Raw genomic sequence first — 69,117 nt, 5'->3', positions numbered from 1 at the left:
TGAACATGTGCAAAACTGAACTGATAGGTTTAAAATGGAGTACTGGATCTAGTAACACCACACAGCTATCTGATGAGTCCTGGAGAATGTCTGCATGAAGGTAATAGGTAAACCTGAACTTGAGCTCTGCCCTGTGTTTATTTCAAAAAAAAAAGGTCTGCCCTGTAGATTTTTATGCAGTAAAGTTTTTTATTCTGTTCCTCTAGGTTTGGCCACCTGAGTGGCTAGCTTACACATGGTGCGAGATCTGATTAAGCTTTCCTCGCTCATAGTCATATTTGTGTACTAGTTCTTGCAAACTAATGCAAGATAATGCTGATGCGACAGTGGAGATCTGCAGGCTGGATTTGCTGTGAGCCTGTGACAGAGGCTATGATAATCCATCATCTTATCATCCAGTGTATCCCCACATCTTCAGCTGTTTCACTCGTAATTTTACACTAGTGTTTTACTGCTGGATCACACAACTTTACAGTGGCACAACTGTACAGGTGGAATTTATGTGCTTGTTTTGACTGGTTCTACTGCGCCACAAAACCGGAGGAAACTGCTTGTCAACTAGTCAAGGTTGCTGTTTGAGTAGGTACACATGTACATGCACAGGAGCATATGCTCTGCATGTGCATTAGCATTGTAGCTGAAGCATGCTTATGCATGCACTACTCTTCACACTCGCTCTCCCCTTCAGAGTTCAGAGTTCATTCGGATCACCTTGACCATCAGCTCATGCTGACCTGCTTTAAGAGCCTAGCTTGTTTCACAAGCCTTGGCTGCATACCACTCCATTTAACGCAGCATGCCAGCATGTGAGTTGTGACAGCAACATGCATGCCATTGGGGCGCATGCCGGCCATGAACTTTTAGTCTTTTACCTATCCGGGGGGCATATGAGGTCACGAACTGGATGTTAACCTGTCACCAGTTGTGATTAGGAGTAAGAAACCCCGTGGTTACTGGGGAGATCACGTGCCACGAGGCTGAGGGTTGTAGGGTACTGCAGGGCAGACCGGCAGAAAAACCCCTGCCAACCCCGGCCGACACGGCTGCCTGTTTTACATGCTCGAAGCACTAAACGCTGCACCGTCCCCAACCTCCCCGAAGGAATCGCTCGCCGTGGTCCATCTCGAGGACGAGGAAGGGCAATAGGCGACGTACGCCACCATGGACCATGATACAATCCAAGGAATACGAAAAAGAGCACTGCAGGGAGCGCCGGAGAGATGCAGGAGGGGAGCAGACATGCACGGCGGGCACCACAGTTTTCGTCGCGTCCGGCGAGCTCGCCGGAGCCCGGCCGGCCCGGGGACACATGCCGGTGGCCGCTAGCGCGTGTCAACCAGTGAGATCGCAATTCACACAAAAAGAGGGCACGGGTTTTGAAATTCGATTCACAATAACAAGCAAAGGGATCAGTAGGTTAATCTCCAAAAATTAGTGACAGATCTACACGCCCTAGCAAACAAACCTGAAAACTTGCCGCACCAGTGATTACAACCACCACCAACCATCCTTGCAGTAAGATTATTTGCGATCCATTAGTAAACACAAGCAAGCACATTCCAGCTCTTCAAGGTCAGTTTGTGACTTTTTGTTCTCAAGGAATGGCGCCGGCGTTGGAGCCGGCCGACGCGCCGGGCGCCGCCGTCCTCTCGAGCACCATCACGGCGTCCCTCATGGCGGGCCGCTTGCCGGGCGCCATGGCGCAGCAGGCGAAGGCGAGCCGGAAGCACGCGAGCAGCGCGTCCTCCCTGCCGTCGGCCTCGCCGCGGAGCGTGGGGTCGGCCATCCGGAGCACGCGGCCGTGCTCCTCGGCGACGAGCCCCGCGTGCCACTGGCACAGCTCCACCTCCGAGTAGACCCGCCCGGAGAGGAGCTCCAGGAGCACCATGCCGAAGGCGTACACGTCCCACTTCGCCGTGGGCCGGAGGTTCTTGAGGCACTCGGGCGCCTGGTACGGCGGCGGGTTGGCGCCCGCGCCCGACGCCGCCGCCGCCGCCGACCCGCAGGGGCTCGCGCCGGGGCCGGGCATCTGGGACAGGTCGGGGAGGCTGCTCGTCGAGTGCATCGACCGCTTGCTCCCGAACAGCCGCGCCGACGCGCCCGCGCGGTGGCCGGCCGCCTCGCCGGACAGCAGCCGGTCCAGGCCCAGGTCGCCGATCCAGGGCTCCATGTCCGCGCCCAGCAGGATGTTGCTCGGCTTCAGGTTGCCGTGCACGCCCTTCTTCTCGTGGATGTACGCCAGCCCGCGCGCCACGCCGCGCGCGATCCGCAGCCGCGCCTCCAGGCTCAGGTGCAGCGGCGACGACGACCCGAACCGCCCTGCACATGAAACGGTCGAAATCACCAACCGGTCATCACCAAATCAAGTGAAAGTTACAAGGACAGTTGTTTCAGATTTTTGCTTGATTTGCAGGTCAGCAGGACTGCCAGTACCAAAGAGTCATCAAGAATTGCAGTGATTTTGTGTGATCAATGACAAAATTTTGTACAAACAGTACCTCTGACCAGCACGATTAAGGCGCTGGACAATAGGTGGATTAGTACGACTAATGCGCATTTAAGCTGCAGCACAGTACGATCAGTAAAGGTGCCACCTTTTCATAGGACTAAACCGTTGCAGCCAAACTTTGCAAATGATTGAAGCTCGAGATTATGAACTAATTGTACTACAAGTGAATCACTAGTTCTGCTAAGATGTCGGTATCAATTAAGCAACTTTCCAATGCTTGAACGATTTTTGGTGCTGAAAGTGGTAACAAACGAGAAATTGTGTGAGGTAGACGAAGGGCACTTACTGCTGAACGCGATGTTGGCGAGGCTGCCGTTGGGGGCGTAGTCGTGGATGAGGAGCTTCTCATCGGCGCCCCAGTAGAAGCCGCGCAGCCGGAGGATGTTGGGGTGGCGGAACCGGGCCACGGCGCGGACCTGGGACTCGAAGTCCTTGAGCTTGTCGGCGCCGCCGCTCTCGCCGATGCGCCGGACGGCCAGCGCGGTGCCGTCGGCGAGCACGGCCTTGTACACGATGCTCGAGCCCGTGGCGCCGAGGATGTAGGCCGACGCCTTGAGCAGCGTCTCCATCTCGAGGTCGCCGTCGCCGTCGACGGTAACCAGCGTCGCCGGCGCGGGGGCCGCCTGCTGCTGGTGAGGCGGGTTGTGCTTCTTGCTGCCGTGGTCCTGCGGGGTGCTCCGGCCGATGAGGCTCCCTCGCTTCTTGAGGTCCTCGCTGTCGTCGGACTCGCCGTCCGACGACACCGAGCACTCGGAGCTGTCCGAGCCGTCGTTCCTGCGGCCAATGCAGCACCCCATCGATGTCGACGCCTTATCCTCTTTGCCTCCGGCGATGTCAAGGGTCTTGACCGCGCCGAATCCTCCGGTGCTCTTCTGCTGCATCGGCGGCGCCGGGTCCTGCTCCCTCCGCTGGCGCCTCTTCTTCCTGACGTGGTACGCGTACAGGAACAGCATGAAGAGGAGACCCACGCCAGCAATGTCCCCGAGGACGATGGCCACAATGGCCGCCGGACGGAGCTTCTCCTGGTCCCGCGGTGCCTGCGGCTGCCCGTCGGCGCCCGGCGGCGCGCGGGCGGGGTTCTTGGGGATGGCCGCGAACGCCGGCGGCGAGTCGGTGGCGTTGGGCGGGTTCGACAGCGAGGACGGGATCGAGCACGCCTGCTTCAGCGGCGGCCCGCACAGGTCCGGGTTACCCTCGTACGCCGCCGCCGCCTGGGCGGCGAACGGCCCGGCCTGCGGGATCGCGCCAGTGAAGTTGTTCCGCGACAGGTCCACCGTCGCGTTAGCCGGGACGACGGCGGCCAGCTCGGTCGGCAGCGCGCCGGCGAGCTTGTTCGATGACACGTTCAGTAGCCGGAGCCGGCTCCCCCCAAAGTCCGACGGGAGGGAGCCGTTGAAGTAGTTGCCGCTCAAGTCAACGAGCTCCAGCGCGCCGAGCCCGCCGATGGGGAGCCCCCCGGCGAGGTTGTTGCCGGCGAGCCCCAGCACGGCGAGGCCCGGCAGCCTGCAGAGCGCGGCGGGGAGCCGCCCCGCGAGCGCGTTGCCCGAGAGGTTGAGCTCCTGGAGGCCGCGCGCGTACGCCGCCGCCTCGTCGGGCAGCTCCCCCGAGATGCCGCCGTTCCCGGCGAGAGACAGAACGCGGAGCTCGGTCGCGTTGAGCAGCGTGGCCGGGAGGGTCCCGTTGAGGGCGTTCCCAGAGAGGTCGAGGTGCTTCAGGTGCTCGACGCGGCCGAGGTCCGGCGGCAGCGTCCCCGAGAGCTGAGCGTTGGGGAGCACCAGGCTGATCACCCGCGACACCGTGGCCGCCGCTAGCGACGCGTTGAGCCCTCCCGCGCCCGCCGCCGCCGCGGTGCCGTTCCTCGCGGCCGTCGTGGAGTTTCCGCCGCCGCCGCCGCCACCGTCGGCGGCGGAGGCCGAGGTGACGTTCACCGCCGCGGCCGCGGTTGTGTCGGGCTGCGGGTAGCCCTTGCAGACGACGCCGTTCCAGTCGCAGGGCTCCGCGGCGTCGTACCCCCACCCGGCCAGCGCGCCCAGCGGGTCGGCCGTGACCGCGGCCTTGAATGACATGAGCAGCGTCCCGTCGGCATTGAGCCCCGCCGCGCCGCCGCACAGCGAGGCACCCAAGAGCAGCAGCCACAGCACCGCCCCACCAGCCACCGCTCCGCCGCGCCTCCTCCTCCCCTCCATTGCCGCCGCGGCGAGCTGAGGTACCTAAGCGCCCAGCACCGGCACCACCATGTCCTCCTCCTCCGCTGCCGAGCGCCGTCCGGCCGACCGGGGGAGCTGAAGCTCTCTCGGTAGCTCGGCGCCCTCCCCTCGCGGTCAGGGGCGGCTGAGGAGCAGCAGCAGGTGGGTGTCCGTAGGCTAGAGCCGGTGCAAGCAGAGCAGTGAGTGAGGGGTTGGCAAGAATGGCATGTGAGGCGGCCGGTGCGGGCTGGGCTGGGTGGAGCGGAATAAAGAAGCGATGCGCCGGGTGGGTGGCGTAGTGGTGTGGCCGCGTGTGGGGGAGGTGGTGCGGGAACAGAACAGGGAGAGTCACCCGAGCCGAGGCTGCGGCAGATGCCCGAAACGGCCGTGATCTCGGCAGGAAAACCCCCGTTTCCAGCCGCCACCGGGGCTCAGATTCCACGGCCCCCCTCCGCACCCGGCCTCGCTAAAAATTTTCAAGCTCGGTGGGGAGCCCCGGGCCGGCACGTCGTTGTCTCGTCCCTGACGACCTCGCTTCCTTTCCCTTCCCGTTCCCTCTGCATTGATGCCGAGACGCTGCGCCATGGATGCAGCGGCGGGCAGGTGGTTGGGGTTTGGGGCCGTCGTATACTCGTCTCCGCGGCAGGCGGGCGGCATCGGGAAGCGTGACGTTGAGCGTCGACCTGCCGTCGTCTTTCATGGCTTTCGTTCGTTTCAGTTGAGGCCTCGTGTCGGGTCTCCATCGCCGGCCCGGCCGGCCGGTGCAGCTTTGGGTTGGGTTGCGGTTGGGATTAGTTTGCGGATCGGACATTACGTGGTCTTTCTCTGCAATTATGCGCTGAAAAAGGAAGGAAAGTGACGGGTGTGTACACGTATCGATCGGGTTCGTTCTTCTTTCCAGCCGATGAAGCGGGCTTGGGTTTGGACGTTTGGTACTGTACCGGACGGACTAGCTGCTGGTCGTCGTCTCCTTTAAAACCCCCCCGAATCTTTTGGACAGGAAACGGACACTTCATTCATACTTCAACGCTAGCTGCATTCTACGTCCGGGGGACGGCTGGACGGCGCTTTCATACGTCGGTTACGTTTTAAGCCACCGGGCGCGACAACAAGATGCGTGATGGATCCGATCGCCAGCTGCTTCAACAACACGTCCGCGCATAATACATGTAACATGTTCTGACATAGTTCACCTCCCTCTTAATAGACGGGCTAATAACACGTGTAAGTTTTAACTCCATGCCCACCTAACTTTGACTTTATTTCGAGTCTCAGCTTCTTGGGTGAAACTGACCCGCTAAATGTCTTATTACGATGAATGTCAAAGCTCTTCAACAATAATTTTAGAAGAGGTTGACATTTGAACATCCTATTCGTCTCTTGTGCCATCCTTCAACCACAATATTTACGAGTTTTCTAAACTTCATTCGACGCCAAGTCAATCTGTGTTTAAGGAACGGGCTACATATATATTGAAGGTGACCAGCGCATGCTCTTAGAGAATGCCAAGGTGAGGTGTGGGCGGGCCTAGCAATGGCGACAACACAATAGACATGGTGACGAAGCAGTGAGGCAAACAAACCCGTCAAGGAAGTCTAATTAGTGTCATAGGAACACTGTCGAAGACAAAGAGGAGATGAGCATGGTGGGTCCAAGGATGACATAGCATGAAAGAAAAATGCATGGCTAGATGTTCAAGGCAACTCGTGAAAAACCGTTTGATATCCATCGGCTACATAAAGATCAATCATGGTTAGTTTGACGAAATCAAGAATTCTACATTATTGCCACCGCCCTAATCTTCATAACTCCATCCATCCAAACAAATAAAACTCTTAAGCCAACAGCAGACAAATGTGAACCATAAACACAACACTTCAACAGTTCCCTGGCCAGCAAATCAGCAGAACACTGATCCAAAACCTTGCCAATTGCCACCACGAAGATACTGGTTAGGTCCGGGGTCCTCAAGCATAAATGCACGGATGATCCTTCATCCATCCATGCAATGAATGTGAAATGATCTCTCCATAAACCTTTTGATACCGTGCCATGAGTGCAAGCCCGGGGGTCCCCCGGAAGAGGAAAACCCGGTTGTCACATTACTGTGCAAACACAGACACATGGCCCCCTGACCCCTGTCCAAATGTGAAAAGGGACTAGCTGGAGGATCGGACGAGACGAGATAGAGGATATCTCGGATCCCTGCGATCCATCCATGCATGATGCATGCATGCATCGTCGTCGTCCATGCCAAGTTGCCAACCACGATTAGGGTTCGCTAGCTCCTGCTCCCGTGTCCTTTTAGGTGGTGAGGCTACAGTGAAGTGAGCGCCTGGCCGTGTCGTCGTCGTCGTAGCGTGTACATGTCCAGATGATGAGTGATGACCAGATCCATCGCCACCACGCACATGTTCCTTGTCACATGGCGTGTACGCTTGTTGGGTGGTTGTGCTCATGTATGCTTTTGCTCTGTCGATCGGTTATGATCGATGGGTCGATAAGATCTCGACATGGATTTGGCCATCGCATTTATACATGAATAATACCATGTTAACAACAGGATTATCAGTTTGTTTATTGGGGATCGATTGGGTGCAGTCGCTTTCACGGTCGAGGAAATGCATGATTAGGCTTTTGTATATGTATACATCCAGCTGAAGTTTGTTGCTTGTTCAACGTCATGGAAGAGCTAGCAAGCAGTAGTGTGTGGTGGTGGACAAAACATATACGCATTATTGGACGGAGAAGCAGAAGATGATGATGCGTGAGACAGTTAGGTCATAATTTCGAAATCATGCTGTAACTGGTCAACGTCATCGGCACTGTAGTAGCTGAAACGAATCTAATGCATGTGTACTTGCATCGATGATGAGTGTATGTCTACGTACAGGAAAAGGAAGTACACAGATTGGGACGGTACAATGAGCGAGACATGCTCTGTCATCCATCTTGTCCTGGAAAACGAAGCACGTGTACGTTACCCGGAGAAAATAGCATGCCGATCACTTCCAAACTAGTATATGCATATTGTTAAAGATCCGCTGAAGCATGAGTTGTTCTGGTAGATTTTCGTCATTAATCTAGTCATATAAAAAGAAAAATGTTTCGGGCTTTGTAGTCCATACTCTCAGTATATTGTCATTTCAGGATTTTTGACCCCCATCCATTGTCACTGACATATACAGTATGTAGTCCATCCACTTGTCAGTGGCACACCAAATTGAAAAATCCTGATGTGGCAATATATGACGTTTTAGGCATCAAGTTTAGCTTGTATTTAGCTTTAATTTTTTGTCTGAAAGTCGTATAAGATCAGTCTTGGTGCACAGTTTCATTGCACTGATATCAAGATTGAGAATTAGGTAACTGGACGTGTTCAATGTCATGGATGAAACTCTTCTCATATACGATGAAACTTCCCTTTCTCTTTCCTCGTAAAAAACTTGCCAGGTCAACAAAATTGCTGATGTGGTATGAAATTTAATGTCCATAAAACTCTCCGTGATACTTCTACTGAAACTGACTTAAAAGTGACTCGAGGCAGTACATCATATTCAACAACGTTTTCCCTTGAGTAATTACGAAATCATTGTTTTTGCAGCAGCATCACAAATGCAGTTTGGCAATATATGAAAGGATCGAGGTGTTGGTGCGTACGTGCCACCCGCGTGTGAAATAATCGGGTCGACTTGGGGTCCCTTTGCACTGCCACTTTGCCAGTATATATGACCATCATACCCTCTTCAGCCGCGATAACTTTGTTGGGGGCGTTGCCATCGCATGTGAAGACTGGACGGCGGGCCACGTGGGGTGGGATCATCGATCATGTCACCATGATGCGAGCGTGAGATATCGATCGGCACTCGGCAATGATCTGACGACGGCAAAGGCGAGTAAAAAAGTGGCTCATCTCATCTGGGATTCCGATGAATGTGTACTGCCGTTGTCCTCTTGTGTTCGAGTGCATATGTTTTTCCGAAATCTTTATAGGCTTTGCAGGGTGCAGTGCATCGATCTAGGGTTTCATCATTGGCTCTGTGAGTCTCCGTGGGATGGGATGTTGGTTGGTTAGGGCGTGTTTGTTAAAGGGATTAAAGTTTAGTCCCTGTCGGTTAGATACTAATGAGAGTATTAAATATAGATTAATTATAAAACTAATTGCATAAATAAAGGCTAATTAAATCTATTAAGTCTAATTAATTCATAATTAGCACATATTTACTGCAGCATCATATGGTTAAATCATGGACTAATTAGACTTAATAGATTCGTCTCATGAACTAGCCTTCATTTATGCAATTGATTTTATAATTAACCTATATTTAATATTTCTAATTAGTATCTAAATATTAAATATTTGATGTGAAATTCGATGTGACAGGTTCCTGGAACTAAACACTCCCTTAATTACTGCCCGTGGAATCTGGGTTAATCTCTAGGCATGCTAGTCGAGAAGCATTACGGTAAAAAAGAAAGGTTCTTCTATTTATTCACTCGTGCACTGCTTATCCAAAAGATGGCCTTCTTTGCTCAGCCTGTGGGGGTTAAAAGTGTTAAAAGTAGAAAGATGGACTCCGTTGATTGAATGAGTGGTAGGGGAGAGGACATGCCCAAAACTGTGAAAACCTAGAAATATACATACCTAACAACATGCATGATGTTGATTTACATTTACTATCTTGGAGGATATTTCCTCCTATTTCCGCGGATGCATGTAATAAGCTATATTTCTAGTTACCATACTTCTCCTCCTCTTATTTTAATTTGGGAGTTGAGAGATCTTGTTAGATCATCACTCTTTCTGGCACACTAATTGTAGGGACTGTATATGATGAACTTTTGATAAGAAAATGCATTTGGCAGGCTATTTGTAATGTGTTACAAATAAAATATGTTCTGAACTGTTGGTTTAGATATTCTTTGGTATATACGTGGATGTGAGGACTAAATGTGTGTAGCATTTATTTTGGATTTCTGGCATTCTTTGTGTGGTATTAATCACCCCCTAATGCCTGGAATTATCCTCAAAGTGTTATCAACATACAAGCTTGTGTGTAAATCCCCATAAGAGACCTAAGGTACTATATGAATGGCGGATAATAATACCTTTTGTGGGCCTCTAATGCCCATGATGTATGCTGAGGTGGTGATATTGTTATATGTAAAACATAACCAACACGTAGATGAGAAATATTTGGCTGTGGAAAGTTTTCACGTACTAACTGCAATGGAGGGAGCCGTATGATTGCAGTTTTATGAATTTAGATTATGCGGTGTGTAAGTCCGCATATTACCAACTTGATGTTGATAAATTGAACTCTTTTTTAATGGTCATACAAATGAGTTATCTCAATAAGAGATTCAATTAAGCTATAATTGGTATGAACACAGGGACTTAGTGATTTAGTTCCCAAAATCAAATAATTCCATATGAATGGATTTGATCCTGTGTTCAGGAAAATTTTGCTCTTAGCTGAAAAAATAGACCAATGAATTTGGTAAAATTATGATGTCTTATGATCAATAAGAGACACATTTGGGACTATTTGCAAATACATTCATAAGCACTTTAGAGTGCCTAGATAGTCCATAAATGGCTAAATATGGCCAACTTGTCTTGAATGCGTTCAAGAAATTTAGTGGCTCATTATTTAGAATTTTAAGGTAAGAGAGTCTTAAAATTAATTCTCTTGTGACACATGCTTTGCACAAAATTTGAGGATTTGGGAATGTATGTATGACCAATAGAATAATTTTTCTTATCATTCATGATTTAGAATGACCAAGATTGAAAAATTATGTTATACGCAACATGCCATTCGGGATTAATGTATCTATATATAATACATCCCATATAATATGAAAGGAATTTTATCAATATTTAGTTTCCATGTCCATTGTATCAAGCTTGAGTGCTGATAGATCATCATTACTCTTAGTAATAGGTTTTGATATGAAACTATACAAATGGATGTCATGAAAACGTACATGGGTATTTGTAGAATACATGAGTGCATCTATAATTAATAATTAAATACCCATAAGTAGAGAATATATCTCCCATATTTGTGATAGTAGTGGTCCACTTAATGAAATTCCTTTTTCTTTCTGATTTGATCCTGAATAAATACCATGTATGAAGTACATGATAGTAATGATGGACAATATACTACACGTAGTAGTATAATATTGAACTAATGATAATTCTAGGGATTACATGGAGACCTTTGTAGGTATCATTTATTGAAGTGAGCTTCAAATTGATCCCCAAGAATTCACTTGCCTCCAAAGAAGTGGAGGTATTGTTGAGCAAAATATTTGATTTGGAAAAATAATATGTACATGAAATGTACAACCACACCTTAGACAAATGTGAGATTTGCCATTATGGTCACTTTTAAGGAAAGTGATATTTTATGTATGAGATTCATTGTATGAGATTCATTGTGTTGTAAATTCCATGAACTGAAAGTTCTATTTCTTTGTTGATAACTTTACTGGGAGTTCAAAGAATAAATGGATCTTGTTCATTTGGATACTCAAAGGTGTATGTGTGGTAATGCCAATAATGAATTGGATACTTTGATTAGGGTAGAATTATGGTAGCATTGTTGCCATGAATCTCTTAATGATATCGTTAATATCAAGTGCCCATATTGGAGAGTAAATCCCATCCGATGCAAATTTAGAAAATTCCATATTGGAAACATTAGTCATGTCCTACATGAATAGATCATGTATTTTTAATGAATTTACTCAAAGAGTAAATTATATAGCAAGAAATATTATTGTTGTGCAATTTTTTTTGAATCAAGTTGGTACTTGATTATAAGTGGACTATTCTATAATTGTCAGGCGATAGAAGTCGCTGCACATGTTTTGGACTCCATTCTTATGAGAATAGATGATCTGATGATCATTGCCAAAGCATAGTCTATGTATATATGACATAAGATAGTCACTTAAATATGTTGCACTTTTCTACTATTTATTTAAGCAAAAGTTGATGCCTAAACTTTGAATTCAATATGAGTCTTGAATTACTCTATGTAAAATCTTGTTGATTCAATATGCTACTTGAATTACAAGCAGTGTGGACTCATGTTTGATGGGTGATGAAATCGCTGCTATTAGCGAGTGTGACTCGATCATCATGTACTAGTAAGTTAATAGATCAAAAGGTAGTCACCGGAATGGGGTAGCCCTTGAAGTAGTGGACGAGAAACGCATTGCTATAGGCATAGTTTGCATTATTGAAATAAATACCGTAGACTCTACTTATATGTGTTACACTAGTAAAGTAGGAGGTCATTTTAGGAGTAATCACCATGTTGGCATTATGATTATGCAAAACTAGTGAAGGCAAGTTGATTCTTGCAACAAAAGTAAGTTACACAACATGTTAATTCCTATAGGAGTAAATGACTTGATGATCATATGCAAAGTTGTCCATTTATATGAAAATTGGATATACACATTGAAGGTAATCATCATAAAGATGTAGACCTCTCAGTGATGAGCAAAAGCTGCCTAAAAGCACGGTCTCTAGACATATAAATTCTTAGATAAGAACTTATTGCAGCTAGTGCCTAGGTCGCATCACCTTGTGTTGTTCCAAAATCATATTTATATGCCTTAATTTTAATTTTGCATCATCTTCTACATGATGTAGAATATGGATTAAGCATTTAATTATGCAAACAAATAAATTGTATATGTAAAGATTGTTCTAAAACCTATGAAAGACCTGCGGATCATGATGATGCTTAATTACTGCAGTAGGTTTGGCATCCTTTATTAAATTGGTGCTAATACTTGATGGTATATCTAGTAATGTGCATGATAGCACATAATTACGGAACAATCCAGGAACTTAATAAAATATGCAGAATAGAATATTCTAAACATGTAAATAAACATAAGCCTAGGGGCTTTGTTGTAAAATTGTGTGAGGCAAATTAGGCAGAGACTGAATTGTTGAAGGTGGCTCGGTCCGGCTTGGTTTTCAGCCTGCCCTGCGAATGCAAGGCCTGGTGGCCTTCCAGGCTTGCAGCCCAAATCGGCCTGAGGCGGCCCTGCAGCAGCAGCCTGGCCTACAGGCTTGGCAGGCCACTGGCCTGGTAGGCGGCCTAGCCTGTCGACCTGTATAAGTGGCTGAGGGGCGGTTAGGTTCAATCCTAACTGGCCTCCTCTTCTCCCTAAGCCACCGCCACCGGCTCTACCGCCGCCAGTGTCCGGCTGTGCCGTTGGGCCAGAGGCGCGCAACTGTGCAAGCCATGCCGCCGTCTCCCAGGCATGCGCCACCGCGCCATCTCCTGGTCGCGCACCGGCCTCCCATCTCTAGCCACGCTGCCGCCCCCTTCGCTGGCCACTGGCCTTGGCCAGACGTTTAGGAGTCGGAGGAGAACCCCAGCGATGCTGGGCTCCATGTCCTACGGCGGAAGCCAGGGTGTTGGGCGACGGCCGTGATGCGGGCGAGGGGGCTGGGTGCCGCAGCTTGGGCCATGGTCGGGTCTGCCGCCGCAGATGCGACCTCGGAGGAGTCATCCGTGTTGATAAACGGCGGCTGTGAAGGAGGTGATGGCGTGGAGGTCCGGCTGGAGGGCCGAACAAGCGCTGCCAGCCGCTGGCCTTGGCTGGCTGTGCAGGAGTCGGAGGAGAAGCCCAGCACTACTAGGCCTCACATCTCGCAGCGGTCAATGACCGCGACACGGCCAAGTGGGTTTGGTGCCGCAGGCACCGTCACATGGTCCACTGCCGTTGTCACTGCTACAGATGCAGTTGTTGGAAGACCGTTGGTGAAGAAGGGTGTGCCGTCCCCGGCAATGCAGGATTAGGCCGATGGCTCTATCCTTGTGGTGGAGCGAGGAGGTTGCTTTCATGAAAGACCCTGTACAGTAATTGATCACTAATAAAAAAATTTCACAACAGAAAGGATCTTTAAGCCAATTGGAAGGCATCAAAAGGGGTTTTATCTAGCACTTACATATATTTACCATAAGTTACTGCATGGTGGTCTCCTCCATGTTTCCTTACCATGGTCAAATTGAAAAGTTACTGTACCTAGCTGCACCGTCCACTTGCGTTAGCTTCGGATAACAATGCCCCCGCAGTACATTAACGGTCACACCGTACAGAGTTTACTTTGTCACCAGCACTTGTACTGGTTCATTCAGATCTAGTATTGCTCAGCAGAGGCGCCAGCTGCAAATGAAACCTGGAGATGGAGAGGGACAAGCGCATCAGTACCGCCGAGTAATAAAAAGTGCGATGCAAGATTAGCTAGATTACGACAGATCTCGCTCTACGGTTAAAAAGTTGGTCACATGCAGGGGGTGGCCGTACAGCCATGCCTTAATTTACCTTTGGCCGCACGCTAAGCTCTCGCGTACGTGGCCGGCCTCACGCCGTCACGCGCGCGGTCACATGCACGCATGGCGCGGCGATCGAGTTCGTCGTCGTCTCGCCCGCCCTCGCTTGGACGTGACCGGCGGCGGCAGACAGCGTCACCGTGCCACGCCACGAGCCGCGCCGCGCCAGGGGAATCGACAAGGCCACCGCGCCGACGCCGCCCGTTGCGCTTGGCCGCCTCCGATGCGAGATCCTCCCCCGGCCGGCCTCACCGTCTCTAAAAACTCTGGCGCCCAATTGAGGCATCCACAAGTCAAAATTCCGTGTCTGAAACGGCAACTGAAACTGACCTCACGAGTAGAACAGTAACCAACTCATCGGAACAAGAATTAATTTGATCCCGTCCGTAACCTTGCCGCGGTCTAAAATCCACCAGCCGGAGGACGGTGGTCTCAAATGTTCGTGCAGTGCCGAGATGTAGTGCAGAGTCCAGGCAACCGCTGTAGAAACCACAGTACTGCGACCTGCACGGCGCAGGGGCATGCATGGTCACCCCCAGCTTCTGGATCTTCGCCATCTCCGGCGAAGAATTTAAATCTCCCTGCTGCTGTCCCTGTGGTGTGGTCCTGGTCCTGTCCTCCGACGATCCCTGCCTGCCTGCCGCCTCGTCTCCACCTGCTTCAATTCGGGTCTCCTTTCCCATGGAGCCAGGACATGCCATTTCTCCTCGAGGCTAGAGTGCCCACGCCACGCGCATGGTCCCCGTCCCCGGCCGCGGCGGCCTCGTCGTCGTCTGCCAAGGGTTACTACTGTTGCCTGCCTGGCGTCGGCGCCTTCGTCTCCACCTTCTCTATCTGCGTCATCACTGCATGCTATAGTAGTGGCCTCCAGCTTGCTACCTTGCACAGTGCCCACAGCAAGACAGCAACCACCCTTCCAAAAACAATAACCCTGGCCATGAATGGCACTGCTCGCGCTTCAGCGACGGAGGCCATGGCGTGCCCGTCCTCTCCTGCCCTGGGAACAGCCGCATGGTGCAAGCCCGTAAATGTGGGTACACCGTACACGCCGGTGGACGCCACGCCACCAGATTTTCACTGTACAAAGAAAAGGTCGCGAGTGGTTAATTAATTGCAGGTTACTGATAAAATAACTCCATTATCCCTGTTTCACCTACCTCTATGACCTACTACGCGTTTCTCCCCCGTCGTCTCTCACACAGTCACCAGTAACATGCAGTGCAAAGAACCGTCTGCCATGGGCCTGGCCGAAGCTTCACACTTAAAAACCGTGAACCATCAAAGGTTAAAGGCGAGTGCCAGAAAGCTAAAAGGTGATCAGGAACAAACAGGCTAGCATGAACCTGATCACCGATAAGGACGTGTTAAGAGTAGCTTTGCATGTACCGTGGATAATGCTGATCTCGTCTCGAACAGCATGGCCCCTAGCTCCTTCACCTTTCCCGCAGCATCCGATCGGCCTCGCAAGCGTCATCCGCGAGGATCCAAGCGCAACGTGACAACGCCACAGGGGAAAAGGCAGCCAGCGCCTTTTCTTTGCTCCCAAGTCCCAACCGCGTTGTGATCTAGTGATGACCATGTGTGTGACCGTGTGCTACGTACAGAGCTAGCGGGCATGGTTAAGGTCAACTAACACTATCAAATTCCCAGTGGATGTCCTCTGTTCCTCTCGCCAAGTGGACGGCAAGAGATGCCCCCAACTTGATGTCCTCTGGTTCAGACCTGATGCTGAGTTCCTAGGACCTGGTTCTCTGATCTAATGATCGACATTCCATCACATGTGTTTGGTTAGTAGTTAGCACCCGGTCATCATGTTCGGCCAATGATTGAAGGTCATGGATTTGGGGTTCAGTAAATTAACTTCGAGAAATCATGTTTAGACAGTAAATCTGGACCGGCTAGTGAAATCTTTGCAGGAAATTAACTTTGAGAAGGGTGCAAGTTCTGGTACAAGACAAGATCTGTCATGTCCTGCTGTGCGCCTGTGCAGTTTGAAGATACGGAAGTAAGACTAACCAAAACTGGTTCCGTAAGCTACCGAGGCTGAGGAATCAAATTAGCCTACTGTTTCTGACCAAAAATAAAAGGAACCATACAGTAGGACACTTCCCTACTATTTTCAGCTATTTCACCTCTGGAATAAAAAAAAGGAAGGAAGGACAAAGTACAGAACAGGGGCAGGTTGAGACAATCAGGTTAAGACAGATTCTGTCATATATAACAAATCAGCTCCACCCAAGAACCTACCCAGATTTGCTAGCTCCTATCAGGCATCACCTAGCAACTTTTTCATCAGGACACAAAGAACAGTGTGTAAACAGGCATGCAATGGCATCGACTCATCATTAACCAATCGACTCATCATGCAATGGCAGAGTCTTAATACCTGTCCTCCGGTGTGTGACCGACTGTCTGAGCACGCGTGCAACGCCTGCACTCACCCAGAGGACCAGAAAAGCAGCCCGGGAAGACAAGCAGGGAAAGGTGCATTTGCATAGCATCCTTTGAGAAAGGTTGACCTGTAATGATTGACAGACCGGTCAGTTAGTGTGAACAATTACATTTTGAGATCTGAACTGTTGAGGGTCCTCCTTTGATCTCTGCAGATGTGTGTGCAACTGGACCTTGAGATGCTGGGACCTCGGACTACTACTCTGTGTCTCCCACTTCTAAAAGGCATGGATGCAGCCAAACTATGAAATTCAGCAAGTCACTTGAGTAGGCAGTGCATATTTCAAAAACAGGTGGAAATATGTGCAGGCTGCAGTCATCTAGTGGAAGGTACTAGTTTGATGCAGCAAACTATGATTTGGGGAGTAAACTACATAGATTGGCAGAACATATTTTCAACTGTAGAAAAATACCATTTAATCGACATGTACATCACCCAAAGGGTTTCAAAATTTGAGAGGAGTAGATAACTGAAAGTACTTTACATTGCAGAGTTCTCCGTGCATCAAAAGTTTCAGTGAACCGATATACAATGCAAACAGACATACTGGAGATACAGCATATTCTTTCAAGGTAAAACATTACCAACATATCGATACAGGATACCATATGAACATCTGCCTGTCTGCTCTTGGCCTAGTAGTCATATAGAGGGGAAAAAGGCTGTTGTTTGATATCAATGTATCTGGCAGAGAACCCTAAGCTCCAAATCGATCTCAAAGGTAAGCAATGCAACATATATCTGCATGGCTAAACATCATCCAATTTCAGAGCTTTGACAAAAATAATTTTCTGAAAAGGGAAAATAGCATGTAAAGTATATTTTCAGCTTCTTGCAAAATACTATACACCTAAAATATATATCACCGACACACTGACACAAACAGCGTATCGTTCTTCTTAGATAAAAGTTAGATTACAAAAAGTGGAGGCTAAAGTACACAGAATCATTAACGCCAAGCCTGTCAACAACAATAGCAGTACAATCTTTGTAGTTTAAAAGCTCAAAGTGTATCTCGCACTAACAAAAGCATGTTTCCTATTCTCAAAAACAAAGACATTGTCTTTAACACAAAATCACCAACCAATAAGCATTGCAATGATTAAGTACTGATTTGCTTTGTCCATGTAAGACCTCCAGAAATTTGAGTACCTTTACACTGATACCAAAAGTATTGTAATTTCTACAGCAGACAGTGTGAAACCTTGGAACTTGAATAGAAGAAAGAACTTCTTAAATCTCAATTAACATCATTCATCAACTGCTTAGTTAGAAAACATGGGATTAGCAGCACAGACCATCATGTCAGGATCCTAACAGTTGAAATTCATGCATCGTCCATTCCAATGAAAAGTTAAGGTTTGTGAAGAAAGATGGGTGATTTTGCCACATTATGTCAACCTTCCCCTCAAAGGTTACATCTAGGTCCAACCAACCTAAGACTTGATCCAAACTGCAACAACAAAAAGAATAATAACAAAGAAAAGTCTCATCTCAATACCTCTAACTACTACATTCCTTTTCCTATGGTTTATGCAAACCAATGTGGCAAGAGCTCTGCTCTTTCATTAAGAACAATAACAAAGCAAAGATTTTAGAAAGTTTGAAAAGGTAGTGGCATACAAGGAACCACTACTTGAAAAGAGAGTAACTACTGCCAAGTTGCTGCAAAAATGACAAATGGCCTGCCACTACTGGGATCACAAGAACCAATTGATTAATCTGCTTTAAATGAGAAGAGTTACTTGAAACTACAGACTCATCTGCATGCCTGTTTTTTTTTATAAAATATAAACTGATGGATCCAGAAGCTCCCTCGTTCACCCCTATAGAACTCTCAAAATTGTTTCCTAATCATTACTGAAATCTAAAGGAACCTACGACAGACCTATGGATTGGAACAAGTTTTTGGCTAGGTAGACATATCTTTTTGTTAACACCTAGTTCACCAAATAGCTTAAAATGTTAGGGAAATGCAAACTAACCAAGTAACCATATTTTAATAAAAAATAGAAAAATATACGACTGGCTCTGTTGTGTTCTTTTAGAGCTAGCATGTTCAAAGTAATTCAACAAGCAATGCTTGCTACTGAACTTTTCTGCCATACAGGCAATTAACTCTAACCATGAGAGAATAAAAGAATTTTGTAGTGTGCAAAAGGTCAATAAAGCCGAATACTGTATTCGAACTTTTCGGACAGAAAGTGTCCACTCTTCTACACCACTTTTTTAAAAAATGACCATATGTGCAGGTATCAAGTAATCAAATGAAGAAATAGCTAGCTAGTCCACCCCTACACAATCAGCAAACATATTTTGTGCAAATCAGTCAAAGTAATGCATAAACTGCACACAACAGTTGCACAAACCAATGACGAAAGATGATCTGTGCTGAGATTGCTTACTGAAAAGCCTGACATTAGCACTCTCTACCAGCAGTTTTGCACCATCCTCTGAAAATCCAACAAAAAATAGAGTAATACGTACTTGGTGAAATCAATCTCCTAGGGATTAAATATCCTCCGAACCTTGACGATTGGTCTCCGGAAGGAGATGAGTGCCCGCCACGCCGGGTGTGTGACCTCAAGCGCACGGCGAATCGCGCGCTAGCTTGGGGTCCTCAGCTTCATGGGTTGAGCAGAGGGGTCAGGACTCAGGAGTGGAGAGCTGGTGCTAGGGCCTGAGCGGGGGATGGGTAAGAAGGGGCTCTGTGCTTCTGGCTGAAATGAAACGTGAAGAGGACGGCGGCGGTGGCGGCGGACGCCGCCGGGCGGACAGGAGCGGGAGCCCAGGGGAGAGACCATCTGGCCCGTCCGAGCCAGGGGGCTTTCTGCAAAATATTGGGGTCCTAGATGTAAATACAAAGGTCCTATTTGTAAAATTTCACCGGGTAACAATTAGAAAGCTCGGGCGGCGGTGCGGCGGTCGCCGACGAGATCGCGCTGCCGTCGCCGACCTCCGCTAGCCCCGTCCCCACGAATCCCGCGTGAGGATCCGTCGAGATTCACCCATACTAGCATCTGTCTCCGGCTCCCCGCGCGCTCCGCTCACAACGTCCCTAGCTTCTCCGCGGGCGCCGGCGGGCGGCGGCTCGTCGTCGCCTGAGACGGCGATCGAGGGACCAATATAGCTCCCGCGCACGCGCGGACGGCGGTTTTTTCTCCCGGCCTGGAGTTTACTCAGCATCGCGTTGTGAACTGGGGGCGTCTGACGGCAGGATTCAGGTAGATCAGGAAAGCAACCATGAAGACCTGCAACTATCATTTGAGAAATGCTGAACTGTAACGACTGAAAGAACAGTTAGTTTCAGAGTTGCATTTGTGAGATCTGAACTGGTGAGGGTAATCCTTTTATCACTGTAGATGTGTGTGCTGATGGCCTTTTGAGATCATGGGATTACTGCCTTATCTCACGCTGCTGAAAGAAATGGATGCAATGCAGATGAGGTGAGCAGGCAAAGGAGCGGAGGTTTCATGTGTTTGCAGCCAAACTGTAGCTTTCAGCGATTCACTAGAGTAAGCAGAGCATATTTCAAACAGTGAAAAATGTAGGTGCAGAGATGCATCCATGATCAAATAACAAGACTTAGGGAAGGAGCTACCTTTGTACAGAATTATAAGGTGATAGAGCATATTACTTTCATCGCCTTAGCTCACACTGCTGTAGTTTTCAGATGAGGTGAACAGACAAAGGAGAGAGACTGTAACCACACCAAACTGTAGTTTTCAGCAAGTCACTAGAGTAAGCAGAGCATGTTTCAAACAATGACAAATGTAAATGCAGAAATGCATCCATGATCACATAACAAGGAACTGTTTTGTGAGCATATTACTTTCTTGACTGTTGAAATGTTGTACTTGCATCAGTGAACGGAGTTCAGAATATCTGAGTATGTAAGCATTAGATTGCTGCAAGTTCTTACACTGTTGAGTTTATCATAGCATCAAAAGATTCAGCATACCATACAAACAGACAGATGTATAGGAGATACAATGTTTTCTTTTAGTACCGCAAATTTACCAATATATGGATGCAGGGTACCCTTTTTTATATATAAAATGATAGTACACCATTAGTGATCAGTTAGGATAGCAGTCACCTAGAATGAAAAAGTTATCATCTGACAAGGATGCACCTGGTTACTAAACCCTTGGCTCCAACCAACCTTAAAAGGTAAGCGACGCAACATGTATATGCCCGCACATCATCTAGTTTCATTCAGAGATTTGGCTATGGTAATTTACTGAAAGAAGAAAATAGCCCAATCAGCCAGCATAATATTTTTATCTCTTGCAAAGTATTAAGTTCTCTATAACCCACATAAATAATGTAATATTTCACAGGAACCACAACCAGTAGACAAAAGTCCGCATTACAAAAAGTGAAAGCTAAAGTACAAAGAAGCTTGTCAAAGTTAACATCACATAATTGTTGGACCGGGATCGTGTGCAGTGGTAACTGCCACTGCAAGATAAGCAGTGCCCACATCTGATCCATCCAAGGGGTAAGTAACGGCTAGGATCAGAGGTCTTTTTTTCCCCTTTTCTCTTCACGTCGGTGTGCTGAATTCTCAGACATACAGAGCACGTACGCACGTACTGAACATGTCTCTGTCTTTTGCTGTGAGTTACTACTTCATTCAACACTAAAATCCCACATATATTTTGATCCACCGTTTTGCATTTCTTTTTTCTTCATACTAGTGTTTGAACTTTACGCTTTTCAGTATCAATGTTAGAAGTTTCTACAAAATGTTCCAGAGATGTAGTCATCTAATTGGCTATCAAAATGTTTCAGAGATGTAATCGACTAATTGGCTATCATACAGAGATAAGACACTTCCTGTCCGACCATTTGAGCGTTTGCATCACCCCGTGCTACCAACTTCCAATGGCACACCAAGTTTAAGCAAGACCAACCAGATTTGCTCATCTAGAGCAGTAATTCATGTATGCAGAAACTAGTTAACTAACGCGATGGTCCGATGGAACAAGGCCTGGACAACAAAACTTGCAGGCAATTCCTCAAGCATCTACTGGGCGCCTTTCATGACACCATTGATCGTAGCCGCTGGGTGCTTGCCGGAGCGCTCGGCGGGACGTCGCAGGGGTGGCACGCGCTAGCCTTTCTTCGACGTGTGCGCCCTGCTTGGTGCAGGCACGGACGCCATGGCATCTCCGCAAGACCACAAGCAGATGAGGGCGTTTGATGACGGCCGCTCTAGCACGCACAGTAGGAGTAGTGGTGCCTCCACGAGCGACGGGAAGAGGTGGCTGGAGGAGTGCTGACTCCTGCGACAGCCATGGCATGGCGTTCATGGCGGCATCGGGTGATTGGGTGAAGAAGAGAAGGTGAAGAGAAAAAGGAGAAAACGAGAATTTGATCTAGGCCGTTGCTTGTCTCTTGGACGGTTCAGACGTTGATACTGCTTATCTTGCAGTGGCAGTTATCACTGCACCCGATCTGTGTCCTCATAATTGTTTGTTCATGAAGCTTCCTAGCAACATTATCACATCTTTACATTCTAAAAGCCCAAAGTGTCGCTTTGCACTAACAAAGACATGGTTCTTGTTCTTACAAAAACAAAGACAAGCATCTTTAACTCGAATCCCCCAACCAATGAACAATTCAATGATTAAATACTGATTTACCTTGTCACGTAAGAGCACTTGAACTTGAGTACCTTTTCATTAACAAAGATAAATGTATTAGCATATTTTTATGAAATTGGTTAGTTAAAAAGCTACAGTGAGCAACATGGAGCAGCAATTTCAGATTGTAAGAGTTGAATTGTCCTACAAGGTTAACATCAGCGCATGCAATCAACTAGCCATTCCGCAGCATCCTCTGCAAATCCACAGAAGAATTTCGGATCACTCATTCACTCTCCTTTTGTCACATCAGATTCCTGGAGCTAGAAGATCCAGAAGGAATAAAACATTGGTTGGATGGAACTTAAATCCTGCATTTATGAATTGCTTTCAGAGTCCTGAAAAGAACTCAACGAACTCCTTTTCTGATATTTAGGAGTTATTTCTTCATCTGGACATCAAAGTTTGGTTGATTTAGCAAAGAAAGTGAACATTGTCCAGGAGAGCAAACAAAAGTTTAGACTCGATGGAAATGAAAGATTGTAAAGAGTGGAGTCACAGCCTGTTAAGGAAATGGTAATTCCTTTCAGTGATGGAGAACGTTCAACTGAATTGTTTTAACGTCGTATTGAATATCTACGGAGTACAAGTTTTTAGCCTGCAGAGAGCACTAAAGTAGTTCCATAGGATTCCACCATAGGATACCGCAACCTTATACAATCATGGGCGGGTACTCCAGGGCCCTGACATAGCCCAATGCATCATGAATTCATGATCAACACGAAGAAAAAAAAATGAAGGAACAAATCCACGGGAAATTTGGGATAGATGCCAATGCCATTGAGCACCTCCAGGTGATCCCGTCTGAGGAGGGGTAGGCGCAGCGGCTGCGACAAGCAGGATGAAACCCGGAGGACACAAGGCGCTCATGAGTTTGAAATGGACTTCGACAAGCCTATGGCTCTGGAATCTAGATAGAATCTCAAAAGTATGGACTGCTAGAATTTTTAGAAAACAAGCTTACATAATTCCCGTTTAATTTTTGCGACAAAACTATTACGTTTATCTAATACTATAGTATGTCAGTGAAATTTAATTTTCATATTGCTAAATATGTTCGTTTCAAAAAAAATTGCTAAATATGTTTTTCTATATATCCTTTTCCCCAAAAGTCTCTTGCATTATCTCAAAAACAATCTAGCACACAATTTTTTTATCATGATGAAAAAAGTAAGTCTACAATCATTGCGATTGAACAAAGTTGTGTGCTTGCACAGATCTAAAACATGCATCGATCTGTACAGTATTCGTCCGAGCAGCTATAATCAACAAAAGATGCAGACTCAAAAACAAGCTGAGAACGCAACAATTGAAATGGCATTAAACTTCATAAATTCCAAGTGCAACAGCTAACAACTATAACAGACAGACCCAGACCATTCAGATTATACAGATAACCGTCCACAGGCCAGATCTACAAACTTAAAAACTCCTGAAACATACAATGCTACAATCAATAATACACGACAGGATAAAATACATGGAAGTAAAATTTCTCAGTTCAGTAAACAATGAGCTCACCACCGAAAAAATTTATTGACTGTTATTACATAAACGTTCCAAGTCAAGGAGGTGCTGCAATCTCAAGTGTACCATATTTGCAGTTACTACCAATACCCTACTATGTACAATTGCATGATTACACAGAACAGTCAGTCATGACTCCAGGACAGAAGCAAGCTGGATCTTGCGTCTATTTTGGCAGATCCACAGCAAGCATTATAGGATGGATTCCATCAAGACATTCTGCAAGCTACCTACATATTGAAGAGGGTATATATAACTGATGCTCGCTATCGCTGGGCAGTTCACATGATTCACAGAAAGGAAGCAATATCCATCTGCTGCACTTAACCAACCTTCTTCGGCATCAGACAAGTGGATCCTCAATATTATTTTTTGATTTCTCATTGAAACGATTAGCAACTAGACCTTTAGTTGACTTGTGATCAATGCGATAGTCAAGCGACGGTACGTAATATTTTGTTAGGAAAATAACCAAATAACTAGAAATAAAGAATCCACACGCAGGCACATCATATAGCATTAACCATTGTCATCTGCTTGTGGTTACTGAAGCTGATACATCAATAAGGTCTTGGTGGATAGGTACCAGGGTAAGGCGCTGCATAAGATCAATGCAAACAGAGGTCCTCTAGTTAGAGCACTGACTAATATCTTGAAATATGGTGGATTTATCTTAGTTGGATCTTACTCACCAGGTGGATACGGAGACTGTGCCGCTGGCGGGGGTGGGTATGGTTGCCCATATGGTTGTGGCAGGTATGGTTCCCCGTATGGTTGCGGTGGATATGATGGAGGAGGGTATCCTGCCGGTGAGGGTGGGTATGCTTGCTGCGGAGGTGGTGGATATTCTGTAGTGGTATATGGTGATTGGCTAGGAGTTGGGTAAGCAGGGTATGCAGATGGGGCAGGATATGCTGAAGCAGGTGGATATGAAGGTGGAACCCCAGTGTATGGAACTGCTGATGCTAGTGCTGGGGCTGGCATTGAAGGTGGAGGAACAGAATGTGTACTTGATGCAGCGATATTTCTACCCATCTTGTTCTTCTGTCAGGCATAATAAGATAATCAGGCACATGTCAGTGCTAATAAGGCAAAAAGAATAATAATCAGTTTCTCACCATCGCCGAGACATCAACATGCATAATGAGCTTCACTTCCCCAGCAGATCTACAAATATCCCACCGTCAGAAAGTTCACAAGGCCAGTGCGCTCAAGGTATATTTGACAGGAGTACCTCATGTGGCGTGTCTGAAGCGACCATGAGGAGTCATCATAGCCATTTGTGAGCACCTTGTGCAGATATACTCTACAGAAGAGCACAACCAATGGTTACTAAACAGTAACCACCTTTTACCATATTGATGGACCCTAAGAGCACAAACCTGCCACTGCCGATGAAGTCATCATGGGTTAATGTGTTGCTGTTCCAAACAACAACATTCAATTCGCGGAGCCCTTCAATGAGGGGTATATGAAACTTCTCATCGAAAGTTGGGTTTCTTCCACCATCTGGTAACATTATCACATATTAGGTTGAAAAAAGAGAAATAGACTAATAGATATCAATAAGCATGGTTCTGTAGAAGCCGGAAGATTGCAAGTTTCTGGAGGTAAATAATCAGCAAGATGAATGTTTCATCATTTTGGTCACGCCTAATAACTTCATCACTTGGATTAGTCTTGTCTGTTAACAAGAGCATGTAGCTAAGAACTTTATTAGATGTTGGAACCAAGGAAGGAATACATCTCAGTGTTCGGAAAACTTCCCTTCCATGGTATAAAATTCAATATCCTAGACTTCACTTGGAGGGTGTTAGGAGGAGAATTGGTAAATCATATAGACTCTTTTTTATATAAAAAGGATCATATAGACTCTGGTTCTGGGTCCAATCCTATCGAGCATCCTACTGGGCATTCACATTTTATTGGCCTAGAGTAGATACAGTTTTTATATGAAGAAATAACCAGAAAAAAAGATTGTGTGGATTGCTTATAAATGTGTACAGCACAAGATGAATTGGCAATGACCAGACAATAAAAGGGAGATCCATTTCAATATACAAAGCAAAATTATAGGCATGATTTGCATATACTCATGAGTTATGACTCACGGTTCCTTAATTCTTTAGGTTTTATTTAAATGCAATTATAATTTTTGAAACTGTGGAATCACCAAGTCGCATAACTAGTTTCCAGATAATAGACACTTAGGCACGTAATGGAAAAAGGGATCTTAGTACCCAAAGTAAATGCTTCTAGTAGTAGCGGGGTATGTTCATCTTTTCGTAATAGTTGTCACCCATTGATGAAAAAAAACTGAGAATAGAAAAAGTTATAAAATATGCATATCGAACTGAATTCCCTTTTAAAATAAATATAAAGGTCCAGCATAATAATTTACCCTTAAATCAGGAATCAAACATATTATGTCGATTGCAAGATGCCAGCTAGGGACATCTAGCACATCGACAGCACATATAAATTAGGCACAAAGATGCAGTGCAAAGTTAGAAAGAACCAGCCCAGCTGGTCGGCTGTTGGTCTCTGTATCAGATGTGTGTGCCATATCAGTGGCATTTGTTCCCAGTGGGCCCAAGCTGCGTCACCATCGTTGCTGTACATCATTCCACCTTCTTTTGGCCGTTTGTTTTAATTTGGCTGTAATTTTGTAGCTGAGTTTGTTCTAATGCTGTTGCCCCCCCCCCCCCCCCCCCCCCCCCCCCCCCCCCCCCCCCCCCCCAAAAAAAAAAAAATCCTTTGTTTTTCTTACTGAGTCTTGTAAAGTGACCAAGGAGGCAGGAAGCAGCCCCCACATCGAGATTAACGAATGAGAAGCGGCAGCAGCTGACCCGTTCACCTGCCCACCTACACTACTACCTTGCTAACACCGACAGTTCAAATTCACATTCACCCAATGCGTGGAATCAGACCAATTGAACGAGTATGCCCAATAGGGGGGAACTGAATCAATTGCCGAATTTCCGTGTCCGCAGTCTGAATTCGTGCAGCACGTACTACTACCAGGTTTTCAGGTTTGGTTGCCCACACGACACGCAGGTTCGTCGTTGACATTTGAAAAAAAGGGGGGGAACGCAGCATACACGCAACAAACAAATTGAAGCAAATCAAAGGCGGTAGTACTGACCGGTGCAGGTGCGGGTGCGGTGCTTGGTGGTGGCGTACTCGAGCACGACGTAGGGGTCCTGGCGGGTGAAGAACTCCGTGTCCCGCAGCTTCCGGCACCCGGTGACTGCAGGCACCCACAACACAAAAGGGGGGGAATTCGATCAGCGAGGGTGTCGGCGCCGTACCGCCGCCTCCGAGATGGGGAGACGAGGAATTGAATCCGGGCCCGGATTGCAGAGGGGAGGAGGAAGGAAGGGGGCACCTCTGACTTCCAGGACCAGCCCATGGATTGACATGCGGAGCGGGGCGAGGTGGAGCCGCGGGAGAAGGGGAGGAGACCAGGCTGTGCCGAACTGCCGATGATGGACGCTATGCCCTGAACAATACGACGCGAGCGCGATGACGAAGACCCCGGACCGGTGGCGTCTCTCAGGTGCGTGGTTCGAAGGTGGGTTGGGACGGGTCGGATAGATGGATTAGTTCGGGTGTGTTTGGTTTTTTGAACGACGTGGGTCGGGTCGGAGCCGACCCACTTTTGTGGGTTGGAGCCAATCCAGCTCGTGTTTGGATGAGTGGGTTGGAGCTAACCCAGTTTTTTGTTTGGTTGAAAAAGTTGAGAGGGTTGGGATGATGTCCTTTTAACACCGTTAGCTGTGGGTCCCGCCTGTCAGTTGCGGGGCCCACCTGTCAGCCTCTCTCTCCTCCCTCCCTTCCTCCTCCTTCTTCCTGGGGCCGCCCAGCCTCCTCTCATCCCCGACGCCCCCGGCTTCTCCGGCTCCTCCGGAGCCTCCCGGCGCCCACGCGCCGCCGACCGCCTCCTCCTCCCCACGCGCCGCCGACCTCCTCCTCCTGCTCCGCCCCACCGGCTTCCTCCACCGCGGCCAGCCTCCCGCTCCGCCTGTGCTGCGCCCCGCCTGCTCCGCCTCGCCGCCGTTGGCCTGCGCCGCGCCCCGCCGCCGGCCTCCTGCTCCGCCCCGCCGCCGGCTTCCTCCACTGCGGACGGCCTCCCGCTCCGCCCCGCCGCGCCTCCTGCTCCGCCTCGCCGCCGGCCTGCGCCGCGCTGCGCCTGCGCCCCCAACGCCCCCCACCCTCCTACCCTCCCGGCGCCGGCCTGCGCCCCGCCGGCCTGCGCCCCCCACCGCGCCCCTCACGGCGTCACACGCTCGCTCACTGGGTTGGAATGGTTCGCTCATTTTGAGGGGATCGTTCTAACCCGCATCTATACGGTATATTCCCTACGGGGGTCGAACCTAACCCACTTCATTCCTAACCAAACACGGGATGATGAGGATCCGACCCATTCCAACCCACCTCGACCCAGTAACCAAACACACGCTTCAGGAATAGAGTGGGTTGAGTTCATTCCCACTTCTCAGGTCGAGCTCAAGTTGAGCGAATTCCACGGCGTCGCACTCCGTCCGCTCCTGGAACCCCCTTAACGTCCGACGTTGCGTGAGCCCCGGACTCGTGAACTTCCAAAGTTTTAATTTCTTTCGAAATTTTATCGAGAGAAAGAGCCGTTAATTTGGATGGAAAGTGCAGGGGACGCTCCGTCAGGAAGACGCGTGGCCCCCCCTCCGTCCTCGACCCGATCGGGATGTTTATTGCTGTGTCGGATCCGATCGATGTTCCGTCGGAAAGGAAGGACAGAGGGCGACGAAAAAGAATAAATAAATCCTAACGCATGTTCAAACAAATTGTTATGAAACATGAGTACTACTTGCAAGTCCTCTGAACCGCAGGAATGCAGCACACGGCCTGTCTGCCTGACCGTTGGCGAGTATACTTGGGGGTATAAAAAGTGCAGTACTCGAGGCAGCAGACTAGCAGCCAGCCAAGGCGCGTCTCGTAGTATGTCAGCATGTGCAACAGGCCGTTTGCAATTGCGCTCCGTGTTCGCGATATCGGGGTCAAGGTCACCGGGGGGGGAGGGGGGGGGGGGGGGGGGGGGGGGGGGGGGGGGGGCTACAGGTGACTGGTTCCTCTCAGTACCGTAGAGCCGAGTCATCTCTGATTCTCTGCCATACCGCAGAGGCTCATCCAGTCATCCTACATTGATGATCCCCTTGTAACCAAATTTTGTTCGTGCGTCATTTCAGACCTTTGTGGTCTGCAGGATGATTGGGCTCATCTTATTATGATGATGACAGTTACAGTTCCATAGTTTCGATCTTAGCTAGGATCTGGTTATCTGGTAAGTGAGCGTGTAGTTTCCAACGGATAACAATTGATGCTCAAGTTCTGCTTCGTCCTCCCTACCGTTGCATTCCAAATTTGCGATGCTTCTCGGATTTCGATGACCAGAAACCGTGTGGTACCCTCGATCAGACCAGAGGGATCGGATTCGTCTTGGGAAAATCATAAAAGAATACGTACATGTACGCGCCATGGTAGTTGCGCTTGCGCGCATCAAAGTCGTCCCTGTCCTTCCAAACCGCGGGAACCAACGGCCAGAGCACCACGTGCGATGATGACAACAACCGACGGCCTGTGTGCAAATTGCAAAATTGCTCTCCCAGTCTCTATCGCGGAAACAGAACTAGGCCCTAGCCCATAACGACGTGAATCTTGCATGGCCCAGTTCTGTTGGGCTACACCGCTGCTGCCGGGCAGACCGAGCCGACGGCCTTGTAGTGAATCATGACGCCCAAGGCTGCTGGGCCCGTCTAGGCCGGCCCGTGCATGGCACAGACACATGGGCCGGGGATCCGATATTGAGAATTTTTTTTATTTTTTATTTTAGTATTTTGCAAAAATAAAAAAAATACAAATTGCAAATCTATAAATGTACCACCAGCCTACCGCCGGTTCAAGTTGCCATTCATATGAACTTGAATGGAGATAAATTTTATATGAAAATTGTAGATCTACAACTTTATAGTTCAAACTTTTTTCATTTAGTATCATCTTATGCTCAAATAATCAACATATGTTTCAGATCTAAAGTTTAATTTTAGATCTGAAAGTTGTACCGATTCTTTGAGCATAACGATGGCACCAAATGAAAATAATTTGAACTATAAAGTTGTAAATCAACTTATCTCTATCCAAATTAATATGAATTAGTTATGATTTTTTGAATGTGTGCTGCCCAGTTTCATATCTAAAATTTGAATTTTAGATCTGGAACTTATATTGATTATTTGAGCATCAAGATGATATCAAATGAAAAAAGTTTTAACTATAAAGTTATAGCTCTCATCGAGGTCTACAATTTTCATATAAAGTTTATCTCCATCCGAGTTCATATAAATTAGTTATTATTTTTTGAAAGTATACTACCCAGAGGGAGAACTTATCACCGGTTGACCGGCGGTAAGTTGCTACCGTGCACCTTCCGCCGTTTCAAACGACGGTATAGTATAGATTTGCAATTTTTTGTTGGGTCATATATTTTTTCAAAATACTAAAATAAAAAATAAAAAAATAAAAAAATTCGAGTATTGATTCATCAGCATGCATATGGAGTGGTCGTTTCAGCGGAAGATATTTGCAGTAAAGATTCTAAATCAACGACGGAGAAAGAACGATCTGCATTTAAGCTGAAAGCGGATACAATCAGGAAGTGCGACACTGCACAGTACAACTTGTCATTACATGGCCACTTTTTTTTTTTTTGCGGTAGTCATTACACGGTCACTATACTTGAAACTTAACCACCGAAGGTGGAAAAAGTGAATGTTTCGCGTAGGATAACTTATTGGTACGCAGATTTCAGTTGCGATAGACTTGCTGTGGCTGGATGAAGCGCCTTGTGCCGTTGTTGCCCATCTCTTCACTCCTGCCGTAACTGCTCCTCCAACTCTTGTATGGCAGCTCGAAGGTGACGAATGTTGTTGTTCCTCTCCTGCTGCAATTTTGTCTCTAATTCTTGTATTACAACTTGAAGGTAACGAATGTACTGTCGAGCGTGGGGTTCCATACGTGGGTCAACCAAGTACTTGTACCCGCAATCATTATCCGTCTGTAATACAAGAATTATGGGCAACGGAAGAAAAGACGGGTAGCAGTGTCACCAAGATGCTCGTAATCTTGAACCGCAGCGTCATCTCCATGTCGGCAAAGGGGCCAAAACTCATGAGGAAAACGATCGCGAACACCAAAGAAACCATGCCGCCTAAGATGAACCGGCATGCTACTTTGTCCCATGTCAGCAGTGTCGTCGTCATACGCTTCTCTCGGACAAGCCTCGACGAGCATGCTGAAACCATGGCCGTGCCGCCGCAACCACTTGAGCCATTTCACCCACGCAACCACTTAGCTGAAACCAGGATCGCCGGACGAACGAGTCCACAGGCATCGCACCCTGACAGAGCAAGTTTCAGGGTCCCACGAAAACTGTCGCATGAACCACCTCCTCATGACCTCCATGCTCGTACCCTCAGGGTCTGGGTGATCAACCAGGAGGACAGAGAAGTCGCCCAGATCGACACCGTTTGGACCGTCGTCGCAGACTTCGCCGTCGCCGTGGAAAACCTGGAGCGTCGCAGGAGTTGGCGTATCTGCGACCAACGCGACATGAATTCCGTCAACACACTGAAACTGCTAGGTCTAATAGTTAATGACGGATGAGAGGAAGAGGACCGGCGGCGATGCGGGCGCGGAGGCTGGCGGTGGCGGCGTACTCGAGGACGACGTGGGGGTCCTGACCGTCCTGGGGCATGGAGAGCTCCGCGTCCCGCAGCTTCCGGCACCCGGTGACACTGCAACGCACAAGAGATCGAGGGTTCATCAGCATGGTGTTTTGGTGCGCATGCAGCAAACCTCCAGGATCGAACCCGTGCGGATTGTGGTGGGGGAAGGTGATTCGAGATAGGTAGCATAGGTATACACCTCGGATTTGGAGGCTCATCCCGTGGATTATTGGGACGAGTTTCAGCTCGGGTACCGCGGCCGGAGACGGTGGAGGTCAGGTGGCGACTGGGGCGTAACGGTACCCATCCAGCGGTTCTATCTCGGTTAATTTTGAACCCGTGATTAAATGATCTTTACTCCCGAGTTAAAAATAAGGCACCGAAGGTCACCGATGGGAGAGGTCTTAATCCCGGTTGTTAAAGATCAACCGGAACTAAAGCCACATTTAGTCTCGGTTGTAAGACCAACCGAGACTAAAGTCCTCCCTTTAATCCTGGTTGTAACGGATAGAAAGTATCGCACCAAGCCCCCCATCTTGGTTGGGAATTTCAACCGGGATAAAAGCTCCCTTTTGTCCCGATTGGAATTCCCAACCAAGACAAAAGGGCAACCAGGCACGCACGCGCACGCTAATCGTCCCCTCTCTTACTTATCTTCTCCAACTTATCTCCTCATCCCTCTCTCTTTCTTATCTCTCGTGCATAGGCAGCTCCTCCTCCTCTCCCTTCCTTCCTCCTCCTCTCCCTTGTCCTGATCCTCTCCCATTCTTTTCCAGGCGAGCGGCTCCGGCACGGGTGGGGGCACGGGCGATGCAGGCGGCCGGCGCGTGGCCGGCAGGGGCGGTTGGCGGGCGGGCAGCGGGTGGATTTTTTTAAATTTTTTTAACTTTTTAGCTCCGGTTGAATAACCCGGGACGAAAAGGACCCCCTCATTTCGAAAATTTTATCCTGGATGGATTTTGAAGAGATTTGAGGCCTACCAACCGGAACTAATGCTCAGTTTTCTAGCAATGGCGACTCAAGGCTCGAGCACTTGCAAGATCACGATGAGTCCTCGATCAAGCTCGGCGCCTCAGGCGGCAATTTAAAGGGGGCCACTAGCTGGTGATCGTTCGTCGCTATCCGCTCGCTGCTATATACTGTTCATTTTCCTCTCGACTTCCTTCTTCCTCTCGCACGCAGAGCTCCAATCCGACCTCCCGCCGCCGCCGCCCCACGGACCGCCTCCCCTACATCCGATGGCGTTGGTGCCGGCGCCGCGGTCGCCCACCTCGCTCCCGCGGGCCGCTCACTACTAAAAAACAGTTTACAGGGGCAGTTGAAATGGTATTTGCAGGCGTGGGCGTGCCACCCGCTCCTAGCTTTCTCAGCTACAAATAGCTATTTGCAGGAGCGGGTAAAAGGCTTGCCCCTGTAAAGCCGTTTCCAGAGGCGGGTGACGCCATCACCCGCCCCTATTAATGGTGTCTTTAGGGGTGGGTGACGCCATCACCCGTCCCTGGAAATGTCATTCCCGCCAAAAAATTCAGCGATTGAAATTTCAATTTGTCGAAACTGCTGCCCGCCAGTTTTTAAAATTTTTGGTTCCCGCTAATTTCACTCTAACAGTCTAGTGTGCAACCGAATTGAAGAATACATAGTGATTGACATAGAATATATGTTACATAAATTCAATTTAAGCATACGAAATAATAATAAGGAAATAGAACCATATATATACATCATATATATACATCATTAGAGTGCACATAGTGATTGACATAGAATATATGTTACATAAATTCAATTTAAGCATACGAAATAATAACAAGAAAATAGAACCATATATATACATCATATATATACATCATTAGAGTGCACATTGACAACATGTTTTCCTGCCACTCACAAAGGCTAGCCTTGACGGTACTCTTGATTCTCCCACTCACGAAGGCTAGCCTTGACGGTACTCTTGATTCTCCCACTCACGAAGGCTAACGTATTTATCTTCTTGTGCTAATTCGTGTTCTAGGTGATAATAGGTACCCATTAGATTTACCACTTCACGCAAAATGAAACGACATAAATCAACGCCTATATTTAGAAGTTGTTGCTCATGGAGACGCGAACCGTGTAGTCGAGGTCTAATCTGCAATTAAAATCCAAAAAAAAATTAAGTAAGTGTTAGATAGGCGGAAAAGAATGCAATGTACATATATATACATCCCTATATATGAAAGGTAGCCTCTTACATGTTCGGGATCAATTAAGGATGGCAACGGGACGGGTTCGGATCAGGTAGAGTGTCTGGGCACTCAAAACCGAAACCCGAACCTAAAACCCAAATCCGTCCCGAACACCGATTCGGATGAAAATTCATCCCCGAAACCCGTGGATACCCGAAACCGAAACCCGCGGATATCCGAAACCCGATGGATTAACCGAAACCTAAAAATATTGCAATAAATTTTGCACTTGAGCTTTGTTGAGCGATGACTGAGGCACAAGAGTCCCATCGCAGTCCAGAAATATCACTCTCCTGTTAGCCTTCTTATAAGATGAAGCAAAGTGTTCTAGAGACAGTCTTCTGAACCCAGGTGAAAGAGCAATAACTCTAAAATTCAAACCAAACCCAGTGGTCCAACACCTTCTGCTATCTTGCTCTTTGCACGTTCTCTCAGATCCTGGTCAAAGCTTCGTGCCCAGTAAGTAACATCATGAGATTTAACATAGCGATAATGCTTCTCATGGCGCTGAATCTTCTCAAATTGTGTCAGGTCTGTTGCACTATACAATGCATCAGCCACATCTTCAACGCTCCAAGGATTTACCCTGAAAGCTCCACTAAGAGACGGGGAGCAACCCACAAATTCAGAAACAATCAGTGTGCTTGTATGAAGTGAGCTCTTATCAGCACCTCTGAGCTTACCGATATCCTCATTTCCCTGCCTGCAGACGGTGTATTCATATGGTATTAAGTTCATGCCATCACTCACAGCGTTTACAATACAACAGTCAGATGCAACATAAAATGCAATCTTTTCATACAAAGGAAATGAATAGTCAATACGGACAACAGGCTTGTAATTAGCAGAACCATATTTATCATTTATCCTTTATCCTTTGAGCTACTGATACAGCTTCATTTTTTGTGCCGACGCGGGGTGGAGCCGACGCTGGGTGGAGCAAGATGTGCCGACGCGGGGTGCCGGCTGGGTGCGGCATGCGGGGCTGGGACGGCGGCGGGGTGCGCTCTCATAGGACGGCGCACGGCGGGGTGCGGCCACACGCGACAGCGGTGGGGCACGGCCTGGCGGGATGCGTGCGGGAGGCGGCGGGGTGGGGGTGCGGCCGGCGTGGGTGCCTCGCGGGATGGGATGGTGGCAGCTGGTGGGACGCGCCCTCGCGGAGTCGCGGGACGGTGTACGGCAGCGGGGTGCAGCCACGCCTCGCGGGAGGCGTGCGGGGGGTGCCTGTTTGGGTGGGTGTGGAGTGTGGAAATGTTGTTGTGTTATATACTTAGGGTTGCTAGTGGGCTTTTAGTGGGCCGAATTGTTTCGGGTCTCGATGGAGCTCCGCGGGTGATTTAAAAAACCCACCCCAAACCCGCGGTATTTCAGGTATCCGAACCCGAAAAACCGTGAGCAAAAACTAGGAACCAAAACTGAAACCCGTGGACCCGAAACCCGCAGATATCCACCCCAAAACTGATCCACTGCCATCCCTAGGATCAATTGTGTATCTCTCGAGCATCCAGATCCCTTCTGTCGAAGGCAAAGGGTGTGGATCTAGAGGATCTTGCCACACGCTCTTTACCCACGCTCCTGCTCCTGCCTCCGGTCCCTCATTATCTTTATCCCCAGATCCTACACCATTGTTTGCTTCGTCCTCTCATGACGACATCTGGGATGCAATTTGATCCATTTCATTTTGGGACACATCACCTTCGTTCGATGCATCCCTTTGGTGTATAAATGGTGAGGAATCCATTTACGAGTTCTACATATAAATTAAAAGGTGATAAATATATAAAGAATTCCATATGGAGTTTTTATTTACTATTTCTCATGTAATATACAGTTTACCATTTCACAATTTGCCACACAATTCACATGCATGCATCCCTACTGAGAATTCACATTTCAAAATTTAAAATTGAATTGATATTCACAATTTCACAATTCACAATGAAAAAAATTAAATTCAAAGGAAAAATTCACTATTTAACAATTTATCAATTTCACCACATTTTCACAATTCACTAAGTACAATTTCACAATTCACTAAGTGCAATTTCAAAATTTACCAATTTCATAATTTCACAATTTGCAGGTCCACTAAGTACAAAATGAAAAAAATGAAAAGAAAATAAAATTAAAGAAAAGTGACGGTGTACTGGATGGAGGTGACGCGCGCGGAGAAAAGGGCCCAGCCGGTGGTGGAGCGGTGCAGGGAGGGGAGGCGCCGCGGGGAGCTAGGACGGCACGGTGGCGGCGCGGAGAGGAGGGCCCGGCCCTAGCGGTGGAGGCGCCGCGGCGGCGGTCGGTGAAAAGGGACGCGCCACAACAGGAGGCGGCCAGCGCAGGAAGGGCGTCGTGGCAGCAGCCCGCGAAAGGAGGCGCCGCGGGTGGAGGGGTGGAGGCGCGGAGCTGCGGCCCGGCCGTGGAGGCACTGCGGTGGTGGAGCGGGCGGGGAGGGGAAGGGTGCCGGAGCGGGGGAGGGAGGGGAAGGGTGCCGGAGCGGGGAAGGGAGGGCTGGAAAAATTTTGGTAGCTGAACGACGTCCCGTAGGCTTCTCCAAAAATTTGACTAAGTCCCTGCGGGCGCTACCATATATAGGCAGCCATTTAGCAGGGGCTGGAAACGATTTTCAAGTGCGGGCGACACCATCACCCGCCTCTAGAAAGGATTTCTCCATTTTTATTTTTCTTCTAAAATGTATTTTGGAGCTATTAAATGATCTCAAATATAAAAGTTATCAGCTACAAAGTTTAATTTCTTGTTGAACTCTACAATTTCGATAGAAAGTTTGTATTCATCCGAGATGAAATAAAAAAGTTTGTATTAAAAAAAATACATCCACTAAACACGTTCACATGTACTCACGTATACTCATACATTCACGTATACTTATACATTAACATTTAGTCATGCATCAACATATACTCATACATTCACATTTACTTATTCATTCATCGTATGCGTGACTAAATGTTAATGTATAAGTATACGTGAATGTATGAGTATATGTGTGAGTATATGTGAATGTGTTTAGTGGAGGTATTTTTTGAATACAAACTTTTTCATTTCATCTTGTATGAATACAAAGTTTATATCAAAATTGTAGAGCTCAACGAGACATTAAACTTTGCAGTTGAAACTTTTGCATTTGAGATCATTTAATAGCTCCAAAATACATTTTAGAAAAAAATGGAGAAATAATTTCCAGGGGTGGGTGATGGCGTCACCCGCCCCTGCTAATGCCACCCTATATATAGTGGCGTCCACGGGTACTTAGCCAAATTTTTGGAGAAGCCCGCAGGACGCCGAAAGGCTGCCAAAATTTCCCCAACCCCTCCCTCCGCCCCCACTCCAACGCTGCTCCCCTCCCCAGCGGGCTCCACCGCCACAGCGCCTTCCTGCAACACCTCCACCGCCGTGCCACAGCATCGCGCCTCCTCCCCTCCTCCCGCGGTGCCTTCCATTCGCAGCACCTCCTTACATGCTCAGGCCGCCGCCGCGGTGCCCTCCTCCCGCGGCGCCTCCTTCTGCACGGGCACGACGCCGCCACGATGCCAAGCTTGCACCGCCGCCTCCGCCGCCGTGCCGCCATAGCTTCTGCTGCCACAAAGGAGGACAAGGGAGGCAAGGCAAGCTGTCGACCTTCTCGTCATCCTCTAGCTCCTAGACATCCATCGAGAACAAGCAAGTGAAGGTCATGTCGAGCAGCTGCCCATCATCGGTACCAAGGCGCAACCAGTTCGTGCCACTCTGCCTCATCGACTGCCATAAGTACGGAATCAGGGTGATTTGGCTCAGGAGCAATGGGGGCTATATCATCTACAAGTGCCCCAACAACATTAAGGTAAGATTGCAACCCTAACATCATGGAGTCAACCTTGTTGGAACCATAGGGTTGACTTGCATTTGTGTTGTTGATGTAGGGAGATCCCAGAACATGTGACCAATACTGGTTTGAGCCTCAATACTTGAACCCTTTGAAGGAAAGATTTCCACATTTGGTGCCTCCAAACTATCAATTGCCAGGTACTGCTCCAGGAACAGTAGTAGCTCAGTCAAGTGCTGGATTTCAGCCTCCTTAGTCATTGGCAAGCACTGGTTTGTTGAATGAGATAAGTCAGATAAAACTAGCAAATTGTGATCTGAAGATGGAGATGTGTGAATTAAAGATCTAGTGTGGAGAAATGAAAGGGCATGTTAATGAATTGAAGGGAAGTGGGAGAGTTGAAGCATCTTCTGGGGAAGAAAAATAAGGCTGTTGTGGCCAAGAAAAATAAGGCTGCTGAGGTTGGATGCAACATGGCTGCCATTACTGCTGCTGTGACCTTGATTGTAGGTATCATGCTTGGGATATTTGCCTCAGGAATAGCTAATGCTAAGAGAAGAAATGGATCGTGTAGTAGTGCTATTTGTCAATGAATTTTGGTTCTGTTTCTTTTATGTGGAATTTGTCATTTGGTTATGTTGAGTTGTGATATGACTTATTCGTTGATTTATATATAATACTTATTTTTGTGAGCTACGGTTTATATTTTTGTGAGCTTGATGCCATAGTCACATTCAGGAAGGCAGTGAGGCACTATGCCCCATGGCGCATTCATGCATCAAGGTTTGTACCCATTTCTAGAGGCGGGTTACGTCATCACCCGCCCTTGAAAATAATTTTCAGGAGTGGGTAATGCTGTCACCCGCCCCTGCAAATGGTTCTTCAGGGGCGGGCCGTATGTTATAGTAACGACCCTGTTTTGTAGGTGCGGGTGGTAATTTCACCCACCCCTAAAAAAGGAACGCCCCTACAAATCGTTTTTTAGTAGTGGCTTCCACCACCCGCAGCTGGCAGCGACCTTGCCGCCAACCGACCCGCCCACCAACCACCCGTGTCGATGCCTCCGACCCGCCCTTCTGAACCCCTCCGACGTCCTTCGCCCCCGCCACCAGCACAGGGCACTGGTTATCTTTCCCCACCCCGGCCAGCGGCATCCTTGCCGCCCGGCCTCGCCACCGAGCAACCCACCACCACCGCCGGCCGCTTGCAGCCCCTGGCCCTCCCTCTAAGGTCACAGGCCATAGATCCACCCCAGTAAACACCCAAACCTAACCCCTGACCTGGCGGCGGCCCATCTCCGGCGATCTCCCGCAACAAGACGCGTTCGCTGCTACCAATAGCAACGCGCGCGTCATCTAAGGTTTTCGCGACTTAAATATAGACATAGGATCGCCCTCGGGCTTTGAGCCCTTGACTTGACGTCGGGTCAATTCATTCCTTGATGCTACGGAAGCAACGGCGTGGCTGCGCGCCCGTTCGTCGTCATCCGCGCGCGCGGCAGCTACTTTTTCGTTGCATTGGTTCGAAAGTGCAGGCATACAGGGAAACTAGTTTTCGTTGGGAGGAACTCGCCAAGAGAGAGAGAAAGGAGAGGGCGGGCGCGTCATGTGGTTCGAATACGTCCGCCACTGCAAAAGATAGCATCGACGATGTGTCATGATGGAGGGCGCGTGGCTCACATGATGTTCCGCCGCCAAGGCATATGAAGGGCGGCGCTAAACAATTTGCGTTGGCCGGCGATTGCCAGTAGGACCACCGACCACCATATCCGATCTGTCCACTCAAGGAGGACCAGAACTCGAGTCAGCCACTCATCGGCAATTGCCCTCTAAGCTACGCGAGCGGCCGGCTACAGTGATGATGATCTATTGATCTACTACTCGCAAAGATGTCAGCGCTGATGTCTCCAACGTGCGAGCGACGGCCGCCTTCACAAAAGTCAAAACCAACCATGTCGCGGCGGCCTTGCTGGCTATTGACGATGATGATCGTGTATAGGGAATCCTGTTGGTGGGCTCAGCACTTCCAGCCGTTCACACGCGGAAGATTTGGAGCCCATTTTACTTGTGGCCCAAAATGGAGGAACAAGGTCTTACTTCTGGCCCAAAATGGAGGAACAAGGTCAAAGTTCTTCGAGCCACAGGATTAGCTGCCGCCTTGCAGGGCTCCGCACACTCCTATCGTCCTTTTCACCTGGTGGCTCTGCTGCCAGTTGCTCTGGACGCCCTGCTAGTTTGACCACGAATCCCTCCCGTGTAGTGCTTGCTGCGGCTGCAGCAGGCAAAACTGCCTAGACCGGTTACGGTAACAACCACTGCCGAGCACAGTTCTCATCAGGAAGGTAACATCACAGCATGAAGCAGCGAGCGTGCCCGCTCAAAATAAGACAAAATTACATTTTGCATCTACAAAACAAACAATAGCAGTGATAACATTCCATCCAAGGCTTATAGCATTATATGGCACCACCGCTTCACAGAATGCGATATTACATTGCTAAAAAAATAAAAAAATATATGGCACACAATCCCAATAAAAAGGGGGTGATAGTGCTATTATAATCTATCTTGTATCTACCCAACAGATTGTTTTCACTTGATTCATTAGCCATTACAACAGGATCACATAAAACTGCGTTGGCCTGGTAGTGCTCTGTCAAACGATATTTACAGTCAGCCAAGACTACCACAGGAAAGGGAGTTACCTTCCGTATTACTGTCCGATCATTTTAGCTTTCTCCCAGGCTGTTGTTGTACAACAGTACTTAAACTCATCCCTATCACTAACACACAGACTCCCCTCTACAACCCAATGACAAACCGCAAGCACAAGCTGCAGGCTGAAGGTTTATACCACGGTTATGCACTCTCCATTGAAAACTCCTTCCTTATGCTGCTTGCCTGGGCTGTTGGTTTGCACGCATGTTATTGCGCCTCAGCCTCAATCCCATTTCCTCTTCATGATCTTGCAGGACTAGGGCCCTGTCCTGGTCATCTGACCCTATAGTTGCTCCGGATTCGCTTGGCTCAGGTGTGTCCTCACCAAAATTGTGCAGCCTCCGGCCAATCAGATAGCGGTCATCCCTGATGGTGTTGTGGAGGTTGGTGAACCACACATGGAATCTCTTGCCGCAGAAGAAGAGCGCGCTGAAGATCAGGCAGCCTAGCCAGGCAAAGCGGTACACTGCCGAGTTCACGATGAGTGGGTAGCCCAGCACCGGGAAGACTCCCCTTGCAAGGACGTATGGGACACAGAGAGCAGTAAGGAGCTTGGTGACTATCGGCATTATAATTTCATGGAGGACCCACAGACCCCTTAAACGGGAGAATCCATCATCTCTAACTCTCTCAAACTTTGACCTCCAGCTCTCATCAACCAAAGGTGCCATTTGATCCAACATAACCTGGAAATTGTCTCAAAGTTAATTAACTCGAAACCTCTTCTAAAATAAAGCAAGGTTGATAAATAACTGGAAAACAAAAGGCAGGACACAAGAATCAGAGTTATATATATAATCTTACCAGCCGAGTCCATATCTTCAAGAATATTAACCCAAGCGCCCAATCCTGGTATAATAGGAAGACAGGGCTCTCATCGATAGGCACCCTCATCGGAACAATGACCAGTAGCTCAAAAAGGAGTCCAATCAAAACAGGAATAACAAAGATCTGGAAACAAAAATGCTACTAGTTAGATCTATCACACAGAAGGTACTCATGAAAAAACTCTTTGGACACAAATCAGAGAGCTGCCACAAGTTCAAAAAGGTGGATAGTAGACTTGAAACAGCACAGTTCAGTTCAGAACATTACCCATATTGACAACAGAACAGAGCTCTTCAAAACAATAGAACACCACTTGCAGATCTGTTGTACCAGGATTCCTAGCTGCCGCGATCTGATATAATCAATTGCATATCTGGTTCCAGCTGCTGCACTCCAGAGAATATAGCACCCAATGCTAAAGGAGAAGAGATCTAATCAAGAGTACCCAAAGGTGTCAGCAAATGAGTTATATTGATCTCGTTATTCATAAAAATGAGAAGTTACATGCCATGAATTCAGGCAATAGAATCACAAGCAAATTACCATTGCACTTGATGCCGTGTGTGATTGGCAGGCGGGGAACAGCCTCAAAAACAAGACGTCCAAGTGAGATAGGAATAACTATCATTCCAGCATTGAATATCAGTAGTGTCATCCATGCCAGTACAAGCAAGAGCACAATCCGAAGCACAAAACCATACCTTCAAAGATTGGGGGAAAAAGAAAATCATACAACAAAACCATAATTTATATTAGTGTATTCAGAAAAATACGTTCAAAATCCAAGACTCATCAACTTTCTCAGAGTATTTGTTATAAATAACATTGCTATAAATCATTACTTAATTATGTTAATAACCTATTTGTCAGATTATGACTCAGAAAACCTGTGCAGATAACTGAGCCACAGTTGCATTCAGATTTTTTTTCTATACAAACTCAAAGCTGTTTAGTTCTTTTGGTAATCTGCGTAGGATTGCATAATGATGAAAAGAAAAGATCATACTATTTTACACAAATCTAGAGATTATACTCACTCTGAGTCTCCCTGATCATCTACATCAGGTTCTTCAGCAACATCATTGGCTTCATTTGGATTTCCCCTGCCATTATCTTCTGCAGCAACATGTTGTATCATGCGTTGTTCAACCTGTGGAGCAACCAATTCCCGCCCAACATGGCCCCTATCTCTTCTTTCTGCCCTGCCATTCCAATTTTCCTGCGCACCATTTTCTTCAGGTTTTGGCAGTAAGAAATCAGTTAATCCAAGGGCCCAACCAACCGCAGCAAACCAGTGGTGCAAAAGAGATTTAATAGTTGCACGAGGCTTGAAATGCTCAATTGCAAATGGGATGCATATTTGGAACAGAAGGACATCAACTGGAATCTCAGTGAATGGGTCAAATATCCTGCAATTCGACAGAGGCGAACAAGACTTAGGCTTGAAATTCCAAATGACAGAAAAAAAAAGAACAGAATTGTTGGGTAGTAAGCTAACTCACGTGATGTCCAGAGGAAAAATTGAAGGAGCTACTCGCATGGCCAGTTTAACGGGTAAGAAGACCAACATCACAATCAAGCTTCCATACACTGCAACAGACAAAAGAACCCGTCGAGCATGTTTATGCACAGGATCGTCGATCAAGTCCCTGAATGGATTGTAATTTGGATCAGCAGGGTCCCGCAGAAAATAAAGAACTCCATTGCGCAGTACCTGCCACAAAAAGGTAAAAATAAAGTCAGACAAATGGGACAGGAGAGTTTAAATGTCTTGAGTACAACTGCAGGAGACAAAGTGAAAGGAGCAATACCCCTCGAAGAAGACTGACAAATATGCTTATTTGGAGCATATACACGATCCCAACTAGCCAATGGATAGAAGAGCTCGCCAAGGGTGACATTGTAAAGAATTCAACTCTCTGAGCAATTGTTGTGCCGAGCATCTTTAGAGTGCAGACATCAAGCCACCAACCACACATAAGAGGGAATACACCAAGCTCAATCACCAGAAGGAATGCAACTTTGACCATAGTCATGAGATGCTTCATTCCAGCAAAGAACTGCCTGCATAGAGATGGAATGGCCTCTAATATAGTAGCTATACCGTAGAGTCTTCCAATGGTAAAACGTTCTCCCCTGGCATATCGAAGTAAAGCCAGTGATCCGATGTACAAGAATACAAGGCAGAAGATGAACATGTATCCAACAGCAAGAGTTGTCAAATCGGAAAGATAAGACGAGCCGATAGCTGTTCCTTTTATCAGACTGCCCCTCCCACTCCCTTGAATTACACTAAGACCAGTGGCATTTATCTTCAAGGATTGAGTAACAACCTCAATCACATGCCCAATAACACCTTCATTGTTAGTGTCGGAAGAAAAATTCTTCACAACATTAAGTGCACTCTTCAATGTATCATTAGCTATAGAAATAGCTGTTTCTGTGAAGGGCATCATTTTTGCCAGCATAGGAGTAGAGGCCGAAGAGAAAAACCATGATAAATAGTACAGGACAATTCTTCCCAATGAGAACGGAACAAAGATCACAACAATGAGGAATATAGCATTGCTGGCTAAAACCTGGATAAAAGACATTCCTGTCAGTGCTTTAAAAATCTAAGACCAGGAAAAACCATGTTGTTCACTTGCAAAAAATAAAACTAAGGTAAGACATCAATGAATTTAAATGCACCAATTGCACTATTTGAAATTGGATCATAGATGCTGTTGAAAGTTAGGAATATCAGGCTTCTCTTATGTCCCTTTCATTTCATTTCAGAAATAAAATCAATAGAAGAAATAAACTGCCTGCTGAATCAACGATCAGAAAGGTCAAGTGTAATAACAAAATACAGTATGCATTTATTTGAATCAGAAAGCTGGGTGGAAATGATCTTGAACTATCAACAAAATGATATCCAAACATAAAAGCTTATTGATACTCTATTTCAGTGGGCCCTACTAATAAAGGTTTTGACTACTCATCACTACATATTGGACATTATTAGAAAGCAAGGTAACACAAATCCGAAACTCAAAATAGTTATGCAGACACATGTAGTCCGACATAAAAGCATTGTAGGAAAGAATAGTACTTACTGTTATTGCGTTCTCAACCAAGTGGAAGACAGGTCCTTGCATACCAACAAGTTCGTCAAAAGGAACATCCTCCGCACCATCTGCATCATCCAGACCATCAAGCATCTGCTCAACCTGAGCCTCAAGTCGTTCCAGTCGAGCAGCAACATTTTCAGCATTTCTCCTCAGAAGTTCACCAGCACCAATTCCTTGGGCTTCTGCTAATTCATCAATATTTCCATCTGCAGGAACCCTATTATTAGGACCCGCTAGCCTCCTGACAGCCCGAGCACCATGCCTTTCACGGCCTCCATCATCCCTCTCCGCATCGTGTCCACCAAGCTCACGCAAATGCCTTATGTAGTCCCGTAATGAGGTGGCTCCAAGAAATATAAGGACAATGATAGCTGAGAGAAGGAACCCGTGAAGGCAGTCACTAAGGATCAACTGAGCACTGATGTGACTCAGGAACAGCCTTTGTGCTTCACCAAGACTTCTCACAAATGTTAACCTCCATATCCAGTAAGTAATGAATGGGATAATCATGAGCCAAACTGAGAGAACAAAGGCAAGCCGAAGGATGAATTGAAACACATGGCATGCTTTCATTCCAACGCCAACTATCAATTCTTGGAAAGGAAGTCTTGTCGGAGCATTATCAGCGTACACGGGTGAGAAGGAGAATGCATGTTTACAAACCTGCAGTGCACAGATGCATAGATCAGAAATTATCAACAGGAACTGGACTTAAGAAAAACAATACACACCATCCTCTCTATCTTTTTTCTCCCTTGCAATTCAAGCATTACTACCTAGCCCTAGAGATTGTCCTTGGAAGTTAGGACAGCCACCAAGTAATACCCGTTCACTCATTTACCCTAAACCAAACTAACAACCAAAGTGAGAGGCTTTACAGATCCAAGAAATAAGTCAAGAGGAGCTTCCTTCTAAAAGGACATTAGGCAACTGAAACTAAAAAACAATTGTCAATACCACCAGGTCGATAGTTTCACTGCTAAGCAGCTCATGAATTGCAGGTTATCAGAACCATTATGCCTTTGAAAATACAGAAAGCACAACAGCAACGCAGCAGTACGGAATTCCTTTTGCTAGCAGAATAGTCCATCAAAACTGTCCAGTCAGAATGATTCTCAACCCTAATCCCCTGATTTCTAGCAGCTCAAGGCATAAAAAGCTCAATTATCACAAGAGCAATCAGCAACATGAAATTCCTTTTGTTATCAGAATAATCCATCAAAACCATCCAATTAGCATGGTTTGTAGTCCCCAATAATCCCCTAATTAACCATATTAACGCATATTAACCATTAACCAAGTTCTGCCTCAACCTACATGACACAAGTTCGATCGACCCTAGCATCCAGAGCACCAGCTCAACGTCCAATCGACCGATTCCACCACGCAATCGAACCAATCAAATCCCTAAATCAACAAACGCAGGTCGCGGGAAGGGGGCGGGCGGTAATACCTCGCACTGGCGCGAGTTGCTATGGTCGAGCCACTGGAGGAGGCAGTCCTGGTGCACGAACTTGATGCTGCCGCTGCAGGCGCACGGGTACCGGAGCGGGTGGTCCTCGTCGCCGCGGTTGCGGCAGATCCGGCACACGTCCCCCTCCTCCTCCTCCTCGTCCTCCTCCTCACCGGGCGGCGGCCGCGGCTCCTCCGGCAGCTCCCCCGGGACGGCCCGCTCGGCGATCTCCGCCATGGCTGGCTCGCTGGGGCGGCGGCGGCGGCCGATCGATCGCGCGGGGGACGCGGATAGGGGGCGAAGGCGGTGGGGGGAAGTTGCAGCGAAAAGATGAGGGAAAAAACGTGGAGATTTTCGGAGCCTCGTTAATGACGCGCTGGTGACGAGGCGTGCCGGTAGGCTTAACGGGTCTCGATGGGACAGCTGTGGTGGGTCCGTGGGTGTGGGTCGGGTAAAAAGTCCGGACCCTTTTTTTTCTTTCGAGAGGAGGAAGAAGATCCGGACTTCTCTGGAGGGCTCGATTTGTCGTGTCGCATTGGGCTTGGGCCTAGATACATACTGCCTTTTACCCCTCTGATGAGTTTGATGGGCTGCAATACGTCAGCATGGGCTAGCCCTCTTGCACTTGCTGTTCCAAAAGGAAAAAGTCCTATCTACATCCCTCAACTATTGCTGTAGTCCGGATTTAGTTCCTCATGTGCAAAATCGGGTATTCGCAGTACCTCAGCTTCCAAACCTGTTTGTTTTTGTCCCTCGCTAGTTTTAAGCAAGGTTTTGCATGACGTGGCAGTAGATCCCACATGTTAGGTTCCTCTCTCTCTTTCTCCTTCCCCTCCTACTCCTTCTCCCTCTCTCCCAATGAGCGGATCGCTCCCCGAGGCCGCCGCCGCTCCCTGGTCACCACTCAAAGCTGGCCGCCCACTGCGGGGTCTTGGCCACCCGCGGGGCTCACGTCTACACCAGTCGCCGAATCCGATCTCGGCTGGCCGCATCATCGGCCACGCCACCATCGGAGCCTGTACGTGGCGGTGCCATCTAGTATGCCCTCCCCGGCTGCCGTTCTCAATGTCATCCTAGCCTCCTCGCACCCCTATGGCACCACCAGCACCTGGCAGCACCAGAGCCCGCCTTGTGCCGCTCGAGTAGGCCGGCAGCTGTTGAATCGAGATTGCCCATGTCTGCCTCGGTCACCGGATCCAGCCTCAAGCTGACCATGTAGCCACCGGGGCTTGGCCGTGCTTTGCGACATCCTGGCTGCCTCACGTCCGAGGCCACCACTAGGGCTAGGGCATGCTAGTCCCGCCCTATGCTGGTCGAGAAGGAGAACGAAGAGGGAGGGAGGGAGGAGGAAGAGAGGGGGAGAAGAAAGCCATTTGGTATGTGGGGACAAACCATCACCTAGGGCCTACACCATGTCATGTAAAACTACCATCGATGAAAAATAAACGGGTTTGAAGTTGAGGGACCGTGAATACCCGGTTTGCACATGAGGGACCAAATCCAGATTACGGTAATAGTTGAGGGACGCCGAAAGGACTTTTTGCGTTCCAAAATATACTGCATTTTAGTTTCGTTTTGTTCTACGTTAATTTTTCTAACTTCAACAAAGTTTATAGAAAAACGTACCCTGACGTCAAATAAGTTATATTGAATTCGTTTTGTTCTACGTTAATTTTAATAGTGTATTTGATGGGTATTGTTAGAGTTAATATACTTTCTAAACTTGGAAAACTTGAAGATGTTTTACTTAAGACAAAACTTAAGAGCTACACTATAACCATTTTGGATTTTCTTAGTTTTATGACATGCATATACATATTATTAAGCGATTAATCTTATGCTATTGAACTATGAACCCCAGTGAACCAAAGATTCCCCACTCAAGCATTTCAATCATTTTCAGCCCGATAGATTTAACAAGCCGAGATGAACTAGGTCGGTATCCAACCAAGCTTTAAAAAGCTACGTTGGCTAATTATCCAGCCTGAAATCCTGTACATTGCAGCAGTAATTTTGGACGTGGACCATACATACGGTTCCACTTCCATACTTCCATTTCATCCATTCAACATCCTTAGAGCAGCATCATATGCATGTAACTACCTAGCTTACAATACTAGAATTACTGAGGCCAACAAAGAAGAAACAAACTAGTGATCACCCCAATGCAAGCCTATTTCAGGTCTGAAAAATTCCGAGCTCCCATTGCTCAAAACTGCTCGATAACTTCCCAGCCTGACGAGACGATCCGTACAGCTTTCTTGTAGCCACAGTGCCTCCCAGTTCCTCCCTACATCTATCTCGGCGTCGGAATTGTTCCTGCCGGCCGGACCTGCCCCACGAGCGCAGGGATGAGCCCACCGCTGCCGACCTCACTGCCAACCTTGCCTAACCCGAAAAAGGGAACCCCGGCGCCGGCGCGGCGGCCGAGGCGAAACGCCACCTCTCGCTAGAATCTTTCGGCCACCACCAGTCGCCGCCAGTGGCCGTGGCCGATTCAGTGGCCGCTCAGCGTCAGCGCCACCACTGTTGCTTGTGCTGATGGACAGGCGGCTGCTCAGCGGTGGCTGGGCCGCCTGGACGCCGTGGGCAGCGGCTGCAGCGGCCCAGTGGGAATCCTGATGATGCTGCAGCAGCGGCGTCGGCGTCGTCGGTGTCGGGGCCGGCCCGGGCCGTGGCGTACGGCGGCGCCCAATTATTGCCGCCGTTGGGCCAGCGCATGTGTGCCCCTGCCGCTGCTGCCGCGCCTCCTCCTCCTCCACTGCTGCCGACCTGGCCCTGCGCGTCGGTCAGGTGCTGCCGGGTCGGTCAGTGTTCACCGAAAAGGAAACCGAGCGAACTATCCCGCTGACGATGCATCTTTTTCATGGCGTGATTTTGATTACTGAACAGTTTGGAGGTTACTGTGTGTGTGTGTGTGTGTGTGTGTGTGTGAGCTGGTCAGTGATCGTACGGGACACGTACCATCTGGAGCATGTGCAGCGTGTCGTTGTCGTCCCTGCTGCCGGTGCCGGGGTGGCAAACGTGATCGTCGTCAGCCAGGAGGAGACGGAACGTGCCCGGAGTCGGGGAAGGCCGCCTGGTGCGAAAGCACCTGCCGGGGTCGGCGGCGGCGCCCGTCTCGTTGTCCTCCTCCGGCAGGTCGAGCTGGTTTTCCCGGCACGGGAACAGTTTCAGACTTTCAGTGTCAGTGTCCGAGGCAGTTCAGGCAGGTGTAGCAATGGACGTTGGCAAGGTCATCAGCGTGGTTTGTTTACCGTCAGGGTCATCGTCCTCTGCCTGCTCGGCGCGGTGGTGAACACCTCGACGGCGGCGGCGGCGGCGGACGGGTCGCTGCCGGCGCAGCCGAGGCTGAGCTCCAGGTCGAGCTCACCGTCCCACGCTGCACACGCATCACAAACACAATTTGGATTCAGAACACCTGAAGAGCATGGTTCGATATTACATTTACGATCATGGAAAAGAAAAATCAAGAACATGACTCACGCTGCACTTGGAGCTCCTCGTCGTATGTCTGGGGCTCAAAGTTGGTCACCGCCTCCTTGCCGTAGCACTTGATGGCAGCCTTGTCATAAGCCCTGATGATTAGATTAGCATGGCACAAACCGCAAACTGTCACATGAGTACATGGCAACAAAGCCATCCTGAAACCGCACGTGATGGGTAACAGAAATGCAGAGGAGTGCAGCGAACAAACGTACTGGGCAGCCTCCATCTCCGTGTCATAGAGGCCAAGGTACACGTACCTGCAGCAATGACAAGGAGATCAAGCCAAAGGTCTCAAATTAAGCAAAGATTTTGCAGTGATTGTTCAGTATTACTTCTTGCCCATCAGCTGGCCTATCCTGGCCTCCCATTTGCCGCACTTGTGCTGGGTGACTCCCCGGAACCTGGAGCTCCCCCTGACGAAGCCGGCGCCCTGCCGCCGGAGCACCTGGACGAACTCCTCCTTGCTGAAGTTCTTCATCTGGCAATGCCATGGGAAGAACAGAATCAAACGGTGGGAGAGAGGTAGATGAACAGAGCACGCAGCTCTTCCTTGTCACACTACTGTTCATGATGGCCTCTGATCTGATCAGTGATCACCTTCTTTATCTCATCCTTGTAGTCGCTCAGGGTGAAGTTGATGTCAGCATTCACGCCGCGGAACTTGATTGCAGCTTGGTCATAGGCTCTGCAAGCAGGAGACGGAGAACGAAGGGTATTCACTATTCAGATGATGAAATAATCACATATTTGCTATTTTGCTCTTATTTTGTACGATAAAAAATCTGCAGAAATTTAAGTAACCTTGCAGCAGCCTGTGCCGTGTCAAAACCACCTAGAAAAAAGGACAAGGAAGAAAAAACCGCATCCATGAGCAAAACTTGACACCTGATTAAGTGCAAATAAATCATGCTACTAAGTTTCAGCGTTTGAATGGACAGGAACTCACCCAAGTACACCTGCTTCCCACAGTCCCTGCCAATCAAAGCACAAGCAAGAGAGAGAGAGAGAGAGAGAGAGAGAGATGAACATGAAATGGAACAGGAGATTGGAGAATGGAGATCGCACAGCAGAGCTACTTCCAATGGCTGAATGGCATCATCCCAGCCAACTGCAAAACGGAAGCGCTCATATGGGGTGCAGGGACTGACCAGATGTGGGACTCCCACCGGCCGGTGCGGCGGTAGAAGGTGACGCCGCGGTACTGCGAGCTCCGGGACCGCGGCCCGCGCCGGCTCTTCCTCGACGCCGACCGGGCCCACTGGTCGGCCGCCGACGGCGCGGCCACGTGGCACAGCTCCGTCGCCTGCGCCGGCGGCGCGGCAGCTGCCACGGTGGCCGGGAAGAACTGCTGGGTGACGGCGGCGGCCGGCCGGGTGGGCGCACCGGGCACCGGGAAGCCAAAGATCATCCTGTTGGCGCCTTCCTCCGGCCGCCGGTTAACCTGCAGCTCCTCCTCCGCCACGGCGCGTGCAATGCCGTCGACGACGACACCGTGGAAGGATCTCTTGGTGGCTGCCATGGCCGTGCCACACTGCCACCACGTACAGGGTCACAGACACACACGCCCACGGCGTTCTTGGCTCGAGGCTTCTCTATGTGATGGAATGCATCATTGGAACTTTTCTTTTTGTGCAGTTGGATGATATGATACCAGCTGATCAGCTTCTCTGATCTCTTCCCTGTGTGTGTGTGGGGAGAGAGAGAGAGAGGGGAAGTGATGTGTATGTGTGTGTGTTGCACACTAGCACTTCGTTGCGGTCTGTCAAAGAATCTGCAGGTATCAAGGAAGGCTAAGGAAAGGGAAAGATTTCTGAGCAGGGCTATCACTTCATGTCATGCGTCTTCTTTTTATGGGGTTGGAAGGATGGAGAACACCAGTCCAGCCACAAGCTGAGAGGGACCCCTCCCCTCCCACACACCCCCTCCTCCTCCTCTATCTGTCCATCTACGTGCTTTGGGCTTGTCACCTAACCATCACCCATCGTATCTGTCGCTTCATGATGCACATTTACACAGCACTTGCTTGTATGCGTGTACATCCATTCTGTGCCACTGGCTCCAAAATGAACATACATTGTACATATACCATTTTCTTAATTCAGAAAACAAGAAAAAAAGTTGCCATTCACTTCAAATCCTTATTGACACTTGAGTCGAGGAATATAAACAGAATCGAGGAGGACTCGAATCCGAGTAACACGAATCGCTTACCGTGGTTTCTTATCTCTAAAAGTTTCAGATGCATATTACCACCTGGCTTCATTGGTCAAATGGAAACTAATCAGGGTCTCATCAGACACTCAAAATCCAGTGCATGTGGTAGTGGCTGGCAGGCAAGGACTACTCATGGCATGGGCAGTAGCCAGTAGGGGGGTTTATTTGCTTGACATTAGAGGTCGTAGGTTTCTCGCATTCAGCCAACACTAGTGCCTGCCTATTCCGATGTAACCTAGCCCTTTTGTCCGCATTCACTTCGCTGCATAAAGGCCCCCACCTTCCACTTCCGCTTGCTAGCTCTCTCTTGCTTGCGCCGGTGAAAGTGGCCGCCGGCCGGCTTTCAATACCAACGCAGCACGGCGATGAGAGAGAGAGAGAGAGAGAGGAGAGAGATGCGCAGCATCATCGTCTCCTATCTACCTCCGGCTCCGAGTCCCACGTTAACCAGATCGAAAGGCATCATCATGCACCGTGCATGGCCTGTCCACGCGCCATTAATTGCGTGGTCCGCCGTGTCCGTGGACTTGCACGAACAAACAGTGTATTATGATCGTTGCCGAACACCGTATAGACAATAATGTCGCTGAAGGATAAGTTTATGGTCCACCTTACGAGTTACGACAAGAGTATTTACCGTTTATGATGCTGTGAGTTCATGTGGTGTGTGCTTGCTTTGCTTCAGATGATAGGAAGATAATTTTGGGGAGATAGTAGGAAAGTGGGAGGTTGAATGTTTGTTCATTCGGAACAAAAGATGCAAGTGGTTGAGATATTTCTTTTCTGCTCCAATGTTTTCTGCCTTTGTGATTGAGACGTGGCTGCAACCATGTTGATTGGAGAAAGTTTCGTAAGAGGATCCTGTGTCCTTGGCCCTTAGTTTAATTTTGGTTGTTGCAGCATTGTTGCAAAGCCAATGAAGCATAATATTTTTTGTGTGTTCTTTTTCTTGGCATTGTTTGTAGTGCTATAGGATGTTGGGGATATAGAATTTTGTGATGATACCCGTTATCTGTTGATGAGTTAGATTTTTGAGATCATGCGTACGTCAGAGGCTCGATGCTCTATAACGGCCTAAAACATGTTTAACTTAAGCATGTCATCAATGCATCATTAAGAAGGTTTAGTAACGAAGGCTAAAATTTTGACTTACGGACGATTCGCCCTGTAGGCCGGACGGTCCGCCGTTACACCTGGTCAGCACGATCCCGGTCAACACTTTTGCCATGTCGCATGCGGATGGTTCACCCCTCGTCCACAGACGGTTCACCAGCACACTGCGGTGCGTGTCGCGTGCGCAGAGCTTTTGCACCACGTCGCCCCAGCGACCCCGCCCATTAGCCGCGCCCCTAGCTCGAGCTGAGCTCCTTCCAGCTCTCCCCCCCCCTCCCATTCACTCCCAAACTCTCTCTCTCTTCCACCCAAGCCATGGAGGAGTTTCCTAGGTCCCTCCACCATTGAAGCCCCTCAACCTCACCGTAGCTTCGCCAGAGGACCGCCCGGAGTTCGACGCCGGCGAGCTGCATCACCTTTCCTTCATCTTCTTCCTTGGGCTTGGAGCTTGGAGCTTCCCAAGCTCTTCTTCCTCCTTCCCCAAGACCTTCCTCAAGCTTCAAGTCAAGAACGAGCTCAAACTTCCCCAACGATGCTCTACGCCAACCTGCGGCCCTTCACCGGAGTTGTGCTCATCGCCGGTGAGCCATCTCCATACTCGATCCACCTCCATTGCTCTAGGATTTGAGTTCTCGGTTTTCCTTTAGAGCAAAGCGCCATTGATGGCCTAGAGCTTCTAAACCTTGATGCATGTCAAATTCACTACTTGGAACAAACTCTACACACTCCCAGGACCCCATAGAAAGAAACCGCACCCCAAATCGACGCCGGAGTCGCCACCGGCGAACTTGCCGGTGAGCCACGATGGACGCGGACGGTCCGCTTTACAACCGCGGACGGTCTACCATTTACACACAAAAACCAATAGAACCTTTCGTTTCCGCTTCCCAGGCACTTTTTTACTGCGGACGGTCTGCCGTTCAACCACACAACCAACCGAGCCTCTACACATCTTTTCAACATGTGCTAATTTTGTACCGCGGACGGTCCGCCATACAAACTCAAAAACCATCCCGAATCTGTCTAGTTTTGCCAAAAGGGTTCGCACTTGACCGGTGGACGGTCTGCCCAACGGTCCGCCGTTCAAACCGGATGGTCCGCCTTTCCCAGGCCGGACGGTCCGCCACCCCTCATCTAGCACCTTTATACTTACACTTGTTTTACTTGCTTATATATGATACACCAAACTCTTGTATAATTATCTAGCATTGCTAGAAACATGCTTAAACATGTCATTCTCATATCATTTGCAATCATTCATGACATATTTATTTATCAAGTATCATTACATTCGTGTAGAGACCGAAACACCGAAGCAAGAGGAGGGTGAGCCCGAGACGGAGCGCATCACCGACGACGCTCCCTTTGAACATCAAGGCAGGCACCTAAGCAACCTTTTTAACCCTATTTTGGATCAATGATGTATATGTATCTTGTATGTGCATAAGTTACTATTTATGTATATGTTGCTTAGCTCCTACTTGATGCATTATCCATCCTCGAATTAGAACAACTCTTCTAGGAAAGTATGCTTGTATAGGTGTCACAAAATTAATTGCTTATCCATGCTTAGCTTCGGTAGAAGTCGAGATGTGGCAAGGTCACTACCACTCATGAGCTATAGGTTGCTTGTTTAATTAATACTTGAGTAGCCATGAATGAAGTAAACTTGAACAACTATTAAAGATAAACTGAACTTGAGCAAGTATGGTAGGGTCATGTTGAGATTGGAGCTCACTTGACTTAGACTTGTTGATTAAGGACCGCGACTTTGTTGCCGAGTTCTTGAGCACTTTTTCTGTACAAACCACATGCTTAATATGGGAATGGCAAGCCAAGTAGCATAAGTCGCACCTTGCCTTGACCAGATTCAGCGTGGGATGATGTGTGATCGACCGTGTCCGGTGCACCTATCCACTTCCGGCCGTTCGTTCATAGTTGGGTGTGGGTATGTGAACGATCGGGGGCATGAATTAACACTTATCCTTGGCCCGGGGGTATGGTCGTTGGTCTTGCATCTCGTGAGAAAAATTGTACACCCTTGCAGGGTTATAATCTATTGCAATAGCCACGCTCTCAATCATTGAGCAAGCTCTTGACACCCCGCTTTCATAGTAGAGTCACCGAATGGAGTTCATGAAAAATTGAGCTCATGTTCATGATCACATTTACTTATTGCAATTGCTTGATGCTTGACTTAAAGATCATAGAATGCCATGTCTTTGCTTATTATAACTTTTACTTTTATGCAAATTTAAATTCCAAACACCACTCCTTGCTACTTAACCAAATGCATTCTCCTTAGAGTTGGGTAAGTATATACCCATACTTGGATAAGACCTGCAAAGTATCTTTTTGGACTCACGGTGCCGCCGTTAAGTTGTTGCAGGTGATTCGCAGCCGGAGGCCGTCTTTGGGTACTTCTTACCCGCGGACGGAGGTGCGAGCAAGAAGTGATGGCCATGGCTATAGGAAGGGCACTATTGGCATATAGTGTTAACCTTCTTATTTTATGTTGTATCGTATGCACGATAATAGAACTTTCCTTTGCAAACTCTATAAACTTGTTATGTATGTGAACTTGAACCTCTTTATGTAATGTGATGGACTATGTATGGATTGCCATATGGTGATGATGTTATATTGTTGTGCTGGTGAGGTGTGTATAAATCCTGGACAATGCTCATGACACATCTCAAGGAAGACCGGGGTTAGATGATGACTTGATTAAATAGGTGTAACTTGGAGGTTCCTCACATGCTCCCTCCCTCCCTCCAATGTAGATAACTGATATTTTTGGTTGCGTGCAGGTAATCATTCCAAACTTTTGTTACAAATTAGTACCCTTTTCATGTGCTGATGAGTTGTATTTGGAAATGGTATGAGTAAAATCTTTCCAAGGAAGTTGTTCCGTAAGAATGTCTCACAAACTGTAGCCAAAGTTACGTTCTGTGAAACACAAAGAAACCCAAAACCTCATTGTGTGAAAACCACTAGTTTGAAAAGATAGCTACAGTCACATACTCACATGTATATCATGTAGCACACAACGCTAGATGGTCTCCATGGTGTCTTGGATGTATATGCGTTGCCAAACAAAAGCAGAGCATGCTTCGTTCGGCATGAGTTGAAGTAAACAGGTAAGATTGCTTGGGGATGAATTGTCCAACTAACATGGATAACCTGAGATAGATTACAGTGGTTGAAGAGTGACAACATTTGGTGCCCTGTTCTTTATAGGACACACTAAGATCAGGAATCAGCACGCAAGCAGCTGGCTTGGCTCAATGCCCTACCAAATCACAGACAAAAAAGACCACTTGGGATACCAAATTGCTCAATCCATCACAGTCCCTGTCCACTGACCAAAGTTGTTGGCATTCTTATATTGCTGTTCCAAAACCAAAGGCAACCATGAAGGCACATTTGGGATGTTAATGTTAGCTTGAGAAGTCAACATTGTGGTAGGTGCCACAAGTTATGCTCTCCTCCCCAAAAGCAAAAGAAGGCCACTGTAGCCCAAAGGGGCCAAGATGAAAAGCAAGGCCAGTAAAGAGATCTAGAATACAATCATATCAGGCAGCAGGGCATGCCATGAAGATGAACTCCCCTTACCCTTTTCGCAGAACAAGCCTTTCCTCAAAGAAACCAAACACGATTTACGCAAGAGAGGCGCCGCAGCACATACAATGCGAGATGAAGAAAGTGACGGCGAGTAAAAATAGCTTGTGTAGCTGTATTTTACCATATGTGAGAGAGATGGTTGCTTTTATTGTGCTGGATCTCCGAGCAGTGCTGTGTGTCCATCCATCATCATGAACAGCAGGGGAAGAGGGGGTAGGGAATCAAATGCGAGCAAGCAGAGTATTTCCGTAAGAGGCCAATCCACGAGTACCTTGTAGGTCCTTGCTCCTCCTTTTCTTGCCTCCACCACTGTGCTCTGCTTGCTCTATCTACTCTCTCTCCTCTATCTGTCTTCCCTTGAGGCGACTGGCAGAGGGTGTCGCTGCAGGCTTCAGCCCGTCTTTACTGCTCATCAATCACAGCCAGCGCAAACAGTCACTTCAATCCCATTTCAGTTCAGTTCAGTTCCCCCTTTACCATGCTTGCACAGATATTTGGGATAAGAAAATAAATGGTCAAAATCTTTGTCCGAAGAACTAGACGCCTTTAAGCTTTTCGAAAAAGAACTAGACGCCTTTCAGTTCAGTTCCCTTTTGAAAATGTGTATGCAAATACGCATTGCATGTCATCAGGTTTCAGGAAGAAATCTTGTTAACCTGGTTGGTTTCTGCCAGGAATAAGTACCCTACCCCGGCACTTATTTTTGGGTCCTGCTCGAACTGGAACGTGGCAAGGACCAGGAGGGGCGGCAACAGTTTGCCAGGCACTTAAGCCGGGGAGCAGCGCGCCTTTACGCTCCCTCCTGCCACGGGATGCGCAGCCGCAGCCGCAGCCGCAGCCGCCCGAGCGCGCGCGCGCGAAGAGGGGAGGGAATCAAATGCGGGCATGCGGCGAAGGGAGGAGCTCCCCGGAAGTGGCCAATGCAACAGTACGGAAAGCCCCCCCTCCTTTACTTGCACACCGAACCCGATGTACCACAGGGGGTGGCATTTGGAACAAAGTTGAAATCGGGCACTATTTGATCTTGACAGTGATGGTACCTGATTCGGGAGGTGCGGAGGCTGGTCCAAAGTCTCGAGTTTGAGACAATGTGCAACTCCACAGCGATTGCCAAACCTGAACAGAGGAGAAATCTGCAGGCCTGAAAATGGCACCAAGCATTTAAATCGGTTGATTCAAGTACCTGGTGATGGAGAATTGAAATTCATTCATTCGATTAACTGAACCAAGGAAATATTTTGTTTCGAGAGGCTGGTAAGATGAGAAACAAAGTAAATCAATTATGAAATAATCGAATACGCATGCCATTTCGACGACTAGCGACGGCACAAAGGAAGATGCTGGTTAGATTCTTCGATACCCCCCAGTGAAGAAAGGAACCCAAAACGTTCCCATCAAAAGCACCAAAATATCGTGTGACCGGCCAGCATCGTTGCCTCCTGTGATGGAGTCATGGAGGTGACACCGAACGATCAGATTCAGAAGATGACACGCTCTGCCAGTTGCTACCCGTGTTCGGATCCATGGACTATTTTTTAGTTCGGGTCACGTCGGATGTTTGGATACCAATTAGAAGGACTAAACATGAACAAATTATAAAACTAATTGTATAATCCGTGACTAATTCGCGAGACGAATCTATTAAACCTAATTAATACATAATTAGCACATATTTACTTTAGCACCACATGGTCAAATCATGGACTAATCAGGCTTAATAGATTCGTCTCGCGAATTAGCCTTCATTTATGCAATTGATTTTGTAATTAACCTATATTTCATACTCATAATTAGTATATAAACATTCGATTGACAGGCTTAGATGCATACCCTTTTGATGAAAGGAGACAGAGAGAAACTACTCATCACCATTTTTTTCTTTTCTCAAATGGCGTTGGATCTTGGAAACTGGCATTTCCCGCTTTCCATGGCAGCACTCATTGGAGTTCTCACGTGGTGTGTTGGTCTGTTGGACCAAAATCTTTCAGCAACATAGTTCGAGGCCTGACGCCCATTTGCAACCACCAGCATGAGTACCATGTTTTGCACCAAAGAGAAACAAATTGGTCACGGAAAACAGAGGAACAACTTAAATGCCTTTGAAAACTGCTATTGGTCTGAGAAGGTTTGACTGGCCTGCAGTTGCTCTCGCCTACCTCTTTCTGTTTGATATCTTTTACTGTCAGAGCTCATGAGATATCTAGATTTCAGGGCGTTCTCTGTCGTCTACAATGTTCAGTCCACAACTGTGCCACTCTGCAAAACGTTGAATGAGATTTTGGTTACACCTTCAATCCTACAGTGTTCATGAAAAGACCAAGCATCTAGCTAAGTGTTGCTTACTTGCTACCATCCAGGAACTAGACACACATTAATGAAGATTATGCATGTAGCAATCAATATGCCTTGTGGAAAGTACCAAATCACGCTGGAGCAGCACTATGCCCTTTGAACCAGTTACAGAGGATAATAAGCACGCCAAATGGAAACATGTGTTTTCAACTTTTGAGGTCCTCCCATGCGCGCAACCTCAGCATCCTACAGGGCCATCAATAGAGGGCAGCAGCCAGGAAAAAGGTGACAAAGAGCACCATGAACAACAGTTAGGGAGGGCCAACAAGGACATAGGAATATGTTTCTTTTTTCTTTCGAGGAGCAGGAATATATTTTCCATGTCCATGCATGACAAAAGTGAATGTTTTTGCACCACAGTAGTACCAATAGATCAACAAATGTTACCGATTTTATCAAAAAGAAACTCTGAGATTCTAAAACATGAAAGCATCAAGAATAGGATTCAGGTGTGTTCCTATATTAAAGGCACAAGCCAAGGTAAAAGGATACTAGAAATCCAACTCCTACAAAACAGCAAAGCACGAATAAAAAAATCACGCTACAACTACAAGCGCCATGGCATTTGCCTAGAAACCAAAGTTCGGTACTATCTGAAATACTGTACACTTTAATATTGCTTTGCTCAAGGTTCGAAGTGCAAACATTTTTCCAGAACTAGATTTGTACGGACTACTGCACAAGAGGCAGGTGCCTGTACGGCTGTACCGCGAAGGCTCAGGTCACCACCAATCTCGAAGACAGTATTCAAACCACTGTCTCATGGACCAGGTCATCCCCTGGAAACCCTAACTAGATCTACAGCACGGATGATCAAACGTGATATTAAACCAGCCACACCAATCCAATCCAGGAAGGCATTTCATCGAATGGTTCGCGCACAATGGTGGACGACCAGGCAGGCGATGGAAGTCAGAAGAGGAAAGCACCTGTGCTGGAGGAAGGCGGCTCGAGCTCCACGCGATCCCGCGGCGCCTCCGCCGCCAGGTACTCCTGTACTCGACCGCGGGCCGTGTCCGTGGCGGCGCCTGGGACTGAATATCGCCGGAGAATTGCCGCCGGCGCTGTCGCTGAAATGCAGAATCGCAGTGAGTTTCGAATGGGAAAAATAAAATAAAAATAAAACCCTACTGCATGGGCACAAACCCAGCGCATAAAGCCCATAACCAGGCCCATGAAGAAGCATGGACGATATATATATTTGTATGGCCCAACTTTTCTGGCCCAGTAGAACGACAAGTTTTCTGCCTGCTTCACTTGGGTTGGGTGTTCCAGACGCAGACGTCAGTTGGCCGCCTGCTCTGCGACCGCCGACCGATATGGAAGGCGGAGGCGGCGGAGCCGAGGAGGAGGAGCAGGTGATGAGCGAGGTGCACCTGGGATGCCCGCCGCACTTCTGCGGTCTCCACGTCTCCCGCTTCAGCTTCTCCTCACGGGCCCTAGGTACTAGTAGGTCGCGCTCCTTGCGCGCATTTCATCATACACCTTCCCTGCACTGCCTCTTGGTGCCAACCGAGGCGAGATTGTTGGGGGGGGGGGGGGGGGCACGGCGTGTTTTGTACTGCCCTGAACTTCAATTTGGTGTTTTCAGGGGCATCTGAGGACGATGGCGGCGATGGCAGCTGCGGGGGCGAGCTGATCGCGGCGGCGAGCGGTTCTGGTAAGTGAACGGGACTGTAGTCTGTGGGAGTGGATGTGTCTTTGCGTTGGTTGGTGGTTTCGTAGAGGTTGGTTTGGTGTATATGTGTTGAATTTCTCGTTGTGGGGTCGTGGTCACATGATGATTGACACTGTTTGGAAAGGTGGTTTGTCTGATGCCGTCGCAGTGGATGAAGATGGAGATCTCGTTCTTGATCGGAGGAGGAGAAGAAACAAACATGGTACATCGATTACTGGTTCCTACAAATTGTGTTGATGTGATTGGCGAGCTGCTCATTTAAGCTTTCTCGGCCTGTAGTTAGAAGTGACTACCATCTGCTCACCATTCAGCATGGTGTTACCAGCTCACTCAAGAGCGTTGGCCTTCAGGTTTGGAGAATGTCCATGGTGCTTATTGGATGCATTGTCCTTTTTCTGTCATGCACTCGTGTTATTCATTGGTGGTACTGTTTTGCAGGTTTGGAAAGCTGCCTTACTATTAGCGGATTTTGTTTTGCACAAAAGCTTCACATCTTCTTACTTTGATGGTGTTACTGCTATAGAAGTTGGTGCTGGAACAGGTGATAATTCATGATTTTGTATGAAAATTAGTGGATTGGGGTTTCTGAGTAATAGTACCGTGCTTTGTCTGTTACTTGTTGAAGCACTCTATAAGTCCACCGAAAATGATCTGTCCTTAACTCAGCAATGTTTGTCAGGTTTAGTAGGTTTGGCACTAGCTCGAGTTGCTAGAAGGATTTTTGTTACAGGTACTTCTGCCTCCTTTAAAGTCCAATTTGGCAGAATTGTTTGCTTCACATTTACTCATTGAATAAATTTCATGTTCCATACTAACCTAACGTATATGGTGGTTTGATTCTTTTGGCTTCTGTTCGACAAATAGATTTAGTTGAGATATCCCATCTTGATATATGAAAAATTGGTCGGACTAAAAACTTCAATATAGTGTGGGAGTCTGATTTCAGTTGTGATCCTTATTACTTGATTACTTTCACGAAATGTTAATCTTTACCTATTATTAAAGCAAGTAACGCCTCTGCCTGGATTTTCGTACGTCGTGGTCATTTTGCAAAAAAACCCCTGATGTTTTGTGTAATCAACCCGCAGTCCACTATTATGAATAGTCTGGGTGTCGGATTGAAAAAGGAGGAAAGAGAGGGGGTTTAAAGGGAAAGTTCTTCTCTAAATTACGCCACCCAACGGCACGCACGCTCCCTCAAGTCTCTCCGCCCGTCGCCTCCGTCCACGCGCGAGCCGCTTCCTCCACCGCCCCTCCTCTCGCTAGACACCGAATCGGAGCTTGGGATCCGTCGATTTGAAGCGGCAGTACTCGTGCGGAGGAGCATCGACGGTTGAGCTGGATCTGTACATGGGAGTCCCGCAGGGGCCAGTGGCCTCTCCCGTGACGATTCGACCGGCGGAGGTCGAAATCGAGCCGGTGGCCGGTGTGCTGGACCGCAGCGAGGCTCTCGAGCCGCCGATTTGGGGGTGGCGCAACTCATCTTGGCTGGATTCGGCCGGGCATGGGGGCTGCGCAAGATCCGGCGAGGAAGGTCCGAGCGTGGGGCGACAGGGCTTGAGCGGCGGCATGGCGCAGGGAGTGCAGGGGCGCAGCTCCCCTAGCTCGCAGCGGCGGCGTGGATCTGCCGGTGCTGGAGTTCTGGGCGGCCGCAGCACCGGCGGTTGCAGCTGCCGGTCGTTTGACTGGAAGCTCGTCGAGGACGGGATCGCCCAGAAACTCCTGACGCTTCCATTGGAGGACCAAAGGACCATGACGCTCCCATTGGAGAACCAAAGGACCATGCTACTGTCATGGTTTCGGAGGTTCTTGAAGTTGGGGGATAACTGCCCGAATCTGCAAAGGGCGTTTGATGTGTGGTGGCGAAGGACTTTCGTCAGGCTGTATGTTAATCAGGCTGAGGCAGGTAATAATGTTTTAACATCAGATAGAAGCTCACCTTGAAGTGGCAGGGGGATTAAATTTAGCTGACCATAGAATCTTTGTATCCTGAGGGTATTGTCTTGGTTGGTCAATCTGACACGAGAAACGGTAAGAATTTGGGTGTTTTCTTTCCTGGTAAAAAATTTGGTGCACTCCATGACACGATAAAAAACATCACACGCTAAGCAACGTCGTTTCGCCGTAGCAACGCACGGGCATATTGCTAGTATCATTTTAAAAAAGAGAGAACATTAAGATCATTTGTACCATTGAAATGTTAAACCCTGTTAGTATTAGTACCTGCTCTCAGGAGTTTAGCCAAGACACAATATCGGAACGTTCAGTTGATATGACACGACTTGATGAATTCATGTTTATCTTTTGGGTGGAAAATAATTCATATTTATAACTTGTGGATTCTGTGATATAATTTGAGTTCCCTCCAACACCCAAGTACATTACATATTCGATTTTCTTTTCATGTTTTGCCACTTTGCTATCTTCAGTTCTTACAAAATTTGTTTACCAATGGGAATGAACAGATAGAGGCGCTGATATCCTAGATAATTGCTTGGCCAATGTCCGTATCAACTCTGGTACCCTAAAGTTTGATGAAGCTAAAGTCTGTGTAAGGGAACTGGACTGGAAGTTGTCATGGCCTCCACCAGTGAGTACATGTGATCCTTCTGATCCAAGGTTTTCTTTACACCAATTGAACTCACTTACATTATTGTTCATGATGCACCAGTAAAAATGATTCATAAGCAGTATAATTAAGTGGAAACTGAATATGAGATCATATGTTCCTTTACCACTTCCTGTTTAAAAACAAAATATTCGACACTAATTTGCCGTACAGTTTAGAACCCATATAATTTAGAGGTCAGTAGCACCATCAAGTAGGCAAACTGAGTAGATTTGGAATTGATCGCGTAATTGAAAGGCAAACATCATATGTTGTATGGGCTGCAAATTGACACAAGATTATGGGAGTTCATGTGTAAATGAAGGCACCTTACTTCTGAGTTCTGACCTGCACACAGCTTAGTCATTGGGGGCTTTTAGCTTTAGGGAAGGGGAGCCTTCATCATTCCTCAGAAAGATAATAGTGCTAACACAATTATTGTAAACTCAGTCACGGTCTTGGGAAAGGGTGGGCTGGGGAAGGTCGTCCACCTGATAGTCTTTGATGCGCAAACACTAGATGGAGTTTCCAACTCCTTTATATAGTCTTTCTTTTGCTTTATTTCAGTTTTGGTAAATGTTTCTTTGGCACTGGGCTCAGTCACATGTCTCTATGCAGTTTAAGGTACCTATGGTCTGCACATGAAATTGATGAGGCTGAGAAAGCAACAGTCCTGTTTGCTGCAGATGTTATCTACAGTGATGATCTCACTGATTTGTTCTTCGACACAGTGAAGAAATTGATGTCAAGTGGTGCTAAGAAGGTATTGTCCTATCCAGCATCTATACTATTCAATTCCAAGGTCTTGAGTTAACATGCTTCCCCAAAGTTTGGAGTTAAGAGTGTTCGAAAAAAAAATTGAATGAGTTGAGGTTCTTCTCTGTACTTTGTAGGTGCTGTATTTGGCCCTGGAGAAGAGATACAACTTCAGTCTGGACGAACTAGACGTTGTGGCCAATGGTTACGCTCACTTCCGAGGTTTCTTCGTAACTCAAGATGGTAAAATATTTGCAAAACAAATTCTGCTTAATTAGCTAACAAAACCATTATTTCCAAGCTATCTACATCTTTTCCTTTGACCCCATTTATCTACAGAACACGGGGATGCAATCCACGGAGACAAACCAGGTTTCGTTGGAAAGCAGATAGGTCTGGCAGAGATTCCTCAGTATATCAGAGAATACGAGAGGGGCAATGACTTGGAAATCTGGGAAATCATGTACAGTCCAGAACAGAAACTGCGGTAACTTGTGCAGAAGCCATCCACTCTTGTTCCATGCTACACGACATTAGGAAGAGAAGAGAGTAACTTAGAAACTCGTATGTTCGACTCAGTACATTCAGAAATCTCTCGTTTGATGTCATTTTTTTTATATCTGCTATTATTTGCAAATGCGATCCGTAATGGCGTTGCAGGCTGCTCTCCTTTGGCATCTGCTCTAGAACAGCACGAGTAGATGATCCAGCCGACGATGGCCCAGAACAGCACGCCGAGGAGCACCATCTGCAGGCTGCAGCAGAGAGGAGACAGAATCAAGAAGATTGATCATGAATCGGGCGAACACGCATCCGTATCGACTGAACTTAGGCGCGTACCGGCCAAGACGCGGTGGGGACGGCGGCGGCGGGCTTGGGCTCGAGCAGCGGTGGAGGGCACCTCGACGCGAACCGTGCAGTCCTGGGGTGCGTGGTTGCCGGGGATCGGATCGGATGGGCGGGGAACGCGTACCAGCAGATGCGTGCCGTACGTAAGGCCGTGTCGTGCCGTGGCGCGTGCGAGGGTTGAAACACAACAAAAGATGCAGACGTTAAGTGGAGATCGGACGGTTAATTCTGGAACTGATTAGTGGAAAGACGGTTTCAACCACAACATGCATGAACAAAGGGAGTATGTATGTATTATTCTCCCTACTTCAACTATCATCAAACATACAATAAGTATATCCTAAACTGAGTGACACGATCAACATCACTGCAAGATGAGTTATTAGCCATGCAATGAAATTTCTGCATGCTGTATTTCTATTGGCAAACGCTAAGTCGCACGCAGCTCGTCCGCTCCGATCAAAACAAGTTCCAGTAGGCGATCCCCGCGATGAAGATGACGGCCCAGAAGAGCAGAACGAAGGCACGGCGGCCGCGGGGGACGATGACCCGGTGCCGGGCCTGTCGACCGTGGGCTCGAGGAGCGGCGCCGCGACGTCCGCCGTCGACGAGGGCGGCACCTCGACGCACACCTGTAGAAGCTCCGTTTTGGCGCCGTTGTCGTCGGAGTCCGACGAGATGCTGCTGCTGAAGAAGCTGCTTGATCCTGGGAGAAGCGCCGGGTGGATGAACATCGCCGTCGGTGGCGGCATCATGTAGGTGCGGCAGTGGCGCGCCGGCAGGCAGTGGCAAACTGGCAATGGTGATGAATGTACCAGGAAGGAAGAGTACGTAGTCTTCACTCTTGAGATGCGATCAACGCGGGGTAGGCGGCCTGTTGCCCAGCTGGAGACTTTATTGTGTTGATGATGATCGGCGCCATCGCGCCGGGCGTGCTGTCCACCTCGGCATCGGAGTCCGGGCGCATCCCTGTCGGAGTCGGACGCGCTGGGCCTGGCCTCGGGAACAGCACAGGCTTCCAGAATTCCTCCTCAAACCGCTCGGCTCGGCTTCCACCTGGTTTATTGGATTTCGCTCGTGCTCCGCTCGGCTGTGCGGAAGAAAAGCGCGAGGAATCCCTCAATTCCTCAAAATGGTGGAGAACCAGCTCCAGTCCACCCGGTCGCCCCTGTCCGCCCGGCAACTCCCGCAGTTCACGATGTCATGCTCCTCAAAATGGGAACGGTGACATGTTTGGAACTCTGAAGAATTGTTGGTGAGATGCCATCAGAGATCAGAAACTCTGAAGAACTGTGTTGAGTGGCAGCCTTCGAAATTATTTTGGAGTGGCAGGAAATTCATATACATAATACATTGTTTGTCGATGATAATAACCGCACAGTCTTGGCCAGTTCATCATATGAACTAAAATAACGCACAGAATACATCTTTTCCTCCTTTATTTTACTGAAACCATTACTGTTGAAATTTTACAGGATGTGAAGGCATCAAATAACTACAACCTATCACTGCAAGCACTATCCATTGCTTGAGGGGCTGCCATAATCCACTGGTATCTGAATTCGTGGGAGACATCTACTCTGGTTTATGGACTCGTGCTCAACTGACTCGGTTCTGAATCTTGTGTTGTACCAGCAATCCAGTACTGCAGAGTACAGTTCACTTGCAGTTCAGTTTGAGCAACTTGTGAGAAACTGATGAAACTTCAGTAATGTCATGCCATAATTTGGTAGGTGAAGTTTAGACATGTCTTCAACAGCTCAGCCCCAAAGCTATTTGATGATTGCAGCTTTTCTTTGTAATATGAGAGTTTGAAAGGATTGTAGTGGTCAAGTTGCAAGCAACTAATCTCAGATCCCTTTGTAATATGTACAATGAATTTTTTTAATACAAAATACACACGGCTTGTTGGGTGTTCTCCAAGTACTAGATGCTCAAGTGGAGATCAAACGGTTAATTCTGAAGTGATTAGTGGAGATCGGAGAGACAGTTACAACCACAACTTGAACAAAGAGGAGTACTATTCTCCCTATTTCTACTATCATCAAACATACAGTAAGTACATATTCCTAAACTGCGTAAGACAGTCAGCATCACTGAGAGATGAGCGTCGTAGCCATGCAATCATCAACACCGGTTGCACGCAGCGCAGCTCGTCCGCTCCAATCAAAGGAAGTTCCAGTAGGCGACCCCCGCGATGAGGACGACGGCCCAGAAGAGCAGAACGAAGGCCACGGCCGCGGGGGATGATGACCTGGTGTTGGGCTTGTCGACCGTGGGCTCGAGGAGCGGCTCCGCGACATCCGTCGTCGGCGAGGGCGGGACCTCGACGCGCACCTGTATCAAAGGCTGCGTTCCGGCGCTGTCGTCGGAGTCCGACGAGCTGCTGCTGAAGAAGCTGCTCGACCCTGGGAGAAGCGCCGGGTGGATGAACATCGCCGTCGGCGGCGGCATGTCGGCAGGGGCGGAACCAGGACGAACAACTGAGGGGATTAAATAGTAGAGATTAAAGGCTAGAGTTAGAAATTAATGGTAATTTGAGGTTTTATTTTAAAGGTAAAATCGGGCGGAGGGGGGGTGCTGCAGCCCCTAGGATCCGCCCCTGCATGTCGGTGTGGCAGGGGCGCTCTGGCGGGCAGGTGGCAACGGTGATGAAAGTGGCGGAACGTGGCAGAGTACCCTCTCTCTAGACTTGAGATGGATCAGCGGACGTTACACGCTGCGCGGATTGTTTTTTTAATTAAGGAACATTGTTCGGCCTCGATCATGCTCAATTGGATGTCTACAGCCACCGACTTACAACCTGGACATAATACATGCAGTTCTCAGGCTGCTCCTGAAACTTCTAGTGCCAAAACAGAGTCCAGACAAGACTAAACAAGGTATCTGATACTTCTTAGGATCGAACTAAAACAGACCAAGCTCCTAGGTCTAGAGTCTGGTTCCAAAACAAAGTTCAGACAAGACTAAACAAGATCTCTGATACTTCTTAGGATCGAACTAAAACAGACCAAGGTCCTAGGTCTAGAGACAGCTTCCAGGTAAACTGAAGAAAGATCCACGCCATCAGCACATATACCTTCAAGATCTGCCCTGACGCTAGACAACCTAAGACATCAATCTTCTCCTAAAGTTCCATCCATATTTATGAAAGAAATCCAAAGCAGTAATTCTTCTTCAAATCAATTTTCTCTTCCTCCTTAGATAGCATCGCCCATACCCTTGCCCAATAAGTCCCTCTGAAAATTACCTGAAAAAAGAGTAGTGGTATTTCCTTTGAACAGCACATCATTTCTATTCAACCAAATAGCCCAACATAGTGCAACAGCTCCTACAATCATCTGGTTTCTCTATTTTCAGGGATAACCTCTAGCCCAAGAACCCAGCATATTAGGATCACTAACAGGCGGTTGAATTCCAAATGAAAAGAAAACTGTATTCCAAATGCATCTTGCTAAATGGCAATCAAAGAATAGCTGTTGCACCGTCTCTTCATCATTGCAAAAACAACACTTGGTACTATCTTACCATCTTCTCTTTGCAAGATTATCCTTTGTTAGGATCACTCCCTTTTTCAAATACCATAAGAATGATCTTTAATGGTATTTTTAACTTCCATTCTGCACACAAGGAGGGAGTTCCTTCAGTTTGCATTATCTCTCTGTACATGAATTTTATTGAGAATTCTTTACTTTTGTTTAAGCTCCAACAAAATCTATCTTCCTGATCTTCCAAGCCATGACCTTCTATTTCAGCCACCAATTTTAGCCAATCATTTAATTTGTCTCCTGTAAGAGCTCTTCTGAATGACACATTCAGGGGAACCGCTCCACAGATCTTAGCCACAGTGTCATCTTTCCTCCTAGCTATGTTAAATAAAGATGGGAATCTCTTCCTGAGAGCTTTCTTTCCAATCCATACATCTTCCCAAAATCTGATTTTCTTTCCATTATGCACTTCAAATCTATCCATTACCATGAATTGATCCTTTATTTACATGAGTTTGTTGCCCGGCCGGCCTGCGGCATCGCGATTTATCCATCCCGCCGGGCGTGGTATCGGTGTCGGGAACTCGGGATCCGACTCGGCGCGGGGTATGGTATGAATAGGAGTCGGGGTCTGCGCGCCCAGCCGGTGTCGGACAAGCTATCTGACCTCGGCAACAGCACACATGCATCGCGCACTGGCCGACCTCGCGCGCTGGTGTGACGCCCTCGTCATGTAACCTCCGGCTCAGCGAGAGCTCACGGGTGGTCGTCTCGTGCCCTGACGCCGCGCAAGAGGTCTCGCCCTACGGCGACGGGAGCGGCATCTTCGCAAGGTCCGAGCCTAGGAACTGCTCAGCGCCAGCCGGGTGCGGCGGTCCTAGCTTCCGGCCCATACGCCGATACATACGCGAGGAAGGGGCCGTGCCCGCCTGCCGAGCGAGTGAACGGCGCCGCGCGGGTCGCCACTCGCCACCGACGCAGCGATGCGCGCCATGATGGGCGAGCAGTTCAAGCGCCGGGAGGAGTTCCTGGAGGTTGTCAACTAGGCGGCAAAGATTTCTACCGGCTTCCACTTCTGCTACCTGTTCCCGTCGTCCAGGTTCCTGTGCGCCGTCAGTGGCACGGTGCGCAAGGCTCGGGGGTTCCACAAGAGAAGACGACGCGGCCGAGGACTGCTAGCTTGATGTTCTTCTTTGAGGATGGATTTTACTAAATCAAAATTGTGATCTCCTTGTAAAATCAGATTTTTGGACAAGGATCATCATTGAACATTTGTGATCATTCTTAGCATAAGTTCTTTTTTGTTGCTTATACATGTTCCTAGGTTATAT

At 48.0% G+C, this 69,117-nt stretch overlaps 5 protein-coding genes, 2 long non-coding RNA genes and 1 pseudogene across 11 annotated transcripts; 1 reads left to right on the top strand and 7 right to left on the bottom strand.

Annotated features, from left to right (window-relative positions):
* Window positions 1-1,351: 1,351 nt before the first annotated feature.
* Window positions 1,352-5,235, bottom strand: LOC117853757 (probable LRR receptor-like serine/threonine-protein kinase At4g37250). Its single transcript, XM_034736044.2, has 2 exons — window positions 2,796-5,235; window positions 1,352-2,319 (listed from the first exon to the last, which is right to left on the bottom strand). Exons 1-2 carry the CDS (start codon window positions 4,693-4,695, stop codon window positions 1,595-1,597), a joined length of 2,625 nt encoding a protein of 874 aa, XP_034591935.1. The 5' UTR covers window positions 4,696-5,235; the 3' UTR covers window positions 1,352-1,594.
* A 7,193-nt stretch (window positions 5,236-12,428) lies between these two features.
* LOC117854078 (uncharacterized) lies at window positions 12,429-20,034 on the bottom strand. 3 transcript variants are annotated; one of them, XR_004640180.2, is made up of 6 exons: window positions 19,050-20,029; window positions 15,456-18,974; window positions 15,227-15,329; window positions 14,062-15,146; window positions 13,685-13,915; window positions 12,501-13,588 (listed from the first exon to the last, which is right to left on the bottom strand). It is a non-coding gene; the product is annotated as an uncharacterized lncRNA (long non-coding RNA). The 3 variants fall into 3 exon arrangements; XR_004640176.2 differs by having other exon boundaries at window positions 12,433-13,588; window positions 15,456-20,034; XR_011898063.1 differs by lacking the exon at window positions 15,227-15,329 and having other exon boundaries at window positions 12,429-13,588; window positions 16,456-20,031.
* A 3,643-nt stretch (window positions 20,035-23,677) lies between these two features.
* Window positions 23,678-27,276, bottom strand: LOC117854262 (uncharacterized). The gene is made up of 7 exons (XM_034736563.2): window positions 27,088-27,276; window positions 26,845-26,949; window positions 25,082-25,208; window positions 24,934-25,005; window positions 24,818-24,866; window positions 24,392-24,743; window positions 23,678-24,297 (listed from the first exon to the last, which is right to left on the bottom strand). The coding sequence occupies exons 1-7, from the start codon at window positions 27,119-27,121 to the stop codon at window positions 24,260-24,262; spliced, it is 777 nt and encodes a 258-aa protein (XP_034592454.1). The 5' UTR covers window positions 27,122-27,276; the 3' UTR covers window positions 23,678-24,259.
* Window positions 27,277-33,857: 6,581 nt separating this feature from the next.
* On the bottom strand, window positions 33,858-38,658 carry LOC117853623 (probable alpha,alpha-trehalose-phosphate synthase [UDP-forming] 9; annotated as a pseudogene).
* A 1,377-nt stretch (window positions 38,659-40,035) lies between these two features.
* Window positions 40,036-45,867, bottom strand: LOC117852265 (probable E3 ubiquitin ligase SUD1). The gene is made up of 9 exons (XM_034734284.2): window positions 45,616-45,867; window positions 44,148-44,825; window positions 42,861-43,628; window positions 42,552-42,763; window positions 42,087-42,458; window positions 41,593-41,750; window positions 41,317-41,480; window positions 41,026-41,172; window positions 40,036-40,907 (listed from the first exon to the last, which is right to left on the bottom strand). The coding sequence occupies exons 1-9, from the start codon at window positions 45,850-45,852 to the stop codon at window positions 40,392-40,394; spliced, it is 3,252 nt and encodes a 1,083-aa protein (XP_034590175.1). The 5' UTR covers window positions 45,853-45,867; the 3' UTR covers window positions 40,036-40,391.
* A 1,656-nt stretch (window positions 45,868-47,523) lies between these two features.
* LOC117851409 (APETALA2-like protein 4) lies at window positions 47,524-51,015 on the bottom strand. The gene is made up of 10 exons (XM_072293246.1): window positions 50,253-51,015; window positions 50,051-50,076; window positions 49,906-49,936; window positions 49,702-49,789; window positions 49,437-49,582; window positions 49,317-49,361; window positions 49,102-49,193; window positions 48,873-48,997; window positions 48,580-48,762; window positions 47,524-48,393 (listed from the first exon to the last, which is right to left on the bottom strand). The coding sequence occupies exons 1-10, from the start codon at window positions 50,621-50,623 to the stop codon at window positions 48,130-48,132; spliced, it is 1,371 nt and encodes a 456-aa protein (XP_072149347.1). The 5' UTR covers window positions 50,624-51,015; the 3' UTR covers window positions 47,524-48,129.
* Window positions 51,016-57,266: 6,251 nt separating this feature from the next.
* On the bottom strand, window positions 57,267-59,602 carry LOC117854190 (uncharacterized). The gene is made up of 3 exons (XR_004640198.2): window positions 59,337-59,602; window positions 58,399-58,593; window positions 57,267-58,311 (listed from the first exon to the last, which is right to left on the bottom strand). It is a non-coding gene; the product is annotated as an uncharacterized lncRNA (long non-coding RNA).
* Window positions 59,603-59,715: 113 nt separating this feature from the next.
* Window positions 59,716-64,726, top strand: LOC117854189 (uncharacterized). Of its 3 annotated transcripts, XR_004640195.2 has the most exons (11): window positions 59,716-59,850; window positions 59,999-60,067; window positions 60,210-60,287; window positions 60,365-60,435; window positions 60,524-60,626; window positions 60,765-60,815; window positions 62,551-62,704; window positions 63,312-63,456; window positions 63,587-63,692; window positions 63,789-64,013; window positions 64,110-64,726. XR_004640195.2 is itself a non-coding variant. In XM_034736491.2 (10 exons), exons 1-10 carry the CDS (start codon window positions 59,727-59,729, stop codon window positions 63,938-63,940), a joined length of 1,053 nt encoding a protein of 350 aa, XP_034592382.1. In that variant the 5' UTR covers window positions 59,716-59,726; the 3' UTR covers window positions 63,941-64,066. The 3 variants fall into 3 exon arrangements, 2 of the variants coding, with proteins under 2 accessions (XP_034592382.1, XP_034592383.1); XM_034736491.2 differs by lacking the exon at window positions 64,110-64,726 and having other exon boundaries at window positions 63,789-64,066; XM_034736492.2 differs by lacking the exons at window positions 60,765-60,815; window positions 64,110-64,726 and having other exon boundaries at window positions 63,789-64,066.
* The last annotated feature ends 4,391 nt before the right edge of the window (window positions 64,727-69,117 follow it).

This window comes from Setaria viridis, chromosome 4 (assembly GCF_005286985.2).
Source record: "Setaria viridis chromosome 4, Setaria_viridis_v4.0, whole genome shotgun sequence".
Classification (NCBI taxonomy): Eukaryota; Viridiplantae; Streptophyta; class Magnoliopsida; order Poales; family Poaceae; genus Setaria; species Setaria viridis.
This window is presented reverse-complemented; position numbering and strand designations above follow the sequence as displayed.

Excerpts from the sequence above, each read along its gene's own strand:
- LOC117853757 (XM_034736044.2), bottom strand. The coding sequence starts at position 4,695 with ATGGAGGGGAGGAGGAGGCGCGGCGGAGCGGTGGCTGGTGGGGCGGTG. Across the intron at positions 2,320-2,795 it reads CGCCAACATCGCGTTCAGCA|GGCGGTTCGGGTCGTCGTCG; the intron begins GTAAGTGCCCTT and ends TTTCATGTGCAG.
- LOC117854262 (XM_034736563.2), bottom strand. The coding sequence starts at position 27,121 with ATGTCAATCCATGGGCTGGTCCTGGAAGTCAGAG. Across the intron at positions 26,950-27,087 it reads GCTGGTCCTGGAAGTCAGAG|TCACCGGGTGCCGGAAGCTG; the intron begins GTGCCCCCTTCC and ends GGGTGCCTGCAG. Across the intron at positions 24,298-24,391 it reads ACAGTCTCCGTATCCACCTG|CGCCTTACCCTGGTACCTAT; the intron begins GTGAGTAAGATC and ends GATCTTATGCAG.
- LOC117852265 (XM_034734284.2), bottom strand. The coding sequence starts at position 45,852 with ATGGCGGAGATCGCCGAGCGGGCCGTCCCGGGGGAGCTGCCGGAGGAG. Across the intron at positions 44,826-45,615 it reads GCAACTCGCGCCAGTGCGAG|GTTTGTAAACATGCATTCTC; the intron begins GTATTACCGCCC and ends TGTGCACTGCAG. Across the intron at positions 41,751-42,086 it reads GATGATCAGGGAGACTCAGA|GTATGGTTTTGTGCTTCGGA; the intron begins GTGAGTATAATC and ends CAATCTTTGAAG.
- LOC117851409 (XM_072293246.1), bottom strand. The coding sequence starts at position 50,623 with ATGGCAGCCACCAAGAGATCCTTCCACGGTGTCGTCGTCGACGGCATT. Across the intron at positions 49,790-49,905 it reads ACGGCACAGGCTGCTGCAAG|AGCCTATGACCAAGCTGCAA; the intron begins GTTACTTAAATT and ends TCCTGCTTGCAG. Across the intron at positions 49,194-49,316 it reads ACGGAGATGGAGGCTGCCCA|GGCTTATGACAAGGCTGCCA; the intron begins GTACGTTTGTTC and ends TCTAATCATCAG.
- LOC117854189 (XM_034736491.2), top strand. The coding sequence starts at position 59,727 with ATGGAAGGCGGAGGCGGCGGAGCCGAGGAGGAGGAGCAGGTGATGAGC. Across the intron at positions 59,851-59,998 it reads CTTCTCCTCACGGGCCCTAG|GGGCATCTGAGGACGATGGC; the intron begins GTACTAGTAGGT and ends TGGTGTTTTCAG. Across the intron at positions 60,288-60,364 it reads GAGGAGAAGAAACAAACATG|TTAGAAGTGACTACCATCTG; the intron begins GTACATCGATTA and ends CTCGGCCTGTAG.